The sequence below is a fragment of the Eurytemora carolleeae genome, unplaced genomic scaffold (genome assembly GCF_000591075.1).
Source record: "Eurytemora carolleeae unplaced genomic scaffold, Eaff_2.0 scaffold466, whole genome shotgun sequence".
Lineage (NCBI taxonomy): Eukaryota > Metazoa > Arthropoda > Copepoda > Calanoida > Temoridae > Eurytemora > Eurytemora carolleeae.
Window position 1 is genome coordinate 40,818 of NW_019396388.1, and position 62,689 is coordinate 103,506.

At 32.2% G+C, this 62,689-nt stretch overlaps 2 protein-coding genes across 2 annotated transcripts; one reads left to right on the forward strand and one right to left on the reverse strand.

Moving 5' to 3' along the window:
• Nucleotides 1-1,377: 1,377 nt before the first annotated feature.
• On the forward strand, nucleotides 1,378-31,429 carry LOC111702265 (zwei Ig domain protein zig-8). The gene is made up of 9 exons (XM_023473900.1): nucleotides 1,378-1,901; nucleotides 14,880-14,952; nucleotides 16,828-16,872; nucleotides 17,289-17,419; nucleotides 22,218-22,346; nucleotides 22,978-23,056; nucleotides 25,022-25,172; nucleotides 26,788-26,933; nucleotides 30,520-31,429. The coding sequence occupies exons 2-9, from the start codon at nucleotides 14,898-14,900 to the stop codon at nucleotides 30,645-30,647; spliced, it is 864 nt and encodes a 287-aa protein (XP_023329668.1). The 5' UTR covers nucleotides 1,378-1,901; nucleotides 14,880-14,897; the 3' UTR covers nucleotides 30,648-31,429.
• Nucleotides 31,430-36,008: 4,579 nt separating this feature from the next.
• Nucleotides 36,009-36,734, reverse strand: LOC111702254 (uncharacterized). The gene has a single exon (XM_023473886.1). The coding sequence runs from the start codon at nucleotides 36,732-36,734 to the stop codon at nucleotides 36,009-36,011; it is 726 nt and encodes a 241-aa protein (XP_023329654.1).
• Nucleotides 36,735-62,689: the final 25,955 nt, after the last annotated feature.

Sequence of the window (62,689 nt, forward strand, 5' to 3'; positions counted from 1 at the left end):
CTAAACCTAAACCTAAACCTAAACCTAAACCTAAACCTAAACCTAAACCAATACTTAAACCTAAAATAAACCCAAACCTAAACCTAAACCTAAACTTTAACCAAAACCTAAATCTAAACCTGGACTTAAACCTAAACTTAAACCTAAACCTGAACCTAAACCTAAACCTAAACCTAAACCTAAACCTAAACATAAACCTAAATATAAACTTAAATCTAAACCTAAATCTAAGCCTAAACCTAAACCTAAACCTAAACCCAAACTTAAACCTCAACCACAACCTCAACCTCAACTTAAACCACATCATAATACTAAACCTAACTTAACACCTAACCCGAGAACATGCGATGTCACAAATTGAAAGCATTTCTGATATTATTATTTCCAAAATGTTCTATGGAGCCCCGACCATAATCTTTTTTTAAGGCTCAGGGTTTAAGCAGGGCACTATGCATCGGGTAAAATTACAGTCTAACTTTTCTACGTAACGGTTGATTTCTTATTTAAATCCAAATGTCATAAAAAACTAAGTATTTTATGCCTGGCGTTTAAAAATTGATGATCTATAATTCTATTAAATGCTTATAAGAAGATTATACTTGGTATTTAGTTTTCAATACAGATAAAACCCCGTATTTCAATGTTGTTTTACAGGGCTTTTCTGATCTCAAGGACTAAAAATATAGTTTCTATAGTCCTTGAGATCAAAACTGGAATAAATTTATATTTATTGTTTTATAGAGAAAACAGTAAAAAAGTACATATAAAAAAAAATCTGATTGAAAACGGTGGGGGGGGGGGGGGGATTTGACTATTTCATAAACTTTCTTCCCCTCCTCATACATCCAGACAGCTATAAAAAGTTGCATCAATTTTCAAGCCCGGGTTGACTTTAAACACTTTCAGAGCAATTTTTAGATTCGAAAAAAATTAAGACATTATTGGTCTCAAGGTTTCAAGGGTACTGTTGTGAATCGGGAATACCCCTCAGTAAACGAAGGGAATTACGATGTCAGTTTGTTAATTATTCGTCCACATTTTCTTCAAACTTTAACGCAACTAATTCTTTAAAAACATATTGTGGAATTAAATGTGGCAAATGAAAACCAAGTTATCTTCTTTTTCGTCATTTACGCATGGTGATGTACCAAAATTACAGTACGATATTTCTTTATACTTTTTTAGATTCTCTTTATTTGATCATTTTTTTTTTTAATGGGAACATGTTGAGGTGGAAAAAGTATGTTTAAGGGATCTTGAGTTAAAGAAACCGGATTAGAAGGAGAGAGAACCCGGGGAAGGACGGGTATTGTTTGATCTGCTCGGAACAAGACTGTTGCACGAGATTCTCCGAGGTCCTCCGACCAAACCTCCGCCTGGTTCAGTTTTCTCCGAGCTCTGAACCTGGTGTTATCATCAAGGTTTCTGTGTTCCGACAAAAACTTATCTATTCAAGTAAAATCTCTTTTACGAAATCTCTTGCCAAGAATTTCAAAATATCCTGTGACTCCGGACTAAAAAACCTTTCGTATAGTACACTTTCTCTCCAAACCGTTGAGGATCAAGCCTTAATCCCTTCTCCCATACCAAACCTAATCCTTTCCCTATTCGATCTGCATTCCAATTCTATAGTTCCTGTTGCAACTAAACCCCTGTCTTATCTCCGAGCCTTCAGACCAGTAATTCCTTTTCCTATACTAAAACCTGGGATTTGGTCGCTAGAGGAATCAAGAACATTCATACAACTTGACCATCCGGAGGAGACACGGTTGTCTTACAAACCTTGAGATTAGATCTTAAACCCATCCAACACTGGAGAGATAATATTGTTACGAGACTGTTCTCCGGGTCCAGGAAACAAGTTGAGAATAGGAGACAAAACCCGTCCTTTCAACATTAAGGTAATCATCTTTCTTCTCCCCGCCATAGAAAACATACTGAAATATTATCCTCAGTTTATTCACTAGATTGCTGGGAATAACAGTCTAGTTGATTTCTAAAAGTATTTTTTCAAAGTAAATTTTAGATTTTTTAAAATTGGAAAGATGTATTAGACTTTTGTATTCTACTAATTAACAGTAAAAAGACGTTTAATTCATCAAGATAAGATTGGTTTGTTCGAAACTTATTCAGAATATCGCAAACCCCACACACCTTTAAGTGTTCAACTTGTGAAATATCTAAAACTATAGCTTGAGGTAAAACTAGATCTAGAGCAAGACCTAGATGCAAAACTAGAACTAGACCTATAGATCTTGAACTAGAACTAGAACTAGAACTAGAACTAGAACTAGAACTAGAACTAGAACTAGAACTAGAACTAGAACTAGAACTAGAACTAGAACTAGAACTAGACCTACAGATCTTGAACTAGAACTAGAACTAGAACTAGAACTAGAACTAGAACTAGAACTAGAACTAGAACTAGACCTAGATGCAAAACTAGAACTAGACCTACAGATCTTGATCTAGAACTAGAACTAGAACTAGAACTAGAACTAGAACTAGAACCAGAACTAGAACTAGAACTAGAACTAGAACTAGAACTAGAACTAGAACTAGAACTAGAACTAGAACTAGAACTAGAACTAGAACTAGAACTAGAACTACAACAAGAACTAGAACTAGAACTTGAACTAGAACTAGAACTAGAACTAGAACTAGAACTAGAACTAGAACTAGAACTAGAACTAGAACTAGAACTAGGAACTCGAAAAAGATCTAGAACTAGATCTAGAACTAAGATCTAGAACTATATCTAGAACCAGAACCAGAACTAGAACTAGAGCTAGAACTAGAACTAGAACTAGAACTAGAACTAGAACTAGAACTAGAACTAGAACTAGAACTAGAACTAGAACTGAAATTAGAACTAGAGCTAGAACTAGAACTAGAACTATAATTAGAACTAGAACTAGAGTTAGAACTATTAATAAAGCTAGAACTAGAACTAGAACGAGTACTAGAACTAAAACTAGAACTAGAACTAGGACTAGAACTAGAGCTAGAACTAGAACTAAGACGAGAACTAAAACTAGAACTAGAACTAGAACTTGAATTAGAACTAGAACTAGAACTAGAACTAGAACTAGAACTAGAACTAGAACGAGTACTAGAACTAAAACTAGAACTATAAGTAGGACTAGAACTAGAGCTAGAACTAGAGCTAGAACTAGAACTAGATCTAGATCTAGAACTGGAACTAGAACTAGAACTAGAAATAAGACGAGAACTAAAACTAAAAATAGAACTAGAACTTGAATTAGAACAAGAACTAGAACTAGAACTAGAACTAGCACAAGATCAACAAGAACTGATGGTATTTTTTGTTTTATCATTGTTTTTAAGAATGACAAGAAACATAAAAACATTCTTGTGTAATCTGTGAATAAAGAATGCTTAATTATAGTTATAAATACATACATAACATACATAACACATAAAATATATAAAAATGTAACATACTTATTATTGGAAAAGAAACATTTTTTGATTAGAAAATTGATTAAAAATGTCGGAAAATACTAAAAAAGAAAAGAATAGATACACGTTACGCAAGAATATTTACATTTTTTTCCTTGACAAGCCAATTGTTTGAACACCTTAATTTAAACTGTAGCTTCAGGGTTTCCCACAAAGGTTGAGATTTTAATATAAACTTAAAACTCTCTGAATATAACGAGCTATAGGTTAATTTACTTTTGCCTAATATACTTTAAATCATATATATCAAATGAGTTTGCTACGATAGAAACAAATTTACATTTACTTGAAACCAAGAATGTGAGAAAAGATTCTATAGTTTTTATAGTATTTATAAATATTTTTCGAACAGTCGCCTCTTGAAGTATTTAAAGCTTTTAAACAATTCAGTATATTTTTCATGTTTATTAGGCTTAAACATATCTATTGATTTAGGTTATTTTAACTGTCTCATAAAAATAAAAGGCCAAATATTTATTTATGCGTTTTTCCTTAATGTCTTTCACTTTTTATTTATACAATATGAAATCTGTTAGATTAACTAATCTAAGTTTAAAATATAAAAGGTTTACATCATTAGGTTTAAAAAGACTCAAAGACTCAATTACTTTCTCCTTAATCAATAATTTCTGAGACAGTTATCACAATTTGAAAAGAAATAGGAGTATTTAAACTAATAAGAGGGGGCTTAAATTGATGCTTTCTTACATCAGTAATAGATCGGCATCATTACAGATTCTTACTGATGTCTCTGTAAAGAGAAATTGACAACAATGTGAGGTTAAAACCTTTGTTTATCGCTTGGATTCAGAACTCAAAATCCAGTGGACAAACTTTTAAATTGAGGCTTAACTCTATAAATTGAGGAGAGGTTTAATAACCAGGACCTATTGAGATGGGTTACAGGGGTGCAGCGATTAAGCTTCACAAAGATCTGAACGGCATTAAAAAGAAATTGAGTCTTTGCCACAAAAGCAAATTTTCTAATCCTTTTATCTTGGCAACCCAATGTCATAGAACTTAGATAGTTGATCAAAAAATCTAAGTTTGAAACGGTTTACGCCATCCAGTTTCAAGAATATGTGGATTTCACAATTTTAGTATGTGGCAAAGACTCAAATGCCTTAAATGAATTTTAAGACTGGGTGGACTGTAAAACGTCGCAACACCTTTGCCTTTTATTTTGCCTCATTAACTCACATGTACTGGACATGTACATTTGTATAACTTTAAAGCCTATGCTTCTAGTTTAAAAGGAATGATTTGAATTTTATTTGCGAGTTTGCAACATTTGGACAACGATACAAGTAGTTGGCTAAGACAAGGAATCTTATCCTTTATTTTCTTTTACAATTCTTTCAAAGATTGGCTGATATTTTGCTTTTGGATCCCATGTCAGGCTGTGACATCCGTCTTGTGTTTACATTACCGCAGAGAGACAGTAGATTGCAGTACTAAAAATGCGTACACCTCTGAAATAACTATCTTTACATTATAATTCTTTGATCTGAATAGAGAAAAATAAGAGAAGAAACACGAAAGTAAGTGTGTGTAAGTTTACAAGTGTTTGTTGTGTAAACAGATTTTTATTATTTTAATATTAAACTTTTTCTTCAATTTTTATTTAAACATAAATATTTGTGAGTTGAAAAACATCAATATTTATCCGTTGTTTTGTTTTCAAGTCTTTCATCCGTCAAAACTTTACAATTTTGGACAAAAAATAGTTTAAAATGGAAAAGGTTTATTGATCAATATACGGATAAGATCGTTTCATTTTTATTTTTCGGTTATTTGAAGGGTCTTTAAACGTTATGTCAATTGACACTCCATTGGTATAGAGTGGAATATCCTATTCGCTTAACGGTAACTTCGATTCTTTATAATATTTATCTAATTATCTTCAACATACTATACAGATAATTAGATATCCATGTTTTTGTTTTGGTCAATGACTTGCAAATTTATTTTATGGAGAATTAACAAAATTTAATATGTTTCTTGTTAAAAAACGCCGTAATCTTCCATATTATCACATTAAAATTTCAAGGCTACCATTAATGGGGGCACAGTATACAGTACCTTAAACCAAAAATATATATTTTCTGGTTTAACCAATATGCAGATAATAGCTGAACCAGATTAAAATTTAAAATTCAATCTACTTTGACTTGACAATGACGGTCTAGATGAAATGAATTAAAATTAGTTAGGTTGAGCTCCGGGGCCCTGAATCTATGGTAATGGATTAGAGATTATAAACTTTAAATTAAAAGTGAGACTCAGAATGGAAAAGTTTGATACCAATGCCAAAACCTTGTAAAAGAGTTTGCAAGTTTTCTTCCTTTAGTTCCAGTCGTTTACATATTATATCAACCTTTCAAACCTTTCAAACTTCGAATACTTAAACTAGAAAACGCAAACTAATATTTATTTATCCGACCAAACTCTGCTTTACTAATCCCTATATCTTTGCAACTCAATCGCGTAGACCTTAGGGATTTCTAACTAAACTGTTAGATTGAATAATAATAAAAGTTTAAAATGTAAAAGTTTTACACCATCAGGTTGCAAAGATTTTGGCATTATAAAATTTAAGTTTGTGGTAAAGACTCGCATTCCTTTATATACAGTATTATATTTGATTGCAGCTTCTCTACTTTGTAAAGAAAATGAAAAAGTAACTTAATTATTAATTTTCAAATTCTTATATTTCTGCAACCTGATGGTATAAACCTTTTTATATGTCAAACTTAGATTATTTGATATAACAGAACTCATAATTTCAAGTATTCTTAAGCTCTACGACATTGGATTGCATAGATTGTGGCAAACACTTAATTCCGTTTTTATCTTTCCAACCTGATGGTGTGAACCTGCACACTGTATTTCCACCAAACAAAACCGTATTTCCTCAGAAGTATCTCTGGTTGAAAAATGCGGGTTCTTGGATAGTGGGGCCATTTTACAGTTTACGTAAACGTAAACTTTGACTTATAAATAATAATTTATAGTTTGACACAAGAAAAGTCTACGAGGAGAAATTGCTGTTAATTTGTGCATTATCAACCTGGTTCACAGTGCCAAATCTGTAAAATATAAAGTAAAGCAAATAAATTCAATTTCAAAATCATTAAATTTCATCAATTTTCTGTTCATCGTTCGATCATTCAATCATACTCGTTAATTTGCTTTAAAAAAGATATCATATAAATAGGATTTTATTTTAAACGTAAAGCTTTGTTTTGATTTCTTCTAAATTAATTTGTCATAAATAACTTGATTTATCTTTTATACCCTTTCAGTTCTAGGATATAGTTGGAGAGGAGTTATCTCTTCATTTTGATTTATGTTCAGCTCTTACCGTTAATATCAGTTCTTCCCGTTGGTATCAATACTTCCCATTGGAATCAATACTTCCCGTTGGTATCAGTTTTTCCCGTTGTTATCAGTAATTCCCATTGGTATCAATACTTCCCATTGGTATCAATACTTCCCGTTAATATGTTGGTATCATATGCTTCCCATTGGTATCAATACTTCCCATTGGTATCAATACTTCCCGTTAATATCAATTCTTCCCGTTGGTATCATATACTTCCCATTGGTATCAATACTTCCCGTTAATATCAATTCTTCCCGTTGGTATCAATACTTCCCAATGGTATCAATACTTCCCATTGGTATCAATACTTCTCATTGGTATCGATACTTCCCGTTAATATCAATACTTCCCAATGGTATCAATACTTCCCATTGGTATCAAAACTTCCTGTTGGTATCAAAACGTCCCATTGGTATCAATACTTCCTGTTGGTATCAAAACGTCCCATTGGTATCAAAACTTCCCGTTGGTATCAATACTTCCCAATGGTATCAATACTTCCCCCAATGGTATAAAAACTTCCCATTGGTATCAATACTTCCCGTTGGTATCAATACTTCCCAATGGTATCAATACCTCCCCCAATGATATCAAAACTTCCCATTGGTATCAATACTTCCCAATGGTATCAATACTTCCCATTGGTATCAAAATTTCCTGTTGGTATCAAAACTTCCCGTTGGTATCAATACTTCCCATCGGTTTCAATACTTCCCGTTGGTAACAATTCTTCCAGTTTGTTCCATTACTTTCCGTTGGTATCATGTACTTCCCGTTGGTATCAGTTTTTACCGCTGTATCGATACTTTCCATCGGTGTCAATTCTCCCCGTTGGTATCTCTATTTGCTTTGGTATCAATGCTTTCCCTGCATTGGTATGACATTTTCCCGTTGAAATCAATATGTGATACGTCTTGTTGATATCAATAATTTCCTTTGATACAAAAACTCCCGTATGGTATCAATACTTTCCTGTGGCAATTATGCTGCACTTCTTTTTCAATACTTTCCTTTGGAATCAATACTCTCCGAAGAGATCGATGCTTCTCTTCTGGAATCAATCTTTCCCTTATTTTCTTATATTTTCTTTTATTTTCTTATATTTTCTTATATTTTCTTATATTTTCTTATATTTTCATATATTTTCTTATATTTTCTTATATTTTCTTATATTTTCTTACATTTTCTTCTATTTTCTTATATTTTCTTGTATTTTCTTATATTTTCTTGTATTTTCTTGTATTTTCTTGTAATTTCTAATATTTTCTTGTATTTTCTTGTATTTTCTGATATTTTCTTGCATTTTCTTGTATTTTCATGTATTTTCTTTTAAGTTTTCTTGTATTTTCTTGTATTTTCTTATTATTGTATTTTCTTATATTTACTTATAATTTCTTGTATTTTCTTACATTTTCTTACATGTTCTTGTATTTTCTTGTATTTTCTTACATAATCTTGTATTTTCTTACATGTTCTTATATTTTCTTGTATTTTCTTATATTTTCTTATATTTTCTTGTATTTTCTTATATTTTCTTATATTTTCTTGCATGTTCTAATATTTTCTTGTATTTTCTTACATTTTCTAACATGTTCTTGTATTTTTTTGTATTTTGTCTTGTATTTTCTTACATGTTCTTGTATTTTCTTGTATTTTCTTATATTTTCTTATATTTTCTTGCATTTTCTAATATTTTCTTGTATTTTCTTGTATTTTCTTGTATTTTCTTGTATTTTCTTATATTTTCTTATATTTTCTTGTATTTCTTGTATTCTCATTTATTTTCTTGTATTTCCTTATATTTTCTTACATTTTCTTATTTTTTTATATTTTCTCGTATTTTCTTGTATTTTCTTATTTTTTCATGTATTTCTTAAATTTTCTTATATTTTCTCATATTTTTTATATTTTCTTGAATTTTCTTACATTTTCTCATATTTTTTTTATATTTTCTTATATTTTCTTGTATTTTTTTATATTTTCTTGTATTTTCTTGTATTTTCTTATATTTTCCTGTGTAGTTCGAGTAAAGTAGAGAACTAGAGGGTTTATCAGTTGCTTGAAGTTTCAATGAGTCCAAGTCCTATCAAGTATCTGAAAGGAATAATGTTCAAAATCTGAAGATTAACAACTAAAAACTTGATGCATTTATGGAGAAATTGATTATACCTAGCTGAAACCATTTTATTGTTTTGAGCCAGACCAAGAAACAATTATTCCAACCATATTTCAGTAATTAGTGGTTCTGCCTGGAGTTCATATTGTGCTCTGGCATGAAATAAAGTTAGAATAACAAATTTTTTACGTTGAACGTCGTACATTCAATACTTCTGAAGAACATTGTGAACATAAACTGTTGCAAACAACAAAAATAGAAGTAGAACCGCTTTGTTTCATTTTTAGCGTTTTCTCATGTCAAAATACAACTAAAGGAACTGAGTTTTTGCCACAAACTCAAATTGCCTAATACCTATATATTTGTCCAATCTGATGGTGTAAACCTTTGACATTTAAACTTTGATTTTTTCGTCTAACAATATTCATAGTTTGAAATATAAAAGGTCTGCGAGACGTTGGGTTGCAAAGATATAGAGATTAGAAAATCAGAGTTTGGGGCAAAAACTCAATTCCTTTCCCTTAAGATTGGCATATGTCATAATATAAAAGAAAGAAATTGAGTATTTGCAAGAAAAAATTTTTTCAAGATATACAACTTTGATTTTAGATCTAACAGAATACAGATTTTAAAATATCAAAGGTTGTCAAAATATAGGGTTTGGAACATTGAGAATTCGAGTTCCTTTATATTTTGGATTAAATAAATCCATTGCTGCAACAATATATGAATAGAATTTACTTTATTGTAATAAATGTAATTAATGGGGGAAATCTTATATAAATGTAATTGCATTAACACTAATCAAATTTCTATTCTACAAGTGTGTGCCGAGCTAGCGGTTAAATTCCCTGAGGCCGAATTTAAAGAATTTGAGCCGCGGCTTAAATTTAAACAGCGGCTCAAATATGGTTGGTTCCACTGAAAATCGTATTCATTGTTTCAAGATTTAAGCCGGCGCCCAATTGAAACCGGTTTTTTGGCGGATTTAAGACGCGGCTCAAATTCATTAAATTCGGACACTGGTGGTTCAATAATCCTGGTTCTATCAAATCTAAACTCGTCAAATTTTGTATTCTTTACCTGTCATACTTTTACATTGAGAAAATCTGTGTTCTTATCAACCATTCAACAAATTATATTACTTGTAAGTGAAAGAGTTGCATATGATTCAGAAGGATACCCTTAAAAGCTTTCCCTGATCCCGTTTGCATTATATATCCATGTTTGGTTTTGAAATTTGTCTTAGAACAAAAATAAGGTCTACTACAGTTGAAACCAGTTATCTAAGAAGAAAGAAGACATTCTGTAAAGGTCGTCTCTGAAGTCTCAACCTGTGTGGATATTTATAAACAAAATCAACTGAGAAGAGTACAAAAGAGTACAATAGAGTACAATAGAGTACACTAGAGTACAATAGAGTACAATAGAGTACAATTAGCTGAATTACCCGGCGTTGCCCAGGTTACTCATAGTTATTCCCGCCGTTTACCCGCGCTTGGTCTTAAATCATGATTTTAGATCAAGCGCCCAGGGTTGCCCGTGTTAGTCAATATTTGTTAGCCTATGTCACCCCCAGGGTACCCATTTGATTCAGCCGTCTGGCTAGCTATAGCGAACATAAAATGAGCGGTAAGAGCTTTATTATATAGATGTTTACAATGTATAATACTTGAAGATGCATGAGCTGCATTCATATATATTTTGTATATTCAATCTTTATTCATGCGATACATTATGATTAAATGGATTTTCACGGTCTTCCCATTTCCAAGATGCCTTTTTGTACATAGTGTACAGTGTGGTTCAATAAACATAAAAGTTTGATTTTCTAATCCCTATATCTTTGCATTCCAAACTTTGAATTATGTTACAATACGTTTAGATCTGTAAGTTTAAATGTAACACAATCGGGTTAAATTAGATAATTCGAAATATTACTAATATCTCAATCAATACAAAAAAATATAATTCACATTTTGGAAATTTCAAGGCTTAGGGCCCGTTATGTTACTTTAATTGTTTTGATGTTGAATTTACAACATCATTTGTCACCAATAAATACTCATATGGAAGACACCACTCAAGAAATTTTGGTCCCATGTTTATTGGAACACACTGTAAGCATAGAAAAACCAAGAGAGGCTAAACTGACTGACTGCTGATAGACAAAATCGATTGAATATGTATATAAATAATATTATTAATGCTTCTTCGTAAGTTTTTTTTTAAAGAAACGTTTTCCAGTATAAAGCTTCTCAATATTATTTCTATTTGAACTATATTGATATTATAATCTAGATTTATTAAAAACTTAATTTTTTAAACATGTACACCATTTTTTTCTTAACTTCCGGGTTCTCTTTAAACCGTTTCTAAACTTCCTTGTTTTCCGTGAACCGTTTCTAAACTTCCTGGGTCTCCATAAACCTTTTCTAACCATCACGGTTCCCCGCAAACCGTTTTAAAACTTCCGGGTTCCCTTGAAACTGTTTCTAAACTTCCTGGCTCTCCGTAAACCGTTTCTAAACTTCCGGGTTCCCTTGAAACTGTTTCTAAACTTCCGGGTTCTCTGTAAATCATGTCTAAACTTCCTGGTTCTCCATAAACCGTTTCTAAACTTCCTGGTTCTCAGTAAATCGTTTCTAAACTTCCTGGTTCTCCATAAACCGTTTCTAAACTTCCGGGTTCTCCGTGAACCGTTCGATCTAAACTTCCTAGTTCTCTGTAAACGGTTTCTAAACTTCCTGGTTCTCCATAAACCGTTTCTAAACTTCCTGATTCTCCGTAAACCGTTCTAAACTTCAAGGTTCTCTGTAAACCGTTTCTTAACTTGATTGCTCTCCGTAAACCGTTCTAAACTTTTGGGTTCTCCGTAAGCCGTTTTAAACTTCCTGGTTCTCCGTAAACTGTTTCCAAATATCCTGGTTCTCCGTAAACCATTTTAAACTTCCTGGTTTTCCATAAACCGTTTCTAAACTTCCTGGTTCTCCGTAAACCGTTTTTATGCTTCCCGGTTCTCAAAAGCCCCTTTCTATACTTTCTGGTTCTCTTTAAGCCATTTCTAAACCTCCTAATTCTCTGTAAACCGTTTATAAACTTCTTGGTTATATTTTAACCATGTCTAAACTTTCTAGTTCTCTTAAACTGTTTCTTAACCTCCTGGTTTTCCGTAAACTTTTAGACCTTCTGGTTCTCTTTAAACTATTTCTAGACCTCCTGGTTTTCTTTAAACCGTTTCTAAACTTCCTGGTTCTTCGTAAACAGTTTCTAAACTTCCTGGTTCTCTTTGGCCCATTTTTAAACCTCCTGGTTCTCTTTTAACCATTTCTAAACTCACTGGTTCTCTTTAAACCATTTCTAAACCTCCTGGTTTACTTTTAGCCATTTTTAAATTTACTGGTTCTCTATAAACTATTTCTAAACCTTCTGGTTCTCTTTAAACCATCTCTAGACCTCCTGGTTCTCTGTAAACTATTTCTAGACCTCCTGGTTTTTTTTAAACAGTTTCTAAACTTCCTGGTTCTCTTTGAACCGTTTTTAACCCTCCAGGTTATCTTTTAACTATTTTTAAACTATTTGCTTTTTAAACCATTTCTAAATCTCCTGGTTAACTTTTAACCATTTTTAAACTTACTGGTTCTTTTTAAACCATTTCTAAACCTTCTGATTCTCTTTAAACCATTTTAAAACTTACTGATTCTCTTTAAACCATTTCTAAACCTTCAGATTCTCTTTAAACCATTTTAAAACTTACTGATTCTCTTTAAACCATTTCTAAACCTTCTGGTTCTCTTTAAACCATTTTTAAACTTACTGGTTCTCTTTAAACCATTTCTAAACCTTCTGGTTCTCTTTGAACCATTTTTAAACCTCCTGGTTCTCTATTAACCATTTTTAAACTCACTGGTGCTCTTTAAACCATTTCTAAATCTCCTGGTTCTCTTTAAACCATTTTAAAACCTTCTGGTTCTCTGTAAACCATTTCTAAACCTTCTGGTTCACTCTAAACCATTTCCACACCTCCTGGTTTTCTTTAAACCAATTTTAAACTTCCTGGTTCTCTTTCAACTATTTATAAACTACCTGATTCACGGTCAATAAACCCAAATTTTCTGTTCGTTATAAATAGATTAGTTCAGCCTATTTAAACTAGTTACTAATTACTGTAAGTTGTGACTCCCCCCCCCCCCAGGGCTAGATTGATTAGGTATAGTGTTCAAGAAGAAGGGAATAAACATCATGAACTAATAACAAAATGGAGACCGATAATATAGAAACATGTAATATTGTCATAAATAGTTTCCGCTTTTTAGGATTTTCATTTTTACTTTTAGGTTTTAAGCATATTTGTTTAATAAATTATTGCATTTAACAATTTTGTTGGAAAAGAGTTTTCAAATTATGCAGTAAAGTTTAAGGGCGGATTTATGGAGCCATGACGGATAAAGCATTTCTGATTCAAAGTTTTTAAACTATTTTCAAGTTTATTTCTTTTTAAATGGACACTTCTTGTGAGCTAAATCCAGCCATCGAGGATAGACCATGTGAGCTGCGCTTTTTGGCCAAAAGAATTTTTTGGTTTAGTTATTTGGGACATTCCTTTTTATGGGACTATTCTTAATAAGTTAAATACTTTAATCGAATTCAGACAAACTGAACTTATTAATAAATAATCCGCGAAACTCCCGGTGTTTTCCGTATCCTACTGTGAACACACAAATGACACTTTTGATTAATGTTTAAGAAGGTTTTCACATAAACAAGGTTGGAACCAACTAGACTTTAGTATGCATATTTCGTAGCAATCTTTCCCGGATTCAAATCCATCTTTATCTAGTTCCTATCTAGCTCAGAATATATATTTGCAATATTTTGAATATGCGAATATGCGAATATGCACAGATTGCCAAGTTGACGCCAAAAGGAATAGAGTGACTACGAATTTTGAATGCACAAATATTTCAGAAGAAAAGAAGAAATAAGTTCGTAATTCGCAAATTTTATTGAATAAATGTTTGGGTGAGCTAAATTTTTGGTTTGGATACCGATTAGAGTTAACAAATCAACTCAATATCCAGGCTCCGTAAAAGTGTAAATTAAAGGATTTAATCGGCCCCGTAAATTGGCAACTTCAAGTCAATAAAATTTTCCTGAAATAACCATGTTTTATTGTACCTCCATGCAAGGTTCTACACTGTTCTGCACTGTACTGTACTGCAATTTACTGTACGGTAATGTACTGCTCATAAGAACTGTATACTATAAAGAGCTTTTTGTCTTGAAATGACAAAAATAAATCAAGTAAAACAGCCCATGTAGTAAAAGTAAAAGTATAAAATTATTTACTTAGGAAATATAACAAAAAATACAAAATTAAGTGTTTCAGGAGAAAATATTTAAAAACCTCTAACCTAAACCTCCCCAAATTCGAAAAAATATAAAATATAAATAAAAGGAAAAGGAAAGGATAAGGAAAGTTACATATATATTGTTAGTATTTTTCAACGATGAACTAACAACTTTTAGAAATAAAATTAATTCGCGCCGTTATTTAATAAAAGTACATACAGAGATATTTGCTACAATGCAATATATAAAGTTTCAATACTGAATATTTGCTTTTTTACTAACCCATTGGAAACCTGTCCAAGCAATTGTCAAACACTGTCATAACATGCCATGTAACCTTATTTTTAATAAATTCTTTTCGCATCAAAGAAAACAACAAATTGGCAAAGTTTAATTTAATACTTTAGCGATACACACAATAATTATAATTTCATAACAAATGCCCGTCATTTGTCATTCTTAAACTTTTAATAGACGTCAGAGAATAAAAAGTGAGGAAATAAAAAAAAAATAATAAAATAAAATTAATTTCATATATTTTAGGAACTCACAGTCTCAACAATGCTGGCGATAAATTTCAATATTGGGACCTTGATTTTCATCATTTCATCAAAGGGTAATTTTTATAAAATAAAATTATTGTAATTTGAAATCTGAAGGAGAGACCGGGTTTTGATTAGATTATTGGTTAATGTCCGAGAACGGAAAAGTTTTAGGTTGATAAACCAAAACTTGTCAGTAATTTTCTGAATAATCTACGACGTTGTAATAAAAAAAAATATTTTTCAACTTTATCTTGTTTATAACGTAATGGTAGAAAAAAAGACAAGTGTACAAATGGAAGAAACCTATGATTTAAAAATGCAAAATATATACTTTAAGGAATTATTCACTAATATTTATCGCTTATCTACAACATTTACGTAATTAAACATCCCGAATACAGTACAGATTTGTAAGCGTCAGAGCTGAAAACTTTAGAATGGGATATTCTTAATTCCGATCGCTTAATCTGAATATCCAATGTACACACTTTTGATTTTCTTCTTAATCCTACTGTATGAAAGTTACGTTTGATAACAATTACAGATACGATGCTAAATCAATTGGACTAATATCCGATTGAATTAATTAGTCAGCTGAATTCACAAGCCGGCTTTTAGAGCATTTAAACAAATATAAATCTAATCATTTTAATATGAAAATATCTAATCCCATTTGAGGATTATAGACATTTTGAACACCATCAATACCAGAAATGTGCAAAAATTACAAACCGGTTTTTCAAAAGTTAAAGAGCGCATCTCTTATAACTAAAAATTAATATAAAGACATAATTAGTCTTTATATTACCAAAAAGTGAGGATCAAGCATTTATCTCGATATCCACCATTCTAAAGTTTTCAGCTCAGATTTCGAATAAGGGAGTACGACTATTCTTATTAATCCTTAAACTTTGAATCTCAAAAGTTAAATAATGAAAAATGAAAAATTAAAGGAACGCCATGTTAAAAATATCATTTAGCCCATTAAACCGTCCTCTTTGATAAAACTTGAAATACGGTTCAGCCAAATTTTAATCAACATTATCTGCAGTAAAGATATTCAATAAACCCCGAAAAATATATCTTTAAAGGGAGTTACCGGCTATGTAAGGTAGTTGAACTGAGTATGCAGTTCCCCCCTCCCGGGGGCCAGCCGATTGGACTTTGCCTTGGGGGGTTGAGAAATAGTTGAATTTATGTCTCAAATGAATCCGAAAGAAGTTTTCCACAACACTGCAAACTCAGTTCTACTACCTTACATAGCCGGTCACTCCCTTTAATGTTTATTTAATAATTCTAATTTGTCGTTAAAATATTTTACAAGCGGTGGATTTACTGCATACTTGGCAAAACTAGTTTAATAATAACCGATTAAATATGTCCTTTTTATTAATCATAAATATTAAATTATTCTAAAGAGTTAGAAATATGAAAAATACAAATTTGTTCTAGATTTTATCGAAACATTAAGTAAATTTATAAATCATTATAAGCTTATCATGAATATTTATTTCTGAATTTATAGGCAACAAAACCAAGCTATTATTTTCTTTCTAATATTAGCTAAAAGGGACTATCCGCGTAATTTAAAGTGATTCTATTCCATTTAAACCTTATCATAGGCTAGAATGATGGAGCTATCCATGTTTTTTAATCTCAAAATTGATCATTTTCAATTTCAGTTCCTCCATAAAAGTTACTTGAGGATTTGCTCAGCAAGACGATAAAGTAAATTGACAGAATTTATCCCTTATTAAAATAGAAAACGGCAGCTAGCTTCCTCCTAACTTATTTCTTCAGAAAAAAGGGTTCAAATGTGAATTAGTCATGACACACTCTCTGCAAATTACGAGAAAGAGTCATTATTTTTCTTGTCTCACTTTTAAATACTAATTGTGTAAGTTTCAAATTGTTCAATACTATTGTTATTTGTTAACTTTATTTAGGTCTTAGTGAAACCAACGGTATTCAGACATTTCAGAAAACCTCAGGAAAAATCCCTCACTACATTTTTTTCAACAAAATTTAAAACTTTCATAAATAAATTGACACAAACTCTGATTTTCTCATTTATATTTCTTTGCAACCCAATGTCGCAGACATTTGATATTTCAAACTATGGGTCCCTTTAGATCAAATAATCCAAGTTTGAAACTTCAAATATTTAAACCATATCAGGTTGCAAATATATAGAAATTAGATAATTTAAGTATGTGGCAAAACTTTGTTCTTTTAAAATTTGGAACGAAAATATGATTTTTCATAAAATATGCAATCATATTTTGTAAAATTCTTTTCCTGAAAAAAAACGTGTTCTTTAAGGACATAAACTCATTAAACCTTCCAGCTATTTATACAGAAATTTAAACTTTAGTTATATGTTTGTAATTTGAGCGGAAAACCTCAGGTTTGGAGGATGTCTACTTTTCCAGCAAACTGCCCGAATTTGACCGAACTAAATCCCAGAATGTGACCGCTTTGGTCGGAAAAACTACATTTCTAGCCTGCAGTGTTAAAAACCTTAAACACAATCAAAAGGTATAAAACTTATTATGCATAAACATTTTATATTTAGAATTTTTAGAATTTCAAGTGTATGTAAACCACAGACTACACAGACTGTAATGTTTTTTGACTGACATCTCACGGCCACGTTGCATTCAGGGGTTAAGTTTTACAACTTTTAAAGAAATACTTCAATTTAAACATAAAAAATAACGTTTATGAATATTGTCTTTTTTTAAAGATTTTGCTTTTCCTATTCTAAGGATCCTTAGATATCCCTGAATACAGATGTCTCCTGATTGGTCGTGTACAGTACTTGTACACAATAGAACATGATGTGGAAAATATCGTATATTATAGGTGTTAATCAATCTCTGCAACTCTCTTATTTCTGATGTAAACACACTCTATATGTTGTATAAGTGTGCACTATATACATTATGCAGTATAAAATACAGGAAATGAAATATTCAAAAAAAACTGAAAAGTGTGGATTGCGTATAATAAGTAATGCACATTACTTTATTTGAAATAAATATTTTAAGATCGGATGAGATTGAGATATTGTGTTTATACATTTTTATTTTATAAATATTTTAACAAACGTATTCTACACATCTTCTACACATTCAGGATGTTTTTTTTTCAAATTTTAAAGATCATGGCGCTTTTTAACTTTTGCTATTTTATTATGAGTTTGTAATTTTAATTTTATTGCGAATGTCGAGGTTTTTATAGAAATGTTGGAAAGCATGAAAAACTATGAAAATTATAATACATTTGTATCGTATCTTTGTTGATGGTTGGTTGTTTTTTGGTGATTGGGTTTATTGGTCGACTGGCTCGTTAGTTTGTTGGTTGGTTGCTTAGTTGGATGACATGTTGGTTGGTTGCTTAGTTGTATGTCATGTTGGTTGGTTGCTTTGTTGGAGGCCATGTTGGTTGGTTGCTTAGTTGGATGGCATGTTGGTTGGATGGCATGTTGGTTGGATGGCATGTTGGTTGTATGGCATGTTGGTTGTATGGCATGTTGGTTGGATGGCATATTGGTTGGTTGGCATGTTGGTTGGATGGCATATTGGTTGGATGGCATATTGGTTGGTTGGCAAGTTGGTTGTAGGGCATGTTGGTTGGATGGCATGTGGGTTGGATGGCATGTTGGTTGTATGGCATGTTGGTTGGATGGCATGTTGGTTGGATGGAATGTTGGTTGGATGGCATGTTGTTAACATGTTGGTTGGTTGGCATGTTTTGTTGTATGGCATGTTGGTTGGTTGGCATGTTGGTTGTATGGCATGTTGGTTGGATGGCATGTTGGTTGGATGGCATGTTAGTTGTATGGCATGTTGGTTGGATGGCATGTTGGTTGGATTGCATGTTGGTTGGATGGCATGTTGGTTGGTTTGCCATGTTTATAGTATTTTAGAATGCTAGAGAAGTTCGAATTTTGTGAGTTAATAATGTATAAACTCTACTTATAACGTTTAACGAAGTGTCTTAATTTTTTGACGTACGAACGAAAATAATTATTAAAAATCTTTTGATTGAATTATCAATGTTCATGTTGAGGAATATAAAAATAGATATAAAAGATTAAATCATTTAAAAATTAAGAATAACGAGTTAATCTATTTAGTTCATGATCAATTAGTTATCTAATTCATTTTTAATTCAATTCTCTCATGCTTGACCCGGGGGGGNAACGATACCCTTGACATCTGTATCTGACATTTTTTTAATTGGTTTAAAAGTGTATAATTTTGATAGTGCATTTACGTTTTCCTGCGGTAGAAATGCGCAAGTCACTATTGCGAATTATCCTGCACAATTGAAAATTATAAACATTGATATATAATTCCTACTTGCTGACAAAAGGGCAAACGGTTGTGAATCAGGCATTACCATCTTTGCATGGTGGGTCACTTGATCTTTTTAAAGAGAATGTCTTTGAATATGGAAAAAAATATTGCAAACCTTAATTAAGATTTTAGATAATCGGATTAGATCTTATTTTCATTTTATATCTGTAACGTTTTTTTTAAAATTATAATTGCATAAAACCGGAGTCACGTGAAATGCTACCACGCTGCCATTTGTGGGAGTTCTGGTCACATCGGAAGTATTTATTATTATAAACTTGATGAGAAACTCACGTATAAAGAACTCAATAAAGGAAACTTTACAAAGAGAAACTCAATATAACAATCAGGTTGAATCGATTAAAGCACCAACTTTGGACAGACATTTATTTTACAATATTATTAAAATACAAACTGAGGATCAACCGAAGTTAATCCTGGAATCATAGATGAAGATAATTCTCCTCCTGGAGCTACTGGAGATTTTATCGACCTCTCTCCTCTATCCTTCATCACGACTGACCCTCTTCCGGGGCACAAAATGGACGTTCAGTTTGCTTTCTCTGACGACGAAAGCACCGTTATCCGTGCTCTCTAGCAAAGGGTCACTAGGGTTCGAATCTTGGTTCCGTGGAAAATCCCTTCCCCTGTTGGTAACAGATGCAAAGTAACGGGTTAAATCATTGTTATTCGTTTGTCCAGTCCTCAACTCATGATAAGACTTGGCTTTGGTTGAATGAACTAAGATTCAGTAAACAATATCCTTGGTGGGTTTACAATTATATTATCAATTATATCTATTAAAAATGAAAAATGATTAAATTCAAATAATAACAGGAACAAGCCTAAGTTTCTTAGGCAACTCTGGGATATCGTTGTTTTCAGATTGGTTGTATATTTGCTGAATATCATCTGCTTAAACCTACTTTTTTATACAAAATTTTATATATATAGATTTTTGTAAAAAATTCACACAGTTTTATAGCAATTTCTTGAGACAGGAACATCAAATAGATCTCTTATGGGTCTCGATCAACTCCTAAAAGCTTAGGCTTCAGCATATACCCCTTTCATTTTTCCTTTACAGTCCCTTAGTGTGAAATGAGCAGGAGGCGGAAACGTCATGTGTGTGTGTCTAGTGTACGTGTAAAGTTTACCGAACCGAAGGTGTGTACAGTAGGTATATACAGTACATACAAATCTCGGTATTTGTACAGTATAGGAGAGTACATTTGTTTATTGTTAATTGTTTGCTTAAAAATAAGTTTAATATATATGTAGTATATTATTTATATATTTAAGTCAACACTATAAGCCAAATTTTCATGCAAAGAATATAATTTGATTAAAGTTTACAATTTAAACTAGTCGTTATTTAAGCTTAATTATAATTGACAACATTGTTCTGCAATTTCCTTAACTGTAGTCATGTTGTGTGTCTGTACCAAAAGAGTGTGTTAGGTTACCGTACTGGTCTGCAAAGCAGTGCGACTGGCTTTCTCATGCCAGACCAGCGCCATTTCTTTTCCCTTTATTCTTATTCCCTGGAAATGAGTCTTTGAAGAGTGCACCATTTCTGTATCTTATTTTCGTTTGAATGTTTAACATCATTATTTGAGTCCGCAACAGTTGTATGGGTCCTACTGGACTTACATTACCGCTAAGAGTTACATTTTTATCTTTATCCATAATATGAATTATAAGTGCCATTTAAATTTCTCAAGAATTGAGGAAAAATTGTATCTTACTTTTTTTATAAGTTCAATAGTAATTTACAGGATCTCAAAGTTTTTGTGCACATTTTTATTTCTCTTTAAACTAGTTTTATCTCATGTCATGTTTGCTAGATTTTTAAAATGTTGCAAGTTGTTTACACTTTTTATCTTTCAAGTTTTCGTAATAATATTTTAGAGTTTATCTAATCATTCCACGACTGCACATTTACGGTAATAAAGACGACTGAGTTTCCTGTATTCTATTTCTAAATGAATAATTTTCGTGTCATTTCTATGTTCAATTTTAAATATGATGTCAAAATTCATAACAACAAACGAAATTCCCAACATCAAAAAACGATTATTCCGGCGAAAACATTACAGTATTTATTGTTTAATGTTTATGAATCTTATCATTATGTAGATATGTTTCATGATATTGTTTAATTTGAAATTTTTTCAATTATCAGAGAAGATTTTTGCAGCAATGATATATGTAAAGGAATAGAGTTTTTGCCACATACTCAAATTTTCAAATTCCTATCTATGCGAATTGAATTTGAAAATCTTTGATATTTCAAACTTATATTTTTTGATGCAACATAATTCATTATTTGAAATATTGGTCTACAACATTGGTCAGCAAAGATATAGGGATTAAAAAATCAGAGTGTGGGGCAAAGACTCAATTCCTTTACTTTAATGTGGTATCTAGGTATCCTTGTATATCTATAATGTGGTATCTAGGTATCCTTGAATATCTATGATGTAGTATCTAGGTATCCTTGTATATCTATAATGTGGTATCTAGGTATCCTTGTATATCTATAATGTGGTATCTAGGTATCCTTGTATATCTATTATGTGGTATCTAGGTATCCTTGTATATCTATAATGTGGTATCTAGGTATCCTTGTATATCTATACTGTGGTGTCTAGGTATCCTTGTATATCTATACTGTGATATCTAGGTATCCTTTTATATCGATAATGTGGTATCTAGGTATCCTTGTATATCTATAATGTGGTATCTAGGTATCCTTGTATATCTATATTGTGGTATCTAGGTATCCTTGTATATCTATGATGTGGTATCTAGGTATCCTTGTCAGGGTCGGATTTAAACATTTCAGCGGGGGGGGGGGCATATTATGTGCGCGTACGCACCCCTGCCCCCCTCTTAAAATTCAAATTTCTTGTTTGTTCAAAAAATATAATTGTTGTGGTATCCTTATATATTCTTGATGTGGTATCTAGGTATCCTGGATAAGACACAAGGATGTCCATATTCTAACTGCTGGAGAGAGAACGTTTACCACGGATCAGAGGTTTAGCGCTAAACATAATACAGACGATGAGTGGGTGTTAGTAATCAAATATGTTCAGGTAATTATTATTTAAAACTACTTTACAGGGAAGTTAATGGAATTTTACTTTACCAAGGGTTCCTAACACCAATTTTGTAAAACCTCTAGAGAGATGTAGCAATTTCACAGAAAAGTTGTACACAATTGTATCTTCTTTTGGGATGAAAATGCGCGAATTTTTCTGCTGAAACGTCTCAGAGCGTTTTTTTTACTTTATTGTCCAAGAGACGTGAAGTAATTAAACGTCATTCTGTTGGGGGAATTAAAGGGCTCATATGTTGGGCAAAAGGCGGTAAACAACTACATTTAAAAATGTCCTCAGCTTCTCTGTACAATAGTTGTAAATTGTTTCAAGGGTTCACATTTTTTTCTAAAAATTTGAAAAGAGGGAATATATTTGTTATTGAGTTTGGCATCACGTTTTTTAACTGAAACTAAGAGCTTTGATTGAGAGAAAATCAAAAATATATATCTACACTTTTTTTAACGTCAATAATTTCTATAAATAAAACTTAAAGTTCATTATTCATCGTTTACAACTATTCATATTCATTTGTTTGCAACTTTGCAAAGGTTTTCTTGAAAACATTAATCATTTCTTGAGGACTAATTTGTGTGATTATTCTATGGTATTAACATTTGCTATTCAGGAGAGGGATGCCGGTATTTATGAATGTCAGATTCCTACTCAACCTCCACAAGCTTATCAGATCAAGCTTAACGTTATCGGTAACTATTTCAGTTATATCTCAACGTTATTGGTAACTATTTCAGCTATATCTCAACGTTATTGGTAACTATTTCAATTATATCTCAACGTTATCGGTAACTACTTCAGTTATATCTCAACGTTATCAGTAACTACTTCAGTTATATCTCCACGTTATCGGTAACTATTTCAGTTATATTTCCACGTCATCGGTAACTATTTCAGTTATATCTCAACGTTATCAGTAACCATTTCAGTTATATCTCCACGTTATCGGTAACTATTTCAGTTATATTTCCACGTCATCGGTAACTATTTCAGTTATATCTCAACGTTATCAGTAACCATTTCAGTTATATCTCCACGTTATCGGTACATATTTCAGTTATACTTCAAGGTTATCGGTAACTTTTTTCAGTTCTATCTCAACGTTAACGGTAACATTTTCAGTTATATCTAAATGTTTCAAATCGTTGATGGAACTCTTCAAATCAGGACCATTTTAAAATAAGCTATCAGTCCCTTTAAGCTAAATTACTTAATAGTAACTTACATAAAATACGAACTATATTTCATGTCGAATTCATAGTCAGTATTCCCTCCTTGCAATTCCAGTTCTCACAACTGACGATTTTAAAACCCGAAATTGTAAATCATTATTAAAAATATTGTAATTTTCTCGTAAATAACCCAATTAGGTCCTCAATGTGCCTGAAATCTAAATGCAATTAATTATAAATTTGATTCTTTTATCACAATGATTGAAGGGAAATAATAAGAGAAATAATCAGAGATTTTTCAAATTTATTCCAAATTTTTTCTCCGAAAATTCAATGAAAATTAAATAAAATTTTTTTAACATTTACAGGCCCGAATTTTATTCGCTTAAATACGCACCTTACAAAATCTTATCGGAAGAATTTCTATAATGCACGACATATTCAAATCATATAGGTTTTAAATTATAACGGCTTTTATTAAAGAGATATTTAAAAATGTTTTGAATTTTTTTTTCACTGTATAAATTAGCTTGATTCATACTTATGCTTAGATTAAAAACTAAAGGGGCTACGAGGTCACAAAGTTGTGCCGGAAATCTCTCATAAATTTGACCTTCTCCTGTTAGCGTAATCGGCCGGGAGTTAGAACTGAAAGCTAAGGGGAAAACTCTTCTTAAATATATTTTTTAAAAAAGGGAATCTTTTCTAACAATAATTTCATAAAAGAAAAAACAAATAAATAATTCAATTTTTTTCTCTAAAACATTTCCCACAGTACAGCAAATAAACCAAAGCAAAACACATACAAAGAATGAGTTATTGTTTTAAATTTTTATATTTCTATGAGATGCAAATAAAATTCTGTAAGTTTAAAGATTGTTGAATTATAGACAGTTTCTACATTGACAACAAATTGTTTTTGTTTTTATTCCGTATCAAAATACACTTTCAGCAGTGAATTATAAATGCGATTTTAAAAATCAATGAAACGGGGGCCGGCTTAGAAAATTGGCATTAATTTATAATCAATAAATATTGAACTGATAAAAAGTACATTATGATCGAAAGTGATATTCAATGCGGACACTTTGCTTCCTCCAATGAACGATTATCACGGGATATCAAATAGATCTTGAAGTTCACAATTCAAGGGTTTTAACCACGTTACTTAATGAGAGTGTTTCAGGAGTAAACACATCTCTTTTTACCATGACAGATGGAAATACTTTTAAATGTCTTCTTCCATAAATTGTTTAAATTGTGTGATACCAAAGAGAATAATGAAAATATTAATCATAGTACAATTGATTTCAAAGTAAAATATATTTAAGTAAAAGATTTTTTTAACGAAATTTACTGCAAATATTCTTATATATATATTACAATACAGTATATAGAAGAAGACATTCAAACTATTCAACAACTGTCATGTTTCGTGGGACACCCTGTATTTAAATAAACATGCAAAACGTTATATTTATTTAGTGCCACATGTTGGAATCCAAGGATCACCTGACCTGCATGTTGACCGGGGTTCAATGATTAACCTGACCTGCACCATCTCCCATACACCTGAACCACCAGCATATATATTCTGGTATCATAACGACCAGGTCGTCGCATACGACTCTCCCAGGTAATATAAACTTTTATGAAATATGTATAAATATTTAATATCTAATAAAAAGTCTTTTCTTTCATTCTGTTTAAATTATTTCTAATTATATAAAAAGATAAAATTTACAAAAACAAACTTTTCAACAGATTTAAACAAGGTTGATTTAGCAAGTTTTTATCAAATCTATTTCTTTCAACTTTATCTGAAGAATTTAAAGTTTTGAAAGTCCTGCATCCTATTATACAATATAATACAGTAGACACACTCAGAGAAAAAGAAAGATTTTTTCGTTAAAAATAAAAAAAAAACTATAATGTTTTTACTTTACGAAATTTTATTAAACGAATTTCTTACTGAACGAACGATTTAATTGCACAATCTTTTAGTTAGAAAAATAACGATACAGAACGTAAAAAAGCTAAGAAATGGGTCGTTACCGAACAATGAACAAAATAATTGGAAAAAAAGCGAATGCGCCTAGCTCTATATAGTCCAATATAAAGCCTAATAATGGGAAAGAGAAGAGAACAAAATAGAGTATAGACTCAACATGAAACTCTTGGAACTTGACAATTTTATGAAAGAAGAGTTTTAAAACTTTTCATCGATGCATTGGTGCAAATCCATGAAATAAAATATATCTGCAGATCTCGAAGTTAGCTAAATACAGTGCGTATTAGAAAACAATAAAAAATGTTGTAGATGTAAACGATCTAGATACCACATAGATCCAGACTGCTGTAAACGATCTAGATACTACATAGATCCAGACTGCTGTAAACGATCTAGATACCACATAGATCCAGACCGCTGTAAACGATCTAGATACCACATAGATCCAGACTGATGTAAACTATCTAGATACCACATAGATCCAGACTGCTGTAAACGATCTAGATACCACATAGATCCAGACTGCTGTAAACGATCTAGATACCACATAGATCCAGACTGCTGTAAACAATCTAGATACCACATAGATCCAGACTGCTGTAAGCTATCTAGATACCACATAGATCCAGACTGCTGTAAACTATCTAGATACTACATAGATCCAGACTGCTGTAAACGATCTAGATACCACATAGATCTAGACTGCTGTAAAAAGTTGCATGAATTTTCAAGAAAATAATGTGTTACACCGCATTGCAATTTGCCATTGATTTTACCTCGCTAATTCAACTATACTTTTTTACAGCCCAAGACATGATTATTTTTAACTATAAGCAATTGGTTTACGATTTAGATTTGAAAAAAAAATTACAAACTTTTTATCAATTTTTATGTGAGAGATAGCAATCTTTGTATCACTGCTAGGTTAATAGTTACTGGTTAAAGGGACTTTCGACCTAATTTCAAGTAAACCTCAATTTAAAGCAATAAATGACCAATCCACAATTTATCCATCTTAAAATTAAAAGTCACTTAATTTCGTGGATAGTCCTTTAAAGTCATTTGTAAGTACATGTTCTCTTAGATCTAGTACTAACTCTAATAATCTAATATAAACTTCATGTATATATCACGTGATATGAGGTGCATAGGAAGGACCATCTTAATTCCACTCTTTACTAGGAATAATCTGTGGCTTAATTCGGACATTTTATTTTTTAAACCTGTTTTTTTTTATAAGGGGAGGAATTACAGTTTTAACTGAGAATGGTGAGGATACCCGGAGCCATCTGATAATCAAGAATGCTCGTGGCACTGATTCTGGAAACTATACTTGTAAACCATCTATATTTAAAACTGCTACAGTCAGGCTTCATGTTCTACAAGGTAAATGCAGTTGCTTTTTGTTATATTTTTCAGATTAAAAATTACTTTGATAGGTTATGAGAAAAATTTGGTAACTGATAATCATATGCTGTTGTGGTTTATCAATCATTATTACAACGTACCGTTTAAGCTGTATTTGCACAAAGCTAAAAAATATTATCAACGGTAAATTTGAATCGAGTTACGCTAGCTAAACCTTTCAACTTTTCATAAAAATTAAGAGAAGTCCCCCCCCCCTTACTGCGTGCTTTTCTTATATATGAAACGACTTGATACCTAATTAACTTATAATTACCAGAGTTAGATTACTTTTTGGCTAAAAAATCAGAGACCTTAGAATGGTGCAATGAAACCCTATTCATAAATGTGAGCTTTTGAAAAGTGAACAAATTCTTTTTTTCTATCAGTCTTGGATATAAAGTAGGATAGAGAGTAATACACTAAGAAATAGTTTGATAGAAAAGAGTTAAAAAAATAAAAAGACCTAATTTTTCTACCTGAAAGAATAAACTTCTCCTTGAAACAATACGCCAATATGGAATTATTTAGGTTTAAAAACATTTTTAGAGTCCATACTCCATGCAAGGTTTATTTACACTGTAAGTTCTCAAAGTGTCCACCAAAATAAGATTGACTCATATCTTCCCAAAATTATTGGTAACCTATAGTAAAAATGATTGCTGTTATTTCTTGAGAAAAGAAATATATTTTATTTCAAAATTTGACAATTTAATCTTTAGCATTATGCATAGTTTCATATATCAAAGAATATGTTGACAGCAACCATAGTTTAGGTTAAACATTCTGACATCAACCAACCAATTTATAATGACACCCTGTATATATATTTATTGTATAGGAGACACCCTGTATTGAAGTATTATGAATTGGGGACACCCTGTATATACGTACTGTGTAGGGTACACCCCGTATATATATTTATTGTATAGGAGACACCCTGTATTGAAGTATTATTAATTGGGGACACCCTGTATATACGTACTGTGTAGGGGACATCCTGTATTATATAAGTATTGTGTAGGGGACACCCTGTATTGAAGTATTATGAATTGAGGACACCCTGTATATACGTACTGTGTAGGGGACACCCTGTATTATATAAGTACGTATTATGTAGGGGACACCCTGTATATAAGCATTGTGTAGGGGACACCCTGTATATAAGTATTATGTAGGGTACACCCTGTACATAAGTATTATTTAGAGGACACCCTGTATATAAGTATTATGTAGGGTACACCCTGTTTATAAGTATTATTTAGGGTACACCCTGTTTATAAGTATTATGTAGGGGACACCTTGTATATAAGTATTATGTAGGGGACACCCTGTATATAAGTATTATGTAGGAGACACCCTGTATATAAGTATTATATAGGGAACACCCTGTATATACGTACTGTTTAGGGGACACCCTGTATATAAGTATTATGTAGGGGACACCCTGTATATAAGTATTACATAGGGGACACCCTGTATATAAGTATTATGTAGGGGACAAATATTTGATTGATCGGTTTTCTATAAAGTTGGACAGACAAACTTTTTTATTCTATTTCTAAAGAATTGACAATGATTTTACTCTAAGAAAAGAAAGAAATCAAATAGGTCTTGAGTACACTTTCCCAGGAGAACTTTTTAAAATTTAAAGTTACCCAAGGAAACTTTTCCCAACCCACCAATACTTCCAAATACTTTGGTTTTGTTTTCATTAAATGTTACCTAAACTAAAACTTAAAACTCTACTGCAAAGATCTTATTTTATTCTAAACCAAATAAATATAATTTAATGGACTTCAGACGTAATTCCAAGCGCAAAGGTGTCCTTTAATCGGTGACGTAGATATGTGACCCAAGCACGACTAGGTCGGAGAGTTCGGAGGGTTGAGAACTAAAAAGGTTTTATTGTTTTCTGTTTAATAAATGGTATTTAATTATCTCCATTAATATCAGTGTTATTGATCATGTTCAGTGTATTGAACGGTGTATTGAATGTATAGTCATTAATCAATTAATTAAAGACCCCCTCCTTCCCTCCTCAATATCTGAAGAGGTACTCAGTTCAGGGCTATACAGTAAATATAAGTAATTATGATTTTGTTTATTACTCAAACAAATAATTATAACATGCAAGGCTTATTGGGCTAATGGGAAACTAAACCCAGTTTATAAATTATCATAGATCTACGAAAGGCCTGACATGGTACTAAAGGAAGATATTAAGAGAAATATTCTCTTTAGATTTTACATATCTAAGATAATAGACAGCAAATAGACAGGCACGACTTGCGTTAATATATAAAGTTTAAGTTTTATTCTGTTAACGTTCTTTTTCTGATTGATTTATATTTGGGGACCCAGTAAATTAAGGGTATTTCATCTTTTGATTGTCTTTATCAATTGACAATCTGCTAAAGGTCTTTCGTTAGCAATTGACAATCTGCACTGGAGGTCTTTTAATTCCCATAGTGGACCCTATAAAATGTGGAAACGACCTTAAAGCAATGTTAAGTATAATTTCGTAAAGCAAATTCCACTGATGATATGAAACGTTTCTTCAAATACTGCACCAATTGATGCATTTCATGTTCGTTGGACTATTCAAAATTATAACTTGAGTCTTCCAGTCGTCTTCCTATTTCAAAGTATAGTCTCACTGCATGTTTTTTAACACCCTGTAAGATCTTAGGTTTGAATAGTCATTACTCATTAGGTACAAACTCTATTTTATCTATAAGTATTTTGCTGACCTGATAATTGTTTAATCAAAGCATAAGAATCATTAAAAATTTCTTGCTTAAATATTGCAAAAAAATATCACAATATAGTCTAAGTTTAATTTTCTGTTAGATTTATTTGCTCAGTACACTGAGCTTTCTAAATATCCTTAATTTGAGAGAACGAAACCCAAGTTTTTATATTTGCAAAGCAGCCCTGGTCAATCCACATTAAATATAAATACGAGTGAGGAAGAGACAATCAGGCCGCCCCAAGCCTCCCGGAGTCTCTGCTATACGTTAAGTTTTAAAAAATATCTTAACAACTTCTCAAGTGAATTTCTTTTGATCGGATAAAACCATTGATGGATACTTTTTTAAAAATTAATTCTTGTTGAATTAATTTTTATGGAAATGGCATTATTTAATAAATTTAAAATTATAAAAAAAATGTATCTGTGAATATTTTGCATAAGAAACGTTTTTGGTTTTGGTTTCCTGCATAGTGTAGGCTCGGATGGAAAATGTATAAGGCTCATGGCGGTCTTAGTGTTCCTCCCTCTCCGAGGAAGGATTGGCAAGAGCAATAAACTGGTTTGAGTATTGCCTGCTAAAATACATTGTACCAACCAACTTGGACAGAATGCTTTTATAAATTTGTCAACATTAATTGGTCTGCGTCGTTATCATGCAAATAATTATAAAAACCAAGAGGGGGGGGGGGGGCAACAGCACTCCACTCTAATTTTACTTTTGTTTACGACAATAATTTTTAAATATATCATTGACAAAAATGAAAATTTAAATGTACATAAATTGCAAGTTTAATAATTACTTTATTCTTTTAGATGATCCACCGCGGGAACTGCACCATACTTCAGACGGAAGCGCATCCGTTACTTTCTCCCCAGTCGTCTTCGTTCTTTCAATTCTTCTAGAAACATCCACCGCTGTTTTATTGGCAGTTGTAAACTAGAAAGAAAGTTGGTAATTACATGAGTATTATCAAAGATTGGTTAACTTTTGCAAGCTTAAAACTTTCTTTACGTAAACTGTAATAGAAGCAAGGTGTCTATTGTGATTGAACTCAACAAGGGAAGGTTTATAACTCCTTAAAAAATATTATGAACAAGAGGCTATATAGCTAGCTTTAAATATACAAAAAAAAATTATAAATCTAAAATAACTCGTAACAAAAAATTAGCTGAACCTACAAAATGTCTGTAGTTTTTTTTAATAAATACCAGTTGTGAATATCTTTCAAAGATTTAATGTTTCCTAGATACTGTTCATGACACAACACAATTATCATTGTTTAGATTTAAGCATTTATGTCACTTTTTGTATTCTTTTTATTCCGAAAGAAATCGAGTCTTTGCGCCACAAAATCAAATTTTCTAATCCCTATATCTTTGCAAACCTATGGTGTTATCCCCTAATATTTCAAACATAGATTTTTTTATTTATAGTTTGAAATATCTAAAGGTCAGAGTGTTGCAAAGAGAAAGAGATTATAAAATCAGATTTTGTGGCAATAACTAAATTCCTTTTTTTAAAAAAAATTAAATTTTAAGATAGAAATTGTAATGGTATTCAAATTAAGTTTTAAACCTGAACAAGAAAATGGTATCATATATATCTTTTTCAACAGAATTATATATCTTATTTTATTTTTTTTTCACCAAGATCAATCAAGTTTTCACTAAATATATCTGCTCAGTGTAATGTTTATGATTTTTAATAAACGTATTTTAATAACAAGTTTTTTCAGGATAGATAGATTCTTAGGTTAAAAATATGTTGGTATTTTATTAATTAAATTAGTCCAGTAAAGAATTGTTAAAAGATTAAAAGAGGAAACAGCCCGAAAAATAAAAGTAAACCAAAGCAATAAAAATATCCTTTTTTATATTTGATAATTCCCAATTGTATTTTTTAAAGATTTATTCGAAAGCCAAAATATAAAATATTCAGAATTTAAAAAGTTTTCTAAATAGGAAACAAAAGATATCTTCCTCATTGTTACTCTAATTTAATTGGTAATTTTGTGAATCATACATGCACTTCTAGGCGAGGGTCATTTATAAAGTATAATTTATTTTCATCATGCAGTAGAATATACATAAAGATAGTAGACAAAATATAAAAAAGGTAGATTCCTCAGTTTCCTTATTTATCTGGACGCTCTGGATAGAAGGTAGATTCCTCAGTTTCCTTGTTTATCTGGACGCTCTGGATAGATGGTAGATTCCTCAGTTTCCTTGTTTATCTGGACGCTCTGGATAAATGGTAGATTCCTCAGTTTCCTTGTTTATCTGGACGCTCTGGATAGATGGTAGATTACTCAGTTTCCTTGTTTATCTGGACGTTCTGGATAAATGGTAGATTCCTTAGCTTCCTTGTTTATCTGGACGCTCTGGATAAATGGTAGATTCCTCAGTTTCCTTATTTATCTGGACGCTCTGGATAGAAGGTAGATTCCTCAGTTTCCTTGTTTATCTGGACGCTCTGGATAGAAGGTAGATTCCTCAGTTTCCTTGTTTATCTGGACGCTCTGGATAGAAGGTAGATTACTCAGTTTCCTTGTTTATCTGGACGCTCTGGATAGATGGTAGATTCCTCAGTTTCCTTGTTTATCTGGACGCTCTGGATAGATGGTAGATTCCTCAGTTTCCTTGTTTATCTGGACGCTCTGGATAGAAGGTAGATTCCTCAGTTTCCATGTTTATCTGGACGCTCTGGATAAATGGTAGATTCCTCAGTTTCCTTGTTTATCTGGACGCTCTGGATAAATGGTAGATTCCTCAGTTTCCTAGTTTATCTGGACGCTCTTTTTAAACAATATTTATAACTCAATATATACAGATGTCGGAAACCGGAAATGAAAGAAGTTTTTGTCAAAACTTGGAAAACATCTTCATTTTCAAAATTTTCTTCGCACAGGGACATTTTTTAAATACTATTAAATCCATATTCACTGAAAGGATGATTAGCAAGACTTGGAAGTACAATCATTTTCAAAGGCATGTCCTACGGGCGTACATTTAAATATCCGAGGTGGGCCAACCATTGCAGTCCTACTGTGGACTGTACCCCGGCAGAGGAGTGTAAAGGGTACCTTCATGTCAAATGGCAAAAAATAGTTTTAAAATCTCATTTTCTAAACATGCACTTTGTGGATTTATGAACGCGTTCGCCATATTAAAAATTTTGACATTCTGTGATATGACGTTTTGTTAGTGGACAATGGACATGTATGTAGGAAAAATAATCATTAAAGAGATTGTAAGCATAATTTCACGTAGCCCTCTATTTAAAAACGGCATTGAACTATTCATAACGCGTCCCTTGAAACCTTTATCTGATAAGATAACTACGTTATTATAGGTTTGAAAATTTTGAATTCTGATAATGCTTATTTTTTTTCCTGCAGTAGAAATTGCGCAAGTCACTTTTGTAAAGAAACCACAATTGAAAATAATCAATAATTCAAAATTTTAAACATTGAAATCTAATTCATACTTGATCAGGCAACGTTAAATGGGTACCGTTGTCAATAGGGCCTTACCATCTTATTTGCAGGGTCATTTGAAATTAAGCACATGTTTTATGACTTAATGCATAAATGCACTATTCTGTAGAAAAATTATTCATCCTTTGCATCAATATTGGCATTGATTCAGCATTGCGAAGCTACTAGAGAATAGCAATATATAAATCCATTTATGCAAACCAATAGATCAATATATACTGCAGAAAATATTGAACAAGAATAATAAACAAAGTGTTGCAGTCCCTAGGACGGAATCCAACTAGACAACATTTCCGGTTTTATAGAATTCACGAGATTCTACTGATCTATTATTTTTAAAACAACTGCAGGAATAGAGAGTTTTGTGACATTTCATAGATGGGACATTTCGTAGATGGGACATTTCATAGATGGGACATTTCCTAGATGGAAATTTCATGAATGGACATTTCATAGATGGGACATTTCATAGATGGGACATTTCGTAGATGGACATTTCATGGATGGACATTTCATGGGTGGATATTTCATGGATGGGAAATTTCGTAGATGGACATTTCATGGATGGGACATTTCATAGATGGGACATTTCGTAGATAAAGGAGTTTCATGGACGGATATTATACATTTCATAAATACACATTTTTGTTAGATATACATTTTATAGATGAACATTTCATAAATGAACATTTCATTGCTTGATGGACATTTCATAGATAACAGCATTTCATAATCAGGACGTTCCGTGACCATATAATATATAATATATATAATATATAATATATATTATATATAATAAGCTAAAATAGGTTTTTTCCACAAGTTCACATCCATTATATCATTTAATTAACCCACAAATCATTCAAATTTGTGTCATTGCGTCATTGCAATGATTTTTCTTTGAAATATACGTGTTAGACTTTTCTACGCATATTAGTGCCCGCTTTATGGATAAACTCCTGTCTACGCCCCTGAATATTATTGGCTGGCAAACATACAATTATCCAAGGTTGTAATGCAAGGAAAGTTATTTCAGAGGTGTACGCATCTTTTGTACTGCAGTGAAATATTCTGGTCATTTGAATTATCAAAATTATCAAAATTTAATGCTTTTATCCTCCTCGGATTTATAACGAACACTGATGCATCTATTCTTGTTTACGCTGAGTATACGCAACTGCAATTAACTTTCCTTGCATTACAACCTTGCAAATACCAAAGAATTATAATGTAAAGAGAGTTATTTCAGAGGTATACGATTTTTTTGTACTGCAATATATTGTTTCTGGGCTGAAAGTAAACACAAGACGGATGTCGCAGCCTAAAATGGGATCCATCTTTCACATAAAAAATCAATGAAATATTCTGGTCATAGGAAACTATTATGTGAATTATCAAAATTATCAAAATATTAAAATAAACCCTTGAATACTAAAGGAACACTGATGCATTTATTCTTGTTTCAGACACCGGCCAGATAGAACCATGGTTTCAATATATACGCATAAAATACGTGACAGCAATTAATATGGATTGTAAACACAGTATTGCAGTATTGCATACTGCACTACATGCCAGTTCAGTTGTTTGTTTTTGTTAATAAAAGTATGACCAAATATGCATCGTGAAAAAATGCACAAACAATTCTTCTTGTAAAAAAGTGACTTTTTTTTCAAAATATCAAAATTCAAAACACTGTGCATGGCTAGACCTTTTAAGGTTGGGAGACTTTACCGTATATTCCTCAAGTTGTATTTGCTCAAACCATTTTAAAGTAGAGGGGGGGGGTTAAGGCCTAGAAAAATAACCCTTAAAAGATTATGAGCCCTCTTTTTTCTTTAAAAAGAATTGCAAAAATAAGCTAGCCTGAAAAAAATGGGCAATGAACATGTATTGTAATTAAAACCTGTATGCCTTTGTCTAAGATATACAAAGATTCAGACCCCCCCCCCACTCCCCACTTTAAAGGGTGAAATTTTCTTATTTCGACTGATTTAAAATACTAAATAATCTGAATAGTGAATATTATTATGATTTTCATTTTAAAATTGATTTAGAACAATAACCCTCGGATAAATTTCTTCATGTTTAGTTTGAAAAAAGTTCTAGTTAAAGCTATTCAAATTTAATCAAACAAACAAACAGACAACTAATTATTTCCAAATTTAAGAATGAAAAAAAAAAAAAATTTATTTATATGTAGTGAATATGTATAATTCATATTTATGGAATTAATATTTAAATAAGAAAATTGTTTCTATAAAATGTGTTGATATTAAAGTGAGTCTTAAAGTATGTGTTTTGACTTGAACTAAACTTAAGTAAGAGCCTAAGATCATGTTCAACCTGAGCCTAGATATGGTTCCATTTTTGATATAGTACATATCATTCTCCTTCCAGGGATAAAGCTTCCCTGCTAAATCTTCATTTCTGGAAAACCAATAGAAACCATTGGAAACTCATGGATTATGATATTTTATATTATTATTATGTAGTAATTAAAACCCCATAAAACCCTATATAAATTCAGTGCTTATATGAAATAAACAGTGTGCAGTGTGTATAGTGTATACTAGATCCATTTTCTAAGTATAGATCTACAGCATAGAGTAATAAAACGAAGAGGTTTTGGCGATCAGCTAAATAACTACAAGGTTCACGATTAACTGATTATATATTTTATCTAAGATACGTGGTTAAAAGTTATCTATATATTCACATGGTTTTTTATTATGATTACGTGGCTCAAGAAACTCCCCCTAGTCTTCTCAGCTGCCGCGGAGAATTATCCAAGAAGGACGACTTTCATAACCGCCACAGTAGTCCCCCCAGAAGGAACGGCGGAGACGTGGCGGAGCTGATTCTTCTATCCCTTGAAGACCTGTAAGGATTCCGACGTGCAGGTGCAGGTGGAGGATGAACTCGAGGAACAAGTTGGAACCTGACTTTCTTGGGTATTCTTGCGGCGGAGGATGGCGGAGGATCCGAAGAACTTGCTACTGGACGACGGCTGGGTCTTCTTCGAGGCGGAGGAAGAGCAGGAGTGACGGGAGCATCACTGAACGCAGGTTTCAGTCGATCAACAGAAACCACATCTTGTTTGGAACCAATCTGGAGGCGGAAGTATTTGCTTCGCCTTTCTAAAACCAGGTAAGGCCTGCGATAACAAGGAGCTACAGTAGGAATAACTGCATCCTCGCGGACAAACATGAACTGAGCTTTCAATAGGGCTGCAGGTAGCTGAGACGGAGGAACTGTGTGAACATGATGGGGCGGAGGAATGGCGAAACCATCAATGGCTCTTTCAACTTTCCTCAAGAATGACTCAGGAGGAAGTTCGGGAACGTCCAGAAGTTCACCAGGCAAAGTTAAAGGAGAACCATAGACAGCCTCGGAAACTGAGAGGCCATTATCATCCTTCGGAGTAGCTCTCAAACCCAAGAGAACCAAAGGAAGGTGAGAAAACCAGTCCGAACCTGCTAACCTGGCCCGGAGAGAGGATTTTAAACTTCTATGGAATCTCTCGACCATACCGTTACTTTGAGGATGGAAGGAGGTTGTAGTAGAGGGTGAAATCCCTAAGTCTGAGGAAAGCGTACCGAAGGAACAAACATTCTTGATGCTCTATAGGAAGAAGAGCCCGCATCCTGGACAATAACGCTGAGGGCAACATATCTTCAGACAAAGGAAGAGACATAATAGACTCACAACGAACATAATCTGTCAAAGAATGTGTCTGTAACAGACGAGACTTGAGAGCACTGTAAGGATCGACTGCAGGTGGGTTCCTGATGATGTTGACGACGTTATCGATCTCCTTCTGGGGTAAGGACGCCACGACATGATGGAACTTGGTGCTGCTGGCGGTGATGTTCTTGAGATGGAATTGTGACTCTGCATTAATGAACCAGGACTCACAACTGTCAGGCCAGAAAACAGGAAGCTTCAGAGCAACAGCGTAAAGATGGCTGGACTGGTTTTCAGCGTCCACGGACAAAGCTGGATCTCCAGGCATCGCGATGCTGAAAAACAACACTGTCGAACTAGTTTTCGTTTACTGCAAGAGCCTGTGAAAAAAACAGGGAGGCAGGCTTACTTTTCAGCCGAAAATAAATCTAGTGAAAAAAAAGTTTCAACTCAAAACACTGAGTTTTTATGTTTATGAAAATTGCACAACTCGGTGGGTTGTTTCACTTTTAGGACTTAAGAAAACGTATTCAAAAATGTCCGGGGTCACCAATTTGGCGATCAGCTAAATAACTACAAGGTTCACGATTAACTGATTATATATTTTATCTAAGATACGTGTTTAAAAGTTATCTATATATTCACATGGTTTTTATTATGATTACGTGGCTCAAGAAACTCCCCCTAGTCTTCTCAGCTGCCGCGGAGAATTATCCAAGAAGGACGACTTTCATAACCGCCACAAGGTGAAGCTTAGCTCAGATGTACACAACCGACCTGTCCATTAATCAATCAATAGATTGGTCGGTTGTGTACATCACGATAAGTTTACGTATCTAACGCTGTATAGAGCGATCGTATTTCTAAGGAGTGGTTTAATGTAGATATTTGAATATTAGTATTGATAATTAGATAGATTAGGTCGAAAAAATGTAAAAAATAATTTTTATATCAAAGTGTGACACACGTTTCTACACCCATTTTTCAAGGGCTTTTCAAAACTATAGTTTTCAGATCTTTAGCTTTAGTCATAAAAAAGTTATGGGCTGTTTAAGATTTTTTTTACATACTCTGGTTTTTTTATCGCCCTGCACCCTACCTTAGGCATAAAAAAATTTTCAAAAAATCCTTTAAATTTCTATTTATGAAAAGTCAAAATACTAGAGGGGGGAGCCAATTGCCAAGTTTAGGGCTAGGAGCTCCAGGTCGTCATCGTTGTTTCATCTTTGTGATGGATAACCCTGCATACACTATCATGTTTATGATAAAGAGTTGAAGAGAAGAAACAATAAAAATTTTTTGAAATAAGAATGTTTTCAGTTAAATTCATGCCCTAGAAACTTAATATTTTTGACAGAACTTTTAGCTAATAAATTGAGAACCTACAAATTTGAAAATTGTCAAATGTTTGGAGTCAACATCCTCGAATTCTCTTTAAATAAAGAAAGAAAATCTAAAAATTGGTCAATTCCATAAAATCCCCCTTTAGAAATACGATCGCTCTATATACAAGTGTACAGCGTTAGATACGTAAACATATCGTGATGTACACAACCGACCTGTCTATTAATTAATTAATAGACAGGTCGGTTGTGTACATCTGAGCTAAGCTTCACCTCTTCGTTTTATTACTCTATGCTCTACAGTCTGTTGGTAGTTATTCAGGGAGAGAACATTAGCATCTTAAGGAATATTCAATTTTAATCAAACTCAGCCCTTTTCCGAATTATTTTCTTAAACTTAGAAAATATTAAGCTTTACACCACAAAAGAAATATGAAGCGAGAAAAGTTCATGAAATTTTTTTTTTTTTAAATCATTTTTTTTTCGTTTTTTTTTGAGTTTTGTAGGTAGGAAAAATAATTTTGATTCTATAACTTCAAAACTTTTTTGGCCAGATTATATTTTTCTATATTCCTATTAACGTTTCGATTATTTAGAATTGGAAACAAATGGAAAACCTATGAGCTGAACATCCAAATAACTAAAAAAGAGCCCCCCCCCTCAAGTTTAAAAAATACAGAATATAAAATATAATATATAAAGATATAAAAATTCCTATAGTTTTGTAACCAGAGCTGAAAACTTTAGAATGAGATATCCTTTATCTCGATTACTTAATCTGAGTATCCAATGCACACACTTTTGATTTTCTTCTTAAACCGTTCTTTCTTGGATATACAAGAGAAAAATCAAAAACCGATTTTTAAAATAGAGAGTTCCTCCGTTTCTGTATATAATTTTAAATGTCGCGCAATATTTTTAATTTATCGGCTTCATATACGCGACTCGGATTGGTTGAATTTTTTACACTTTTCAGGATACAAGTACAAGATTAGGTTAGTCTCGATATTAAGAAAAAGAAAGGATCAAGCACTAATCTCGATATCCACCATTCTAAAGTTTTCAACTCAGATTAAATAACCTTTACTATTTCAAAGTTAGACTAAATTGGATCTAACAGAACTCATAGTTTGAGATAACTGAGGTCCACAACATTGGGATTAGGAAATCAGAGTTCAATTCTTTGTGAAAAAACCCACCAAATAATAAATTAAAAAAGCTCCGATTTTAATTCCCACAAAGGATGAGACTTTAGACGACTGTACAAAATTCACTGACCCTTTTTTCATTGCATTTATGGTTCCTTGCTATATAAAATTTTATTATTTCCGAAACCAGTAATAAACTTTATTAAAGACAGAAAGTCAATTTCAGCTTTTAGATTATTGTATTAAGAGTTTAAAGTCGTCTTTAAAGTGTCATCTTAATTGTATCTATTGCCGGCCACATATATTATGTTTCTGTTTACAGATTGTTTTCCTCAAGGAGATATTGAATAGAAGGAGGGGGCGATTCAGTTTCCGTACACTTTGCTGTGTGTACGGAAACCCTATCACCCCCTCCTTCTATTCAATATCTCCTTAGTTTTCCTTATATTTGTTTGAACAGAGTCGGCTAGAAAACAATAAATCTCAGGTAGTACAAATATTGTTAATTCCTTGTTTGTTTTGTTAAAAGATTTTACCCCAATTGCCTAACGAGAATATTGTTTCAATATCTTTAAAAAAACGTCTGATATAACCCCCCCCATCCTCATACGGTCCATGTACTGATAAACTATTTTTGGATCAAATAGTTGTTTTCTTAGAAAAACAATAAATTGTAATTTTCAAATCAATTTTTTTTTTCTATTAAGATAAATAGATCAATATACATTCATATTTTTTATAAATCCCCCTGTAAATGTTCATTGTGTTAGCGCCCACACAATGTTTCATTCATTATCGATAAAGAATTTCTTTCTTTGCTGAAAGGTGATATTCAATTTGATTTCAAAAATGAAGGTATAGAAAAAGAACAAAGGCGTGATCATTTTCAATAAATTAAGGTTGGTAGATTTTTTTCCTCTCTTACTTTCTTTTACACTTTCTAAAAATCAAATCGAATTCAATTGCCTACTTTTGACGAGCAAATTAAAATTTCCCATCTGCATATTTTTCACTTTTTATCAATTTCTGTTTAGAACATAAAGAGCAGTTGAAAAATAAGGGGGATAAAACATAGTTAAAAGATTTTTTTGCACTAAAATACTCCACTACCACAGTAAGACTAAAATATACTCCACTACCACAACAGGACTAAATGTACTCTACTACAACAACAGGACTAAAATGTACTCCACTACCACAACAGGACTAAAATGTACTCTACTACCACAACTGGACTAAAATGTACTCCACTACCACAACAGGACTAAAATGTACTCTACTACCACAACAGGACTAAAATGTACTCCACTACCATAACAGGACTAAAATGTACTCCACTACAGGACTAAAATGTACTCCACTACCACAACAGGACTAAAATGTACTCCACTACCACAACAGGGTTATCCACAAAGAATGAGACTTCAGTGATGACTAGTTTCTGTCTTTTTAAAAAATGCATCTCGAGATCACTCATTAACCTTCATCTTGTGCAAAACTGCAGAGCTTGAATTCCTCTTCTCATATCTCTTGGTGATTTTATCTGCAAGGATAACTTTAATTGAGAGATAAATCATTTGTCCTCAAATTAAAAGTGCCCGCTTTGGATATCAAGAACAAGTGTTCCAGATTTACGATGCTCTAAACAAAAATTCCGATCTCAGTTGATATATAGCGTAGAAAACTATATTGTAGGTAGATGTTTGCAAGGTTTGTAGACCTGTAGATTAATATTCCAAAAAAACAATTAAAGTAAAAACTTTTATCTCCTTCATTATTATTTTCGCCAATTGTCACACTTATGCCTCCCATCTCATGTTCGTCGATATAAGTATTTTTTTTGTTTCCTTTTTCTAAATATTAATACTTTTTTTGCAGTTTGTTTTATCTTAATCACTACTGTAGAGGGCCCACGCCACAGTACTATAGCCAGAGAACTATTTAAAATAATTTTGTTGTTATTGCCTGAATATCGTGACATTTAAAGATGATTATGTTGACATTCTTTGTGGGAAACCTTCGTCCTTTAAGGAGTACACATAAGTAAAACATTTCTGTACAAAACAAAAATAAGGGGAAAATTCATTTTCCAGTGCACTCCAATTACTGCCGAAGATTAAATTTAAAGAAGAATCGATCAAAAGATTTATTTTGGATTTGTTGAAAGATTTAAAAGTTGTTGTATTGTTGTATCTTCCTTCCAACTTCAAACAAACATTTCAAAGTGAACTTTAATTTATTGAATTGTTTGCTTAGGTTTACATAATTTCATATTTCATCATGCGTTCACGAAAATAAATAAAGATTGATGAATTTAAAAGAATGGTTGGAGTATAAAGATGTGTCTGTGGTTCTTCTCAATCTGGAAAAATCTAGAATTGAACAAAGTGGTGACATTTACTTTTGATTGGAAGTTATCAAGGGAAAATTAAACAGTTATTTCACATCCACACACATCAACTTCTTTACAACAATTTAAAATGAAAGAATTTTAGAATTTTCTGAATTAATACTTGTAATCCGACCGTCATGTCAGGTTGTCCAATTTGGGATAAAAAAGACGTAAGTTCTAGTTACACTTCTTTATGAGAAACAATAAAAATATATGTTCGTTTTTCTATCCTAAAATTGTAGAATTCTTACACTTTCCTTCTTTCTCTAGCTACTTGTGCTGTGCATAAATCCGCAATTATTTTTTAAACAGAACCGTCATTGAAAATAATAGGATAGGAATATGTTGCACAGGCGAAGGTTTTAATGTACCTTTGTGAATCAGATATGCCATTTTATGAAAGGAGAAACACTTGAGTAACGAATACGTCCTTTTCTTAGGTTCAGCCGTTTTAACCCGACATCTGTACAAAAAATCTGTATAAGAATGAAGATAATACAATTTATCCATCAATAATAATACACTACATATGAAGCAACTTAACAAAAAGTTTGTTTCTGAAAAATGTAAATAGTAGTTGTAAAATTCTATTGAAAAAGTGGGGTATCAAAACTTTTTCATGAAGTTTATAAAGAGTAAACAGTACTTTTTAAAGAGTTAACAAAGCTTTTCAGAGAGTAAGTAATACTTATTTCAGAATAACAGTGTTTTTCAGACAACAAGCTGTAGTTTTCAGACTACAAGCTGTAGTTTTCAGACAACAAGCTGTAGTTTTCAGACAACAAGCTGTAGTTTTCAGACAACAAGCTGTAGTTTTCAGACAACAAGCTGTAGTTTTCAGAAAGTAAACCGTATACTTTAATTTTACAATAGATTTAAATGTTCTTGTTATTCAAATTCCATTTACTCCTAAACTGTTGAAGTAATGAGCATAATAAAATAAATGAAAATTAGGTTTTTGAAAAACGATGAATTTAATGTCACAAATACTAAACTGGTCTGACAAGCTTCTGGGGGACAAAATATAAACAAGCTTAAAGGGTTGGACACCATGATGCTTGTGTTAAGATTTGATGCCCGTTTTACACGATTTTTTTTACACGTTTACATATCGTCTTTTTTCTTTTTAAAAGTTTTTAACTTTAAATTGTAAAATTGTACTGATATGTTTGATCAGAGCTGAAAACTTTAGAATAGTGAATATCAAGATTAAGGCTTAATCCACTCTATTTCTTAATCTCGAGATTAAATATTGCTTGTTGTCCTTTCATTTTTAATCTCCAGATTAATTATCCGATCAGGATTAAGGATATCCCATTCTAAAGTTTTCAGCTCAGGTGATACAACTTAAATTATAATTTCATGCTTAATTAGCAACTTTTCATTTTGGCACTTAGATGTTTATACATAGACTTAGTTGCGCTGCTCATTACAAAAATAATCCTTTAATTAAGAAACTGCTGAAGTCTAATTGCATGAATATTTGAAACTTAGTAAAGTTAGAAGACGTGAGTGATGAATGTTCAAATCTTGAAATGATTCAGCTCAAAACTACATTATCAATGTAGAACCTAATCTTTAAGAATTCATCTTGTACGCAGAATATATGACTTGATAATATGATCGGGGTTTTCTAATAAACATGACAGTTGGAAGACGACTTAAAGGGACTGTAGGCGTGATTTAAAGACTCTCCATGCAAAGATGAAAATGTCCGATTCACAATGGACCCATTAGCATGGCTTTGTCTGATCAATTATGATTTAGATACCCATTATAATTGTGGTTTCTTCACAAAAGTTACTTGCGCATTTCTACTGCAGAAAAAAGTAATTATCAGAGTTAAAAACTTTTAAGGTAGCGACCAAACTCTGTTACTCGCGAATGCCGCAATGAAATATAAGAAGTCACTTTCTTGGCCGCGCGCTGTGGCTAGGACAGGCTAGGAGGCCGAGCGCCGCGGCCAGGACATGTATAGTGGGCCGAGCACCGCGGGTAGAACTTGCTCCCTCTCTGTCTTATAATTAATTGTGGCATTCGTGAGTAACACAGATTGGCCGTGCCCAATTTTAAACCTAGAAAAACTTTACTTGACTACCCATGTACACACCGAATTAATTGTTCATAAGTTCCGCAACCTTTTTTTAAAATACATGTCTTTAGCTAGTTTACAAAGATCAAAGACAACTTTAATAGGAATGTAAGCGTAATTTCAAGTGACACAGCGGTACCCTTTAAAGCTGTACAGAGCTGTATATTTTTCTGTTTTCCCTCTGGCTTTCATTGGGTTTGGGGGGAAAAATGTATAAAAAGGAAAAAGCGGGAAGAGAAGGGGAAAAGGAAACGGGAAGGGGAAATGGGAGGAAACGGGAAGGGGAAACGGAAGGAAAATGGAAGAGAAAAGGGGAGGAGCGAAGGAACAGGGGCAAGAAGGAAGGGAAAATGGGGGGAAGGAGAAAGGGGGAACGAAAAGGAACTTTTTTCGATCCGTTTCCCCGATTTTTAGGTCGGCTTCCGTTTTATATGGGTCTTATGTTTTTAAGGGATTTCCCAATATTTTTGATCCGTTTCCTCATTTTTTTGGTCTGTTCCCAGTTTTCAAAAAAAGGTGTAAATTCTCAGTTTGTTGATTGGTTTTCTCTTTTTTCGATTCGTTTCCTCTTTTTTTGGGTCCGTTTCCGGTTTTCAGAAAAAGTTTTTAAACCTCTTTTTTCAATCCGTTTCCTCATTTTTTGGTTCTGTTTCTGGTTTTCAATAAAAGTTAAAAATTCTTAGTTTTCTGTTCCGTTTCCTGCTTTTTTATCCGTTTCCGCATACTTTTGGTCCATTTTCGGTTTTCAGAAAAAGTTCATTATTTTTAGTTCTTTAATCAATTTTCGCATTTTTGGTTAGTTTCTGGTCTTAAAATAAAATTTTACGGTTTTGGTTTTTATTGGAGTTTCCATCTCCTTCCGGATCAAAATGGTTCCACAAAATCTGTTCGAAATATTTCCCGCTTCAGGACGCACCCTTTGGTTGCGAGAGTTGTTGACAGCCGCCCCCCTGTCCTCTTACATCCGTCAGGTGGTTATAACTGCTTAACCAGATGTCGGCTTCAGATGAATTTGAAACCACAGGTTTGTGTGAAGTACGGGAATCGAACCGGTGAACACCAGTCTGGACACCAATCCAGTTACTGGCTGTGGACAATTGTTCTAATGAGAACTTGTGTCACACACTCCACAAAAATGTAGATCAATTCAAAGATTTTTCTCCAAATATTTTCCTTTCCATATAAAAAATGTTTAAAGTTTATATACCACTTATGCCATTCATGAAACCTCACATGTCGAAAAATTTGTAAAAAATCTTTTATTTAAATTTAAAATACAAGTTTAAAAAAACCTCCTGTATTATACAGGCATGTTTTGATGTATTGTGCAATGATGTGTAATGTGCATGCTCATCACTGCATAGCCGAGGCTAGAACTGCCTAGCAAATCTGGGAGGCTCGTGTCTGCATATAGCAGAGGCTTATGGCGTCCAGGGGTTTCCCTCCCTCGTCACACTTAGTTCTGAAGCTGCCAGGGGGTATATTTTACATTAAATCATTAACAACATTAACACAGAATCTGAAGTTAATTTACAAAAGTTATGAATGGTTTATTTTCAAATAGGTTGAGCAGGAAGGCATTAACGTAACAAACTTGATACGGAAAGAAATGAAAACCCTACCTTTCGCGTACAGTCCCTTTAACTTCAACTGTCAGGATTAGTAGAACAACATTCTGTAAATTCATAAAACCATCTCAATATTTTGAAACAAAGATGATCTTTATTTTATTTGGCCTTATACCCCCCCCCCCATTCTCAAACATATTACGTTTCATTTCTGAAAGAGCGAGATAATGTTTAAATCCGAAGTATTCTGTTCTCCGACCCGAATAAAGAGATCGGACATCTTGGATCATTTCTCAGTTGAATCCGAATAGATTTATGAAACCAATTCCTGACCCATTATACATCTTCTTACATATTTGCTGGACTGACTTAGTCAGACACAGACACAGACACAGACACAGACACAGACACAGACACAGACAGTAAAAAAGACCCATTTTATTAAAAGTTTTAAGAAACAAGTCACTGGAAATAAAGTGCTTTGTTTTTTCGAAACCTAAGGTTTATGTAACTAGACTACAGGTTCATGTATCTAAACCACAGGTTCATGTAACTAGACTACAGGTTCATGTATCTAAACCACAGGTTCATGTAACTAGACTACAGGTTCATGTATCTAAACCACAGGTTCATGTAACTAGACTACAGGTTCATGTATCTAAACCACAAGTCATGTTACTAAACTACAGGTTTATTGAGTAAACTACAGGTTCATGTAACCTGTAGTTTAGTTACATGAACCTGTGGTTTAGTTAAATGAACTTGTAGTTTAGTCATGGAACCTGTAGTTTAGTCAATAAACCTGTAGTTTAGTTGCATAAACCTGTAGTTTAGTTGCATGAACCTGTAGTTTAGTTACCTATACCTTTATATTATTTACATAACTCTGTAGTTTAGTTACATGAACCTGTAGTTTAGTCATGGAACCTGTAGTTTAGTCAATAAACCTGTAGTTTAGTTGCATGAACCTGTAGTTTAGTTACCTATACCTTTATATTATTTACATAACTCTGTAGTTTAGTTACATGAACCTGTAGTTTAGTCATGGAACCTGTAGTTTAGTCAATAAACCTGTAGTTTAGTTGCATGAACCTGTAGTTTAGTTACTTATACCTGTATATTATTTACATAACTCTGTAGTTTAGTTACATGAACTTGTGTTTTAGATACATGAACCTGTATAGTCTAGTTACATGAACCTGTATAGTCTAGTTACATGAACCTGTAGTTTAGTTACATGAACCTGTAGTTTGTGTTACATGAACCTGTATTTTAGTTACATGAACCTGTAGTTTAGTTACATAAACTTTAGGTTCAGTTACAGGAACCTACAATGGTAGGCGATTATATCAATACAATGAAGACGACTTTTCACTTCAATTTTGATTTATATCATATCAAATTGTTGAACAGCATTGTATGTTTATAATCACTTACCCCTGAAGCACTGTAAAACTGGGGATAGTAAGGAGTTAATTGAGGAAGGCTGAGACATTTAACCAATATTGGATGTTGAGGTAATATATAAATTAAGCAATTCACATTATAGCAATTATGCTTAGAGCTGGGCCCGTCCACAATTAATAATGATATAAAATAGTCGTTGAGTAAAATGTTTTAACAATTGTTATTATATTATTCTTATATTATTTCCTAATACGTATATCGACTGATCAGCTTCAGTTCACGACTACAAATATTATTGTGCAACATCGCTAATGGATAATTTCAATCGTTGTGTTTGACTTATCGAAACACTTTTGATTTTCTTCTTAATCCTTTCTTTTTGGAAATCTACACTGGGTTCTGACCAATTAGAGTGCCGGAAAGTTAATGAATTGTGATGTCATTGTTTGTGGGCATAATTTCTAGGCTTCTGATTGGTTGTTTGTTTCTGAAAACGACACCCTAATTGGTTGAATTTTATTCACTTTCCTAGGTTTCAAATAAAGATTAGTTTAATCCGCAAATTATCAAAAAGAAGATCGAGATCAAGCATTAAAATTTTGATTTACAACAATTAAATAAAAAAATTTAACTATAAAAACTAAACGATTGGTCTGAGAGTGAAATGATTTTTCATGATATAGAAATATCTCTCATTATCATGGCCCACAAATAACCAGCTTTTAAATAATTAAAACACATTGATATTTTGTGGCAAATGAAAATAAACTTTTAATGATCAGAAGCCCACCCCTAGACATTTATTGTTGAAATGTTCTATTTAACTCTAGCAAAGTAGAATGATTAAGTTTATTTAGTTTTTTATTCGTCTTTTTGTATTTCTTCCTGAATAATTTTAATTAGTTAAAGCTTGGTTTACACTCCAGGGAGTTAAAGGTAAATCAAACAAACCCGTGTAAAGAGATTTCAAAATATAAAACCGATGGTTTCATACCGGGAATATATTTTCATTTTTGTGTGCACCCTAAGAAGTCATTGATGACAAAATAAGAAAGAAAAAACTATATTAGAGACAAAGACTAGTAACATACAAGTACAGACATACACTACACACTACACAGTACTCAGATCCATCAGTATATTGGAACCACTTTATCCCACCGTAAATTTTTATATTTGGACCCAAGCCAGGTCAAAACTAATTAGCCTTTAAGAAACTATTCTTCTTCTTTTTTGAATGGCAAGTCCGATTCAAATTTTCTCTGATAAATGAGATAATTTGATTAATCTAGCCAAAAAATTTAATGAAAGGAAAGTCATTTCAGAAGTGTAAACATCTTTTGCACTGCAGTGTAATGCCTCTGGGCGCTAATGTAAACACAAGACGGATGTCAAAGTCTGACATGGGATCCATCTTTCACATAAAAAAAATCAATGAAATATTCTGGTCATAGGAAACTATTATCTGAATTATCAAAATTATCAAAATTTAATGCTTTAAACCTCCTCGGATACTAAACGAACACTGATGCATCTATTCTTGTTTACAAATTCCGCCCAGAGAGAACTGGTTTCAATATGTACGCAGAGTATACGCGACAGCAATTAACTTTCCTTGCATTACAACTTTGAATCTAGCTAATTTTTTTTTTTTGGGGGGGGGGGGTTTCATCTAAATAAATGACTTATACATGGATTGGTTCTGCAGAATGGAGTAAATAAACAGAATTCAGCTCTTTTTAGTTAAAAAACGACGACATCTCCTTTTTGTTACTGAGACAGAGCTTTAAATAGAGGATTACTAGAAATTACGTGTCTTGGTCTATGGTGAACCCGGCGTTTAGCTATTTGATAAAATAACCGGAAAAATGTCTTCTTTTTATGCTTTTATTTAATGGGGTTAAGTTTGCATACAAAATATGGAAGAAATGAAAATCAAATGCAATATAGATTTTGTAAATTCATTGTCTGATAAAATTGTAGAAACCGAAAATATTTGAATTTGAAGAAATATAATGAGGTTCTGGTTTGGATTGTTGTTGTATTGAAAACAGATATTCAATCTTGATTTACCTCACTAAACTTTAAACTCGGTACAAATCAAACCAAAACAAACTATGCAGACAGCAGAGCCAGTCAATATCAACCATTTGGAAAATAAGTTGTGTAAACCAACTAGACAAACCAAACCAAACAGTATTCTAAACCAAAAATACCAGAAAAACAAAACAAAATTCTAAACAAAGAAAACCGGATAAACCATATTCTAAACCAAAAATACCAGACAAATCATATTCTAAACTAATAATACCAGATAAACAATATTCTAAATTAAGATTACCAGATAAACCAAACTCTAAACCAAGAATACCAGATAAACCATATTCTTAACTAATAATACCAGATAAACCATATTCTAAATTAAGATTACCAGATAAACCAAATTCTAAAACAAGAATACCAGATAAACCATATTCTTAACTAATAATACCAGATAAACCATATTCTAAACTATAATTACCAAATTAACCAAATTCTAAACCAAGAATACCAGATAAACCATATTCTAAACTAATAATACCAGATAAACCATATTCTAAACTATAATTACCAAATTAACCAAATTCTATACCAATAATACCAGATAAACCATATTTTAACCAAGAATACCAGATAAACCATATTCTAAACTAAGATTACCAAGCAATCCATATTCTAAACCAAGAATACCAGATAAATCATATTCTAAACTATGATTACCAAATTAATCAAATTCTAAATCAAGACTACCTGATAAACCATATTCTAAATTAAGATTACCAGATAAACCCAATTCTAAACCAAGAATACCAGATAAACCATATTCTAAACTAAGATTACCGGGCAATCCATATTCTAAACTAAGAATACCAGATAAATCATATTCTAAACTATGATTACCAAATTAATCAAATTCTAAACCAAGACTACCAGATAAACCATATTCTTAATTAAGATTAACAGATAAACCAAATTCTAAACCAAGAATACCAGATAAACCATATTCTTAACTAATAATACCAGATAAACCATATTCTAAAATCAGATTACCAGATAAACCAAATTCTAAACCAAGAATACCAGATAAACAATATTCTAAACCAAAAATACTAGATGTACCATATTCTAAACTAAGATTTCAGATAACCCAAATTCTAAACCAAGAATACCAGACAAAACATTTACTAAACCATGGAATACCAAATAAACCATATTCTAAACCAAGAAACCAAAAAAACAGCTCAAAAGTTGACTAGTTGAAGAACAGACGCCAAAATAGACAATTGAAAAGATTGTAATCAAATGGTTAAATAACATTTTATCTGGCTGTAAATTCGTACTATAAACTGTGTTTGAAATAGCATTGCATGAGTAAACTTATCCATAAAATGACCGGGAAGGAAGAGGGGGAGGAGGGGAGAGAGGAGAAGGAGCAGGAGAAAACGAAGGAGTAGAAGGAGTACACGTAGAAGGAGGGGAAGGAGGAGAAAACGAAGCAGCAGGAGGTGTACACGGAGATGAAGGAGAAGGAGGAGAACACGGAGGAGATAAAGAGTGCACGTAGTAGGAGGAGAAGGAGGAGAACATAGAGGAGGAGGAGGAACACGTAGAAGTAGCAGGAGGAAGATAGCACGGAGAAAGAGGAAGAGGAGAACATGGCGAAGGAAGAAGACGAGAACAATAAACAAGGAGGAGGAGGATGAGAAGAAAAAGGAGAAAGAGGAGAGCACGGAGGGCGCCGAAGACTAATGCACGGAGAAGGAGGAGGTGGAGAACAAGGACAATGAGAAGGAGGAGGAGACCGAGGAGAAGGAGGAGGAGAAGANGAAGACGAGAACAATAAACAAGGAGGAGGAGGATGAGGAGAAGGAGGAAGAGGAGGAGACCAAGGAGAAGGAGGAAGAAGAGGAGACCAAGTAGAAGGAGGAGGAGGAGAAGATCAATGAGAAGGAGGAGGAGACCGAGGAGAAGGAGGAGGAGAAGAAAACAAGTAAAAAAAAATATTGCAGTATCAAAGATATGATGGTTTTAATTTTGTCATTTAAATTTTTCCAGTATTTTAGGGTAACCCCTGAGCAATGGATCCAAGTTAGATCTGTTAGATCCCTCTGCTAGTGTCAACCTGGAGAACAAAACAATATTCTCTCGAGATTAAAATGTCATCCAGACCTTTACAGAATAGATGAGAGCCACAAAAAGCTAAAATTAGATTTACTTCTCCTCTTATAAGGTTTTGTCTTTATTTTTCTTCCAAAATGTTTTGGGTTCAAACCGTTCATTTCTCCGGTCTTATTTACTTACTTAAACTTAACTACTCGTTGCTTTTCATGCATTGGTCAGATTCAAATTGAATATTTGAGTTCGACAAAAAAAACTTCAATTTCAGATTTCTTATAAACGTGATAAATACGTGATCTTTATGGACTATATGTATGAAGCTTATAAACATGTATAAAGAAATTGAGTCTTTGTCACAAACCCTGATTTTCTAATCCCTAAATCTTCACAACCAAATGTCAAAGATTTTAAATACTTTAAACTAAGAATTCTGTTAGATCAAATATAAAGTTAAAAATATCAAGGGTTTGCACCATCAGGTTGCAAAGATATTCGTGACAAAGATAAAGGTGACAAAGACTCTATTCCTTTAGCTCATTGACTTTTCTCACATGTAGCTATAATTTATAATTTACAACTGGATAAGTAGATTCAAATTACAGACTTTTTAGTCTATCTAAAAACATCAATTTTAGCAGCTTGAAGGTGCAACCTTTCCAAGATTTTTTTTTGTACTGAGTGAGGGACATCCTATCAAATTTCCTGGAAACTTATACGTCCCTCTAATTTTCTAGAGAAATACTGCCCACATCCCCCTCCCCGAAGAATATAAATTCCCTTTCAACCATATATATCATATAACCCTGTTGTTTTATTATGAACCACTGAACACTTCGAAGTTTAAATATTTTCGAGGCTAGTTTTTATAAGTTTTAAATCACTGGCAGACTTTATTCCTGAACATTATATAGCCAAGTGTAATAAATAGTGAGATAGAGGTTTTTATAAATATAAAGAAAATTCAGAAATTACCTTTGGCGGAGTGTGGGAGAGGGGGCAATAGGTTTAAAATGTAAGATGCAATCCTAGTCGAAAATGATGATCCATTTAATACGGAAAATAATCTCAGCTGAATAAAATGACCCTAGCTCTATTAATAATTAAAGGTCCAAAATAAGAATGTTAGAAATAACTACCGTGAATAATTTGTTAATACTAGGTTGCGGATTTTTAAAAATTTTAATTTTTTTTACAAAATTAAAAACCTTCAAAACACATTTTTTTTAAATTTTTATCATTCATAAACCTTCCCTGTGGTCACGTGATATCCCACAAAAAATTTGGGCCCGATCGGTTCAGTCGTTTTGACGTTTATTGGATACAAACAAACAGACAGACAAGCCAAATTTCTATATAGATTTGTTTTATGTACATGGCAATTGCTTTTCCCAACATACATGGCAGAAATGCTTGTTATAAAAAATTGGAAAATTGCATGGAGAAAAAAATAACTATTTAAAGGGTTGTCGACATATTTTTAAGTGACGCCTTCATTGAATACTCTTTATTACTACACTGCACTACGGTATTCATGTTTATTATAATTTTGCTCAATTCAAATCTTCGAATTTCAATATAAGTTATTTCTGTGCATAAAATTCCAAAGGTTTCAGATTTTCTGAAGTTTTGACAACGAAAACTGAAATGCTGATTATTTTAGGACAATTGTTCGAATTTGGCCTTTGGATCCCAAGCTCTCTCTGCACACAGCATGTTTAACTTCGTTACCACTTGGCCCTTGGATGGTATTAGTTCATAGTACAATTCCTTGGTCCTTGGATGGTATCAGTTTATAGTTCAATTCCTTGATCCTTGGATGGTATCAGTTTATAGTACAATTCCTTGATCCTTGGATGGTATCAGTTTATAGTACAATTCCTTGGTCCTTGGATGGTATCAGTTTATAGTACAATTCCTTGGTCCTTGGATGGTATTAGTTCATATTACAATTCCTTGGTCCTTGGATGGTATCAGTTTATATTACAATTCCTTAAGATCCTTGGATGGTATCAGTTTATAGTACAATTCCTTGATCCTTGGATGGTATCAGTTTATAGTACAATTCCTTGGTCCTTGGATGGTATCAGTTTATAGTACAATTCCTTGAGCCGGAAACTTTAGAGAATATCGAGTTGAATGAAACTCCCGAGTTTCCTTACGGAGGTTTATACATTTGTGTAGATATATAATGCATTCGCTCATTCATGACAACCCGGTTTCTACACCGGGTATCATGACGATACCCTGTCTTGCATTTCGGGCTCCATGTGTACAGCCAAATATCACAAATCTGTATACATACATTTAGCTAGGGTTGTAATTTAAATAATTTTCATTCCCTTATTTTCTCCCGAGCAAGCTGATCTGCACTTTAGACCGGTATAATGGCTGGGTTTGGATCTGATTGAGTTTAATGGAGCATACAAGATAAGATGGATCTCAATTACTCTTCTTCTCCCGCAAGAGTTCTTGTATTTTTACTCCATACTACACAATTTTAGGGCTGGACACCATTTCTTTAACCAATGGCAGTTATTAAAAAAGAAACAGGAATTACATTAGTTTTCAATTTATGAACAAAAAAATTTACCGTTCGTAATAATTCCACATATTTCATTAAAATTTTATGGTTTAGAATTAATAAACAAATATGTTTTTTTCCTTTTCGTATGAATGTTTTTAAATGTTGACTAACTAACTTACAAACCGTCAAGGGTAAAAGCAGAAAACCAAAATTGGTAATATATCAGGATACCACCTTTAAAATCGAGATTGTTAACAAACGGAACAGGGAAAAATCGTTGATTAAACTGAAAATTCGTTTATTAGTTAAAAACGAACGGCTCATTGATTAGCCTGTCTGTTCAGATAAATTAGCTAAATGTTAACAAACAGACTTAAAAATGTTTAAAGATGCCCTGCACTACACATTTTATAGATTATACTGTAATCCATTAAAGAACATCATTAAACAAACAATTTCCAAATGCAATATTTCAAACCATTTCTCTCTGTCATGATATTTAAAATTCGAGGTTGATAGCGGCACAAAACCATTAAATAAATAAACACTTTTCCCACAATCTATCTGAACATTCAACGGATTTTTTAGGGAGATTTTGCAAGAGGAGCATAGGTTTATATAGACTTATTCTAAATAGTTAAAAATATATATCTGAGGCTTCAAAAGATAAATTTATATATAAAATTCGCCATTTTTTCATATATCACAACGATATGTAAGATGCTTATTTAAAGAAAACACTAAAATATCTTTATCAATTATGCTAATAACTCAGTATTAAATATATAAACCATAACATATCTGATTAGAAATTTAAATCAAGTATTTATGATAAGGATTATTTTAAAGTTACCAAAAAAAAATTTTAAATCCAAAATTTAAAAATGAATTTTTTTGTTTGAAAACAATGATCATAACCAATATTAGTAACACATTAAAATAATCTAACTAGCAACACAGATAAAAATATATGAAAACTAAACTTTTTGTCAGAGTAATACCACAACCATTTTGAATGAAATGTCCAATAATCAAAGTTTAAAATATCAAAACTGTTCACAATCGGTTGTAAAGATAAAGATTGAAATTTAGATTTTGAACAATATTTTATTTTTTTAAACAATTTTTTCACCCTGAAATAAAAATAAAACCTAAAAGGTTCGTCTCCACTCTTTAGATCTTTTTTCATGAAAACTTTTCCAGGAATTTGAAGGATTGATGTTTTTGCAACTTTGTTTTCTTTCAAAGGAACATTGTTTTCTCTGAGAGATAGATTCTTGTTACTCGAATATTGACAAGTAGAACCTTCAGCATTACACTAATACAGGGATTCAGTAATATTTAGAACCTTCAGCATTACACTAATACAGAGATTCAGTAATCTTTAGAACCTTCAGCATTACACTAATATAGAGATTCAGTAATATTTAGAACCTTCAGCATTACACTAATACAGAGATTCAGTAATCTTTAGAACCTTCAGCATTACACTAATACAGAGATTCAGTAATCTTTAGAACCTTCAGCATTACACTAATACAGAGATTTAGTAGTTTTTAGAACCTTCAGCATTACACTAATACAGAGATTCAGTAATATTTAGAACCTTCAGCATTACACTAATATAGAGATTCAATAATCTTTAAAACCTTCAGCATTACACTAATACAGAGATTCAGTAATATTTAGAACCTTCAGTATTACACTAATACAGAGATTCAGTAATCTTTAGAACCTTCAGCATTACACTAATACAGAGATTCAGTAATCTTTAAAACCTTCAGCATTACACTAATACAGAGATTTAGTAGTTTTTAGAACCTTCAGCATTACACTAATACAGAGATTCAGTAATCTTTAGAACCTTCAGCATTACACTAATACAGAGATTCAGTAATCTTTAGAACCTTCAGCATTACACTAATACAGAGATTCAGTAATCTTTAGAACCTTCAGCATTACACTATAAATACAGAGATTCAGTAATCTTCAGAAATTCATTAATCACATATTGAGAGTGTCTGTCGAATACATTTGAAAAATACGTTTAGCAAGAAATGTTCAAAACGATTAACCTGAAAATCCAGTAAATAATTTTACATGAGAACTGCAAGTTTAAGGCAGTAGCTCAAAAGAGTTACGTGCGCATGCCGCGTTGAATTACAAGACAGAGAGAGAGAGCCTGTTCTAGCCGTTCGGTTCCCTAGCCTGTTCCAGCTACAGCGCTCGTCCCACTTGCCTGTCCAAGCCGCAGTGCTCAGCCCAGAAAGTGATTTAACCTTTCCTAACCCTAATAAACTTATCTATCTCTTGTTTTGTAATTCAACACCTTTTTGCAACTGTCCAAGATTTTGCCAAAACTCAAATTTAAGTTCCTAAGAATGCGCAGGGGGAGAAAAATGCATCATGAAGGTATTTATTGAGGTTGAAAAAAAAAATAGAATATTCTTGAGAATGTAGAGTGGCCAATATGTAATATGAATTTAAGAAATAAGAAAGAAAGAAATATATGAAGTTGTATATACGACTTCAAATTCTAATCCTTAGTGGATAATATTCTTAATTAAAAAGTCTGTTTAAAGATAAAATGTTTATCAAAAAGCTCTGTCCTGGATAAGAAGTGCATAAGATTGAATTATGGGTGTAAAAATCTAAACTGCATTTATATAATACAAAAAATATTTACGGAGATGGAAAATGCATTTTTTGTAAATGTAAAAAATAAAAAAAGAGAAAAACCAGTTGAGATAAAAATATTTGCAACAATGCCCCAAGGAATAAAAACTAGTTTCTTAAAAGGATTTATGAAATAAGGGCAGTTCAAATTATCACATTTCCTTTTTCCTTGTTTGAAGAGTAGTGTATGTAGTCACCGAACCATGCGTTCAGTTCTTCTATTGGAATTCAATCTATAACTCAACAATCTTTAATTTAGGAAGTTGTTTTTTCATTTAAAATGCACCCGCCGACAAAAATACATAACACGAAAAATGTATGTTTAATTGGTCAAATTCTGTGACCGCTTGCTGGGAAAAGAACCGAAGTCTTAAAACCGCGAGCTTGGTTTGAATTTAAACTTAGGAATGGTTAAAATGTTTGTTTTTTCTCAGAATTACTAATCATCATAACAAAAAAAAATTCCACAGTTTAAGGAACAATGATGTTTTACGGAATCAACTTTTCCGCACTGTTCTTTAAATAACAATCTTTTCATAATGAATATTTTTTAAAGGTTTATACATTAGAAGATTTGTGTTATTTAAGTTTCTGTTTTGTGTAGATTGATTTTTTGCTTTATTCTTAAGATTCTTAAGATTCTCTTAAGATTCATTTTATATTGTAAAGAAATAGTATAATCTTTTATTTTAGTTCAAAAGATAGAATTTCTTTGATATCTTTTCATTCATTCAGTTTCGAAAATGAAATCGTAGTTATAATGGTCTCTGCCACTGAATTTAGATGTACGATAAACTAAAGTATATATTTAAAATATATCGAAATCTTACATTTGAAAATAATAACTCCTTTTGTTGTATTGAGCTATTGAGAAGAACATGTAAGCTAGTAGATTAACTTTTCTTATGATTTTGCGTAAAGTTAAAGGGAAATTACACTTTTGTCAAATTTACAGTCAATGTATCTGCTTTATTTTAAAGAAAAGAAAATGATTTTCAAATCGTAGTTGTAATGTTTTTCTGCAACAAAAATACATCATAATGTTTCTACAATCTACATTTTTATAATTAGAAACAAATACAAAGTATTCATTTATAACAATTCTAATACGATGGCGGAAAAATCACACAAAAACATTTTTATTTGTACATACACATGTAACCCACCACTAAGTTACATTCAACTAAAGTTCATTTCGTTCTAGTCCAAGATCTCGCAAAAATATATTATTTTTAAACTAATGATCGGGAGCAAGTCTAATAAGCAAACAATCAAATTTAAAATCTGATTTTAAGTAAAAAATTAAATTTGAGGAATTACTAGGGTTGTGAACGGAAATGAGTCTTTGCCACAAACTGATTTACAGAACTTTATATCTTTGTTGCCTAATGTAACAGACCTTAGATATTATAAGTTCTCTTAGATCAAATAATCTAAGTTTGAAATATTACATGTTTACACCCTAAGGTTGCAAAGATATAAGGATTAGAAAATTTAAGTTTGTGGTAAAGACTTATATAATTCCTTTGTTTGATATTTCCCTAACAATTTTCTCCTTGGCCCTATTATAATGTTCTATGAATACCATATTGAATATTAACCCTGATAAAATACTTATAATGTCATTGTAAATATCTATTAAAAATGTGAAACCTGTGCAATATTTGGATTTTTAAATCATTTTTAAGAAGTATTTTGAAAAATTCTCACAATTGAAAATAATTTAATCATTTTTAAAATTATAAAAATTTATATCTAATTCATACTAAATCAGGCAAAGCTTTTAAGGGTACCACGCGTTGTGAGTCTGGTATTGCCATCTTCATGGAGAATCAGTTGGATTTACGCTGACCACGGGCAGCCGTAGTACATTTGAATTTTCGAGTCGGGTCAACCTTTCCGGTCCCAGTTTGTACTGTACCTAGCTCTATGAACAGGACTAGCCGGTGGAACAAGGTTGACGCAGTCAGACTTTATGGTCATATTGGTTGGGTGACAGTCCATAAAAGGATGAAAATCAAATGGTATGCTTTGTCTAAAACTACAAGATATCTGCTGGTTTCTAGCTTCTAACTTGAATTTAGCTCCTGGAATCAAGGAATAACACGGGTAAAGAATACTAATCCTGCTCAGCTGCTTTAACACTAGTTTACCACCAGAAAATGCAAAATAATTATAAAAAGAATAAAAGTACACGGTCAATAAAGTTCAGCTTTTTATGCATATAATTTACAACGGTTAGAATTAGGTAAATAAAAAGTAAAACGAAAAAAGGAAAATGAAAAATAACACTGCTTGCAAAAATAATTTTTATTTTGATTAAACAAAAACCTAAAGTAAATTTCACGTAAGATTGAATTCTTTATGTTTGCAATCATGATTCCTCTCATAAGCTACATCGAGAAAAACATTTTATTTCTAATATTTATGACAAGGTTTTGCTTTCCTCATTCTTGTTCGTAAAATCAAAACTGAGAAGCCTCGAGTACACAAAATCGTACCAGTAATGCTGAATAAATTTGACCTATTTCTTTTTGTCTAAATCAGTGTGATAAATATTACCGAGTTTAAGCCATTAAATTATTTGACATATTTATTGTGTTATTTTTTATATTTTAATATCATTTTTCCTTCTGGAGTCTCTTCATCTTGTCGAAACTGAGAAAACATCGTGAGAACATAAAAAGGAGGGGAAACTAATAAAAAGGAGGAACATAAAAATGAGGGGGAACTAATAAAAAGGAGGCACATAAAAATAAGGGGGAACTAATAAAAAGGAGGCACATAAAAAGGAGGGATAACTAATGAAAAGGAGGCACATAAAAAGGAGGGTTAACTAATGAAAAGGAGGCACATAAAAAGGAGGGGGAACTAATGAAAAGGAGGCACATAAAAAGGAGGGGGAACTAATGAAAAGGGGGAAATAATGAAAAGGGGAATCTATTGAAAAGGGGGAACTAATAAAAAGAAGAAACCAATGAAAAGGGGGAACTAACGGAAAGGGGGGAAAATGAAATGGGGGAACTAATCAAAAGGCCGGGAATTTATGTAAAAGGGGGAACCACTGGAAGTAATAAAATCTAATGGATAAAGAAAATTCTACGTGAAATATAGCCTCTCCCTTCTCCTGATAAAAACTGCCTGTATCTTAATAAATACAGAACTTTGTAGAACATATAATATATTTATGAGTAGTTGAGTTATTTTTCAGGATATCATTTATTTTAGCTTTAATACAATATTCTCCTTTAAAGGGACTGATCTCAAAAAAGTATTTAAAAGTGAGTCCTATAGATGATTGTTAATTAACTTACACTATTCTATCTGATATCTGTATCTATATATACAGATGTAATCTCTGTTTGTTTGTCATAACTCATGAACCCCTTGGCTGATTTGCCTCGAATTTTGATTGAGGAACTCGGGAGAACCACAGGAATGCTGTTAGCTTAGTTTTGAGATTCAAAGTTAAGTGGGTCCACTGTTATAGGGGAAAATAGCTAAAATCGTAATTTACGACCAATCGCGGGTAAGCGGCGTGAGTAATAGTGAGTACACTTGGTCATATAGTGGTAAACTTGTATCTTATCCCAAGTGGGCTGACTTTTTAATGGGAAACTCCGGAAAAAGCTGGGTTCCCAAATCAATTAAATAACGGGGGGGGGGGGACTTAGCTTAAACAACCTCAAGTTATTAAGTCCCCCTTCAGCAGATAATATCAATTTACGTACTGCATTTAATTCATAAGAATCGACTTGGTTTGCGTTGATTTTTCTGCACAAATTAATGTTTTGATTTGATAATTGCAAAACTCGTTGCAGAGAAAATAAAACATTTTAATTTTCTGATTTTCAATGGAAAAAAATCGATTGCCAAACTCGTCATATTTGTTATTTCAACTCTTTTCTTTTGTTCAGCTTGTCCATTAATGGACTGGAATAGAAAAAATGCTAAAATGAAAACAAAAAGTATTCTTTTACTTCTCTAATTCTTCCATTGTTGTGGTTTCAATCTTAAAAGTTGAAACTTCTGTCTACTTGACGAATTAACTGTACACAGTTTAGAGAAACCAATTTCTTTTAAACTTCATTTTATTTTCAGAGAAGTTTACTCAGGAAAAATCTGAGAGGCAACATTTTTTTTTCAAGAAAACATTTTTTAGTTTCTTTTTAGTTATTTCTGGTTGTATTAACACACATTGTGAATAACTATTTATACTTATTTTCAATATTTATTTTCATTGTTTCATATTTACATAAATTATTATTCTATTTATATATAACTCCTTATTCATAGTTTTGTTACACATCTACTTCAAGACAAATTCAACTAAAGCAGCAAAAATAAGTTAAAAATTAATGTCCCCCCCCTTCCCCCTCTCCAATCATCTATTTATGTTTGACATACTTGTCTGTTTGCTTGTAACCAATAATAAGTCAAAACAGTGAAACCGATCTGGCTAATTTTTTTACGGCAATTCAAAGACCCTCAATGTGTATGGTCAGTTAAAATATAAAGATATTGCCTAAAAATATGTTTGTTTAAAAATATTTGAAATTCACCAATGTAGCCAGAAAAATCCGCAAATTTTTTGTTATGTTTTGATCAACAAAGAATAAATGGCGGTCAATAATTAAAATTTAAAAACCAAGTCTCATTTCTAAAATAACACGGGTCACATTTCTGTCTTTAACTACGTAGATGGAAGCTTCAAATAGAATTTTAAAGCTTAATAAGAATTCTAAATTTAACAGAGAGCCTACAAATATGTATATTTTGAGAAATTCTACATCTTCTGTATTCAAAGACAATCTCCCAAAAAATATATTTTCCTTTGAGTGGTTAGCTTGTTGACGTTTAAACCTATTATGGTTAGCTTGTGGAGGTTTAAACCTTTTTAATGCTTAGCTGGTTGAGGTTTAAACCTTTTAATAGTTAGCTTGTTATGGTTTAAACCTTTCAATGGTTAGCTTGTTATGGTTTAAACCTTTTAATGGTTAGCTTGTTATGACTTAAACCTTTTAATGGTTAGCTTGTTATGGTTTAAACCTTTCAATGGTTAGCTTGTTATGACTTAAACCTTTTAATGGTTAGCTTGTTATGACTTAAACCTTTTAATGGTTAGCTTGATATGGTTTAAACCTTTCAATGGTTAGCTTGTTATGGTTTAAACCTTTTAAAATTTAGTTTGTCAAGTTTGAAACTCTTAATGTTTAGTTTTATAACTGTTCTGGTAAGATCGTAAATATTTTGATGTATATTTTTTTTAAGACGATGACTGAAAAACACTTTTTAATTAAAACTGTTTTTTTATTTTAAGAACTATCGGATAATGAATAAAGAAAACAAGTTTTCTATTTTCAATTTCTAATCTTTTTCAAACTTTTTCCGACCTCTCTTTCAAGTTTTCTTAAGATCTTATTAATTATAGATAGTTAATTCTAAAAATCCATTAATTCAACATGAAATTATTAAATTTAATTCTCGTGGTGTTGCAAATACAATAAATGAAAAACTATCAAATTTAAATGTTTGCAGGGTTCATGCTAAGTTAAAAAAATGAAATGTAGTGTGCAAAATTAAGTTTCCAAACAACAAACCACAAATTGATTACATTTTTTCTTTATAACTTTATAACTTTATAATCCCTTTATCAATTATAACCCGATGTCGTACACTGCAGTTAACCCCTAAATGAGCCATACACCGAAAGAATTTATCAAATGTCGTCTTGACAATTTTTTTAATGGGTTTTGTACTATTTTACGAAAGTTTCAGTATTTGCGAAATTAAATAAATAGCCATGAATATGCGGGAACAGTTTTAAAGATTTCTATATAATCATTTAAATAAAAAACTAAATATCTGCAACATTTCATTATCAGAAAGTGAAGAATACGACATTTGATGAATTCTTTCGATGTATGGCTTACTTAAGGCTTAACTGTTTATATTCTATACTATAGATCAAATAGTCAAGTTTAAAATATCGAAGATTTACACCACCAGGTTGCAAAGATATAAGTCCAGTGGAAAGTTTGAATTTGTGGAAAAAACTCAATTTATTTGGATGAATATTAAAATTTGAGAAATATTTCCCTTGTTTTGATAGCTCTCCTCTCAAAAACATGTAAGATATGAAATTTAATTTCGTTTTTAATTTTATATTTGAAATGAAAGACATTAAAGCTACTTCTCATTGATTTCATAAAATTCCTTTTGATTCTGAATGTCATGCAGTGGCGGATATAAGGGGGGTTATTGGGGTTATTTACCCCCCCCCCTAGAATCCTGGGGGTAAATACCCCCCCCTAGAATCCTGGGGGTAAATACCCCCCCCTAGAATCCTGGGGTTAAATACCCCCCCCTAGAATTCTAGGGGTAATTACCCCTGAACATATTTTCAGGCCCTGAATAGCAGGGGTTACTCCATTTGCTGCCTCTACAAGTAACAGTTCCAGTTGCCTTGACCCCTTCCCTTCAAAAAAAAA

Coding starts and splice junctions, on each gene's coding strand:
- LOC111702254 (XM_023473886.1), bottom strand. CDS start 36,734: ATGGTCGAGAGATTCCATAGAAGTTTAAAATCCTCTCTCCGGGCCAGG.
- LOC111702265 (XM_023473900.1), top strand. CDS start 14,898: ATGCTGGCGATAAATTTCAATATTGGGACCTTGATTTTCATCATTTCA. Junction 23,057..25,021: donor GATCAAGCTTAACGTTATCG/GTAACTATTTCA, acceptor ATATTTATTTAG/TGCCACATGTTGGAATCCAA. Junction 25,173..26,787: donor GTCGCATACGACTCTCCCAG/GTAATATAAACT, acceptor TTTTTTTATAAG/GGGAGGAATTACAGTTTTAA.